Consider the following 72,089-nt stretch of genomic DNA (forward strand, 5'->3'; position numbering starts at 1 on the left):
CAAATTATACGACTGAGATAGAGATAATAAAAAATGGTGGATAAAGTTTATCATAATTTCTAAGGTGAAATGTCGGATAAAGTTTAACAAATTTTGAGTCTTAAACCACTGAATATAACGAACTGTCTTTGACCACTAAGTATATCAAAACGTTTGGATTTTAAATTATAAAAAAGAGGTAAGTACACTACAAAAAATTTACTTTGCTCAACAAAGCATAAACGAGAGAAAAGGTGTGAGGAGAAATGGACCCTACACCTAGGTACAAAATTTTTTGTATACATAATTTATAGACACTGCGACTTATCCTATTGCAGAAGAATCAATTATATTTATTCTTCATTCTTCAAGTAAAACTGATCTACTTACCCAAAAAAAAAAAAAAGTAACTGATTTGGTTTTTTCATAACGGACAAAAAAAATATTTTAACTTATTAAAAGATAAATCATAATAAAAAAAGGTAAAATAATTAAATTTAAAAAAGAAACTCTTATATATATATATAACTCCGTTCATTTTATCCATAGCTATATATCTATAAGTACGAAAATTTTAATACTCTAGCGGATATAAACGGTTATTTATTTTGAAGAGAAAGAGTATTACAAATGAAATTAAAAAACAAAATCTACAAACCAAGAACATTAATACATACTGTGTCTTCATTATGTGCAAAACTGCAATCCTGAAGACATTGAAGCTTATAAATTTTTTTATTAAAAAAAAAAAACTGCAATCCTGAAATTACATGTCAGTGTCAATAAAAATAAAAAACTTAGAAAGATGCTATATATTCAAAACCACCACGTGGACATGTAAAATGAGATTACTTACACAATTTTCTACTTTTCTTTTATGGATATATTTGCAATTATCTACTTGAAAGTTGAATAATAATAATAATAATAAATTTATATACTTGTGAAAAATAAAAGTAGAGGAATGCCAAAGATAACCTTAGTAGAAGTAAAAAATAAAAATAAAAATAAAAAAATTTATAAAAAGAAAAAAAAAAAGACACGTCAATTAGAGAAATAACAAAAAGCATGATAGGAGAATTAATGCAGCCGACCAATTTAATTTGTCGAGGATCCATTACAGACCCTAAATTTTGAAACCGAGGCTTTGTTGTCGGTAGTGGTGATTCATAAGCTTTTGAAAAGCATAAAGAATTGAAAATAACTTGACTTAGTAGAACAATCGATCAACCCATGATTTTTAATATATAGGATAATGTATTTTCCCAAATTGGTTCAGAGAATTCCCTTAAAATTCATTACACAGAGATCAAACATTAATAAAATAATAATATAAATGATAGGGTACTGATTTTGCCTATCTCCAAGTCGTCGTCCATAAAGGTCGTCCGTAACCCGGCTGGAATTGTAAATACCCTCTAGAACCTGCCTGCAACTACCTCGTCCAAGCAAGAAGAGCTCTGGACGAGATAAGCACCACTAGAGAATAGGCGCTCGTCCAGAGCGCGGACAACCTCGTCTTGAAGGAGTTTGTCTGTCAGACGAGACAGCCCCTGCGCAAGTGCCAAAGTATACTCAACTAAGGAATTCCAAGACGAGAGTATCATACTTAGGAAAATCTCCGAATATAGTGTGATAATTCCTTATCACACGCATAACTGTCAGGTATCCGTTGTGAAATAGAAGCAATAACTCCTAAACGGTTATGGGAGTTACATTTGACCCTTGCGCCTCCTTGAATCCAGGGGAGGTTCCAGTTTCGATAACTGTCTATGAAGGCACTATATAAAGACTAATTCAGACAAGGCAAAAGTATGTGAATTTTACTCCAAAAAAGTTGGAACTCCAAAAATATAGAGAGAGAAACTAACTTTGCTATCGGAGGGTTTTTGGCCGGCAGCCTCGGTCACCTTTGATTCACTTTTCTTTTTTCTTCAGGCCGCAGAGAGAGCAAGTGGTCCTTTCAAGTCCGAAGCGTCCAGCCTACTGATCTTCTTTGCATCATCAGTTGGCGCCGTCTGTGGGAAAGAACAGTGTTCTTTTCGTTCGGTTATTTGTTCTGTCTTCAACAATTAGCCTTTCCCAGACAAAAGGCTGAATGGTTCAAACAAGATCAAGGGCTACGAGCCCAGGCCACCAGGAGAGTAGGGATGCTTTTAGCAACCCCCTTCGCGATCGCAGGTCAGCGCCTGTCATGCAACCACCCTCCATTCAACATATACAATCCATGGCCGCCGCTATGGCGGAACTGACACGTCAAAACCAGGAGTTGAATAGGGAGATCAACCTCAGGAGGCAGCGCCAAGATGGGCACGCGGATAGACGGGCACCTAGTCAGGAAGGTGGAGGAGAAAATGTCGAGTCCGAAGATCAAACAAGGGGTGTCGCTTCAAGAAGGGTGCCACACTTGGAAAAAGAGATGGACCAGATGAGAAAAGCCATGGATGAGATGAGGGAAAACATGAGGCGAGCGAACCCAGTGGATGATATGGTTCACTGAACGGACTCCCCCTTCACGGCTTCCATCAGCAGTCACCCCCTACCTCTGAAATTCAAAATGCCTTCTCTGGACTCGTATGATGGAAATCGCGACCCTTGCGATCATATTGCAACTTTCAAGACGACCATACACCTACAAGGAGTCCCGGACGAGATTATGTGCAGAGCTTTTCCCACCACACTTAAGGGACCAGCGCGAGTGTGGTTCGGTAAGATACCCCCAAACTCGGTGGGATCCTTTGAAGAGTTGAGTAAGTTGTTTGTCAACAATTTCAATGGAGGACAGAGTCACAAGCGTTCCTCCTCCAGCCTACTGACCATAGAGCAAGGGAAAAATGAGAGTTTGCGATCCTTTATCACCCGGTTTAATAGGGAGGCCCTAACGGTGGACGAGATGGATGACAAGTTATTACTGGTCGCTTTCCACAATGGGGTCAATTTCGACTTGTTCATTCATAAGCTCTACGAGCAGGAACCACAGACCATGGCCGATCTGGTCCATTCGGCCCAGAATTTTATGAACGCTAAGGATGCTATCATAGCCAAGAAAAGAAAAAGGGCAGAACGTTCGGAAGCGAGTCACCATCGTTATTCGGATCAAGGACCTCGTCCAAAGAAAGCTCGGGTAGACGAGAGGAAAGATAAGGATGGTAAGAAGGCCAGTTCCTCTGCGAGGAATCAGCAATACACGCCCCTGACTATGCCACTAGAGCAGGTTCTTATGCAGATCAAGGATGGTCCGTCCTTGAAGTGGCCGGACAAAATTTAGGGAGACCCCAACAAGCGTAATAGGAGCAAGTACTGTCGCTTTCACAGGGACCATGGGCATGATACGGACGAGTGCTTTGACTTAAAGCAGCAGATAGAAAATCTCATTAGACAAGGAAAATTGAGGAACTTCCTTGGACGAGACCAGAGAGATGAGAAAATGAAGGCCAAGGTGGAAATATCATCACGCCCCCCACTAGGAGAAATAAGGGTAATTGTAGGAGGAAACTCGACGGCGCAGTCGTCCAAGTCAAGGAAGACATACCTAAAGGTGGTGTAGAACATCCAACTGTCTGGACGACCTCCTAGGACGAGGGAAGTAGACCAACAGGCTGTTACGTTCACGGACGAGGAGGCAGGACGACTTCACCACCCACACGATGACGCGATAGTCATCACCCTACTCATCTCTGACTACATGACCAGGAGGGTATTGATAGACAATGGCAGCTCTGCAGACATTCTCTAATACCCCGCATTCCAACAAATGAGGCTAGGACGAGATCAGCTTCGACCAGTGAACTCGCCGTTGGTAGGATTCGGAGGAATGAAGGTGCAACCTGTGGGCACCATCACGTTACCAGTGGTCGTTGGAACGTATCCGCAGCAGATAACCAATGAGGTAAATTTCCTCGTTGTTGATTGTGCATCGTCATATAATGCAATTATTGGAAGGCCAACTTTGAATAACTGGAAAGCGATAACCTTTACCTACCATCTGTCCATCAAATTTCCAACCGAGCACGGAGTAGGCCAAGTACAAGGAGATCAGCTGGCCGCCAGAGAATGCTACTTAGCTATGCTGGCCATGGACGAGCACATGCAGGCAATGAGTATAGACGGGAGAAGGATCGTGGCGGAGCCCACTGAAGCATTAGAAGACGTCCCTTTGGACGATAACCAGCCTGATAAGTCTACTAGAATTGGGGCGAGCATGGAAGAGGGGGCAAAGCACGCTTTGATTTGGTTTCTGAAGAAAAGCCTCGATGTCTTTGCATGGATTCATGAGGACATGCCTGGCATTTATCTGAGCGTCATTACCCATAGCCTGAATGTGTGTCCTTATTCGAAACCAGTGCGTCAGAAGAAAAGAGTTTTCGCTCCCAAGCGAGACAATGCCATTAAAGAAGAGGTGCAGAAGTTGGTCACCGCGAAGTTCATCCGAGAAGTTCATTATCCAGATTGGTTAGCGAACGTGGTCATGGTCAAGAAAGCTAATGGCAAGTGGCGAATGTGCGTGGACTTCACTGATCTAAACAAAGCTTGCCCCAAGGATAGCTACCCGTTGCCATGCATTGACCAGTTAGTGGACTCAACGGCAGGTCACAGGATACTTAGCTTCATGGACGCTTTCTCAGGTTATAACCAGATACAGATGGATGAAGCGGATTAGGAGAAGACCTCATTCATCACGAGCCAAGGGTTGTATTGCTACAAGGTAAAGCTCTTCGGTTTGAAGAACGCGGGGGCGACCTACCAAAGGCTGGTTAACCATATGTTCCGTCCTCAAATCGGGCGAAATGTGGAGGTTTATGTGGACGACATGCTGGTGAAGAGCCAGGACAAGGATAAACATCTGGACGACCTTCAAGAGACTTTTGATACGTTGCGACGGTACAACATGAAATTAAATCCGAGAAAGTGTGCTTTCGGGGTTTCGTCGGGGAAATTCTTGGGGTTTATGGTGTCGCACAGGGGAATTGAGGCGAATCCGGATAAAATTCAGGCAATACTGAACATGGAGCCACCGAAAAATATCAAGGAAGTCCAGTCTCTTACTGGACGAGTCACCGCCCTCAACAGGTTTGTATCGAAAGCTACTGACAAATGTTTACTATTCTTTAAAGTCCTTAGGAAGGCTTTTGAATGGACGGACGAGTGCCAACAGGCCTTCCAAGACTTGAAGACGTATCTCATGACGGCACCACTGTTAAGTCAGTTTGTACCTGGGGAAGAGTTGTACTTGTACTTGGCAGTGTCCCCACACGCAGTAAGCTCAGCGTTAGTCAGAGAAGAGGGGAGAATCCAGAAACCAGTCTATTACACAAGCCACGCGATGAGAGGGGCAGAAGGACGATACCCGATGATGGAGAAACTAGCCTTCGCATTAATCACGGCTTCCAGGAAGTTGAGACATTATTTTCAGGCACACGTCATCAACGTCCTAACAGACCATCCCATAAAAAAGGCGATGAGCAAGTTGGAAGCTGCTGGACGGCTAGTACAGTGGGCTGTCGAGCTTAGCGAATTTGATGTCAGATACCTCCCAAGGAGTACGATAAAGGCGCATGCGTTGGTAGATTTCATCGGAGAATTCACCCCCAGCCAGGACGACCTGAACAAGGATGAAGGAAATGAAATGTGGGTGGTTAATGTAGACAGATCATCCACACTGTATGCAGGAGGGATTGGAATTGTACTGAAGTCCCCTGAGGGTGACAAGCTGGAGTATGCGGCCCGTCTGCAGTATCAAACTACCAACAACGAGGCTGAGTACGAGGCTCTACTCAAGAGATTGGAATTAGCCAAGTCCTTAAGGGCAGAGTCGTTAACAATCAGAGGAGACTCTCAACTGATCATTAACCAAGTGAATGGGATGTGTGATGTTCAGGAAGATCGAATGAAGAAATACCTCAACAAAGTGAAGCGCCTTGCACGAAAATTTTCAGCCATAAGTTTTATTCAACTTCCCAGGGAGGAGAATGCAGAAGCAGACGCCTTGGCGAAAGCCGCTTCGGCAGGGGTCATAGACGAGTTCGACAACATCCAATATATGCCGAGCATAGACATCCCTGATATACAGCAGATAGGAGGAGCAGAGAATTGGATGAGTCCGATAATGATTTACCTCAAAGATGGAAGGCTTCTAGAAGACAAGGATGAAGCGAGAAAGTTAAGGGTCAGGTCGACCAAGTATGTCCTCATAAATGAAGTGTTGTACAAGCGAGGTTTTTCCCAACCTTACTTAAGATGCTTGGCCCCTGAAGAGTCAAACTATGTTCTAAGGGAAGTTCATGAAGGATCGTGTGGAAATCATTCAGGAGCAAGGTCGCTAGTCCATAAAATTGTCTGTGCCGGCTACTATTGGCCTGCAATGCAGGCAGATGCTAAAGCTTATGTCAAGGTATGTGACCAGTGCCAGCGCTATAGCAATGTGCCTAGACAGCCGTCAGAGTACCAAACCCTAATGATGGCCCCATGGCCCTTCGCACAGTGGGGACTGGATATCCTAGGGCCTTTCTCCATGGGAATCCGACAGATGAAGTTTTTGGTGGTAGGAATAGATTACTTTACCAAGTGGGTAGAAGCCGAGCCTCTTGCAACAATCACTCAGCAGAATGTGAAAAATTTTGTATGGAAGAATATCCTATGTAGGTTCGGAGTACCTAGGGTATTAGTATCTGACAACGGACGTCAATTTGACAACGCACCCTTCAAGGACTTTTGTAATCATTTTGGGATAAAGAATAACTATTCTTCACCCTCCCATCCACAGGAAAATGGACAAGCAGAAGTAGCAAACTGATCCCTGCTGAAAATCATCAAGACTCGGCTCGAGGGGACAAAAGGGATATGGCCAGACGAGCTACCAGGTGTTCTTTGGGCCTATAGGACGACTGCACGAACTTCGACAGGAGAGACCCCTTTTAAACTAGCCTATGGGAGTGAAGCTGTCATACCAGCAGAGGTCCATATGGCAAGTCACTGAGTGAAGGAGTACCAGGAGAAAGACAACGGGGAACAACTTCGCCTTGACCTCGATCTTATTGACAAGGTAAGAATGGATGCGGAGCAAAGGACGGCAAGGTACAAAAATCTCATGGCCAGATAGCATGATGCCATGGTAAAACCCAAACGGTTCAGTGTGGGGGACCTTGTCCTCAAAAGGGTCTCCTTGGCGACTAGGAACCCAGCTCATGGAAAACTGGGACCCAATTGGGAAGGACCCTACAGGGTAATCAACTGCAAGAGGCAGGGGTCCTACTACCTGGAAGCCCTGGACGGGTGGAAGTTAGAGCATCCCTGGAACGTGGAACATCTGAGAAGGTACTATCAGTGATGAGCAGGGACGAAGGAAGTCAGTGGCAAAATTACAGCTATGATTTGCGTGTTTGCTTATATTTACTTTTACTTTTACTATTATTATGGTGTGTTATGAATAAAAGTGCACTAGTTCTTAAACTTTTGCACTACTTACAGATCAGCTTATGAAAGACGAGGCTATGTACTTAAGTATCTTAATAAGGCACTAGCTTATAAGCATGTGCCGCGTTTGTGAACAATGTTCATGTAATAATATGGTTTGAATTTCTTATGTATTTGAATTCCAGTTTCCATAATAATATCCACGGACGAGGCAAAAGCCTAAGACAAGTAAAATCTTCGGACGAAGGCAAACTCGTCCAAGATTTCCTTTAAATGAGGATAAAGCAAAGAGGAAAATGCTAAGGCATGCTCGTCCAAGCTTTCCTTAAAAAAAAAAAGGATAAGGCAAAGAGAAAAATGCTAAGGCATGCTCGTCCAAGCTTTCCTTAAAAAAAAAAAGGATAAGGCAAAGAGAAAAATGCTAAGGCATGCTCGTCCAAGATTTCCTTTAAATGAATTAAAAAAAAAGCCAGGGCCCACTTGTCTAAGAAAGAAAGTAGGCATTAACGCATGGTATTCCAACGACGAGCATATAGTCAAAACGCATGGCATCCCAACGACGAGCATATGGTCAAGACATTGTGAACTCGCGAAAATACGAGTAATAATCGCCTAAAGGGCAGGCAAAATGATCATCATCGTCCTAAGCGAGTCGTCCATAAGGGAATCGTGTAAACGATCACCCAACACTTGGGAACATTGCTTAAAAGGCAATTGAATAAAAAATAAAAATGCGTAAACTCGTCCATGGAACAACAATAATGATAATCGAAAATAAACATTCATTAGACATTAAAGGGTGGACGACCACCGTCCAAAAACCCTTAAGAAATAAGCCTTGAAAGGCAATTGTTTATAAACTCGTCAAAAGTACTCCAGACGAGGTAAGTGTACTCTTATACATTTTTTTTTTAAAAAAAAAAAGAGAAGAAAACACTTGAACAAAGAGTGATAAAATCTTCAAATAACAAAGGCATCAGGCATCAAGGTCGTCTTGAGCAGGCCTGGTCGAGGCATCGTCTTCAACATTGATATCTTCAGAGCTAGTCTAAAGAAAAGAACTAGCAGCACCTCCAAGTTGAAGGACGATAGGGCTGAAATCAACTTCTGGAAACTTTTCTTTCGCCTCCATGCCAAAGTCTTCAAATCTAGCCGCATAGTTGGCGTCCAGAAGGTCAGTTAATTGCTTCGAAGCCTTGAATTCCTCCACAGCTTCGTCCTTAGCCCTCACAAGGGAGTTGCTTAGCTCGTCGATCTTCTTCTGAAAGTGGTCAAGACGAGAGTCTTTTTCCACTATGTCAACCTTTAGCTCCTCGACGAGGTTCAGCAAACCCTTGGCCTCGTCCTTAGCCTCAGCAGCCGTCTCAGCCCAGCCCTTGCAATCGTCTTTGACCTCTTGGATCCTCCTCTCCAATAGCAGCCTCATCCTGTCCAACTTAGTAGCCTGCCTGGACGCAGCTATAAACTTGGACATGGTCTGCACAAGCAAATAAGAATTTTCGTATTAAGCAAAGTAAACAAGCATAAAAAAAAATAAAAAAAACTAGTGACGAGAACAAATTCATATTAATTACCTTGAAAAAATCGTGGACACCTGAGTGTTCAAAATCTTTCAGGGACATGTTATAGCATGCAGCCATGTCCTCGTCAGACACTGCTTGTTGAAACCTCTCCCAGGCCAAGCCCTCACTCTCAAGAAGGTTAGGCACAACATCAACGGGAGGCTAGGACGAGGTAGGAACACTGGTTTTGGACGGAGGAGAGTGAATAGGCTCAGATGACTCCACGTCGAGAATCTGGACGGACGGCGATTGAGGAGGAGGAACAGGGACAGCGGGAGAGACAACCCCAGGCTTGGACGACTTCCTGTGCTTGGCTCTTCGGCTGGGGAGGTTTTCAAGATTGATGGCCTTTAACAGGCTTCTCTTGTCGCCAGCAGTAGGACGAGCCCTAGTCTCGGTGTCTTGCTTACCACGCTCATCCGCGACCCCCTTGCCTTTGTTTTCCTTCATGGTAGCCATCCCTAAAATAAACAATAATAATAATAAATATAGGTGAATAAGTCAACAAATGTGTCTAAGATGACGTAAATTAAAAAAAAAAAAAAGGGAAATGCAAGACGAGAACTCACGTCGACGAACTGTAATCTTGTGGGCTAAGGCTTCTGGAGAGGGCTTTGGGCCAAGTCCCCAAGTCGCAAGACGCTGGAGGGTGACCAAAGAATGGAAGTCCCTCTCTGGGTGAAGACGAGCCTTCTGAACGCGTCCTAGATAGAACTTGTTCAACGATGGCCTTCTAACACCTGCAATAAAGACGAGGAGTTTAAAATTGAAAGATATGTAATAAAGGTAATGTTACGGTAGTGGTAAGCATACCTTCAGGACGAAGGTTCCCTATGTCTCCTGTATAGGGGGGAAACGAATCCCTGCTCAACTCAATAGGGCGTCCTGCCCAAAAATCGGAGACGAAGAAGAACTCCGTCTTCCAACTCCTATCTGAAGTAACCAAAGATTTTATAATCCTACAATATTTTCTCCTGGCCGTAAACTGATAGAAGCCACGAGATTGACTAATTTCAGAGGGTTTATAGCAAAAAAGGAATTCATCCACGGTAAGAGGACAATCCCCTTCAAAAATCTCTCTCCACAAAACTTGCATAGAAACGACTAGTCTCCATGCATTAGGATTTAGCTGACACAAACCTAAACCTAACCTAGTAAGCAACTCCCTAGCAAAAGCGTTGAGAGGCAGTCTAAGACCCCCTAGAAGATAGGCTTCGTAAACCCCAATGCCAAAGTGAGGTTGGCAACACCACTCATCACGGACAGCCAATCTAGGATTTAGCTCGTCTGGAATTTGGTACCAGCTTCTAAGGGACGCTAATTTTCTCTCGCCTGTCTTGGCCGGAACCCCTACAGCACAATTGTAAACAGTCTCAACCTCGTCCTTCTGAGTGGACGAGGGCGCACTAGAGGGACCAGCCCTAGACCCAGATGTCATTCTCGTCCTAAATTCCTCTTGGAAAACTTCTAAGGGAACCCTAAGAACCCCAGAAACATACTCGTCTGTGGTATTACCACCGCTACTACTGCTATCACTACTAGAACCACTATAGCTAGTTGTGTTGCGATATTCGTCTATCTCCCTATCAACACTATTGCTAGATGAAGAAAAAACCTCGGACATTGTGGAAATGTAAGGGAAGTCTAAAGACGAGCGTAGAGAAAATACTTGGCTCTAGACGAAGGAAACTAGGGACGCTGGAATACTCCTAGACGAGGCGATGGACGAGAGATGTCAAACGAGGAAATTTGAAAAATGGAGAGGGTATGGGAGGAAATCCATTATTTATAGGCGTTGAAAAGTGAAACCTGAAACGAAATATTCAATCAGGGAGAACCACGTGGCAACTTCCTCAAAAACTCAAATCGACATGACGGTTAACCAAATAAGTGATGACACGTGGCACAATTTGGGGGCCGTTGGAGCCCCACCCTCTACCTCGAGGCACGTGGGATGATATGTTGAAGCGTGTCCAAAAACCAAAGAGCTTTGGATGACCCTTAAACAGGGGGCAACTGATAGGGTACTGATTTTGCCTATCTCCAAGTCGTCGTCCATAAAGGTCGTCCGTAACCCGGCTGGAATTGTAAACACCCTCTGGAACCTGCCTGCAACTACCTCGTCCAAGCAAGAAGAGCTCTGGACAAGATAAGCACCACCAGAGAATAGGCGCTCGTCCAGAGCGCGGACAACCTCGTCTTGAAGGAGTTTGTTTGTCAGACGAGACAACCCCTGCGCAAGTGCCAAAGTATACTCAACTAAGGAATTCCAGGACGAGAGTATCATACTTAGAAAAATCTCCGAATATAGTGTGATAATTCCTTATCACACGCATAACTGTTAGGTATCCGTTGTGAAATAGAAGCAATAACTCCTAAACGGTTATGGGAGTTACATTTGACCCTTGCGCCTCCTTGAATCCAGGGGAGGTTCTAGTTTCGATAACTGCCTATGAAGGCACTATATAAAGACTAATTCAGACAAGGCAAAGGTATGTGAATTTTACTCCAAAAAAGTTGGAACTCCAAAAATATAGAGAAAGAAACTAACTTTGCCATCGGAGGGTTTTTGGCCAGCAGCCCCGGTCACCTTTGATTCGCTTTTCTTTTTTCTTCAGGCCGCAGAGAGAGCAAGTGGTCCTTTCAAGTCCGAAGCATCCAGCCTACTGATCTTCTTTGCATAATCAGTAAGTGACATAATTATTAAATATGCCATAATCGATTAAAAGTACATGTATATAATCACTTTACGAGGAAAAGTCTAACCATATGTCATTATTGGAAAATCTATCTTCGGTCTCAAAAAAAAAAAAAAAAAAGGAAAATATTGTGTCAAAATTACTTAAAGCAATGGTACAGCCTTTTTTTTTTTTGATAAACAGCAATGGTACAACCTTGATTAAGGAGAAAATGGGCTTTTGCCATTTTTTCTTTAAACTTTCCTACATTTTGTCATATTTCTCAAACTATTTAGAGAAATGTCCTTATTTTGAAACTCGATTTTTTAAAAATCAAGTTCTAATTCAAAACTCGATTTTTGGACAATCGAGTTATACAGAACTGAAATAAAAAAGTAAAAAAAAATTGAAACTTGAGTTCATGGAACTCAAGTTCCATTCAAGAAACTCAAGTTCCTAGAACTCGAGTTCTTTGTATGGAACTCAAGTTCATTGAACTCTAGTTTCAAAAAAAAAATTCTAAGTCCACGTTTACTATAACTCGATTGTCCAAAAATTGATTTTTACATTTAGAACTCAATTTTTAGAAAATCGAGTTTCAAAATAGAGGCATTTTCTTAAATAGTTTGAGAACTGGGGCAAAATGCTAGAAAGTTATAAATAAAAAAAAATAAAAAAAAAAAAAAAGGTGGGGGGGGGGGGTAAAAACCCATTTTGGCCATTAATTAATCATTTGTTACGTTTTCTAAACAAGCCGATATTTTAATCTTCAAATCTCATCGTATTGTATTATCAGTCTTCTTATCTTTTCTTCTTTTATTTATTTATTTATTTAAAGTATCGTATTGCATTACCAGTCTTGCTAGTTCTTATTTTTATGTACTTTTATTCCAAAGTGGCGAAATGGAATTCATTTGGCTTTTGAAGGGGGTTTGGATATACGCCCAAGCATTGACACAAAGTGCAATATTTATGGCTTATAAGGATAATCAGAACTTAGGTGATCTAGAAAGATACAGAAAAATACAATTATATTTTAGATGTTATATATAATATACATTCGAATCAAGCCTTCAAAGTTCAAACACTTCCATGAGTTTCTGGGTACACGCACTAAATAGAAATGACCCTTTATGCTTTCTTACACTAATCATAATTTTTTTTTTCTCCATTTTAAAGTTTACATCATGATTCGTCTCGATAGTGGATTTGACTCCGCAAACTAAATCCGGGTTTAAAAGAAAGGCCAACCAAGTACAGATACGAGGCAATTCGAAAAACAACCCTCAACAACTATATATATATATATATATATGTGTGTGTGTGTGTGTGTGTAAAAGCTAACAAAAGATATCATTCGTGAAGGCCTCATGATGCCAATGTCCCAACACATTGGAGTGTCAATTATTTTGTCATATAGGAGTACAGAAAAGAGAGCAGAGTGTCAATTATTTTGATCATTTGAGATTAGTGTCATTTTTTTTTTTACAATAGGGTTTAACGGGTGTAATTTCGCTATACCTAGGAGGGTGTAAGTGTAATTTGGCCATTATTAAACTTCATAATTAGAAAAAAAAAAAAAAAAATTAATAGAGGTGAGAAACAAGATCATATTTTGTTGAATTTTTTGATGCAGCATTATTGATGAAAAGCGTAACTTGTCTAAGTTGGATTCCAGAGTCCTATGGCAAAATTACTTTTGACTGAATCGTCTTTCAACTACTATAGAGACTACAATTTGAGAGAGAGAGAGAGAGAGAGAGAGAGAGAGAGAGAGGCGCTAGTGCAAAAGCTACATTCGTTTCCAAATTATGCAAAAAAATTTGGTCCACTTATTACTATTAGGTGGCATGGACCTATGCCAGGTGAAAGCTTTGCCATAATCCAACGTATTCAATCTGAACTTTTTATACATCCCACTCATTCAGCCATTAAGTCACCTTCTAGTTTACCTGCATTTAGAGATAAGGACGGTGTAACTTTCTTTTCCCATCTTTTTTATATTTAAAAAAATGGTATTCATTGTCTCAATTCAAATCAAAGAAGACAGTGCAACAAACAAACCAATTTTTGAGGTTATATATAAAATTAAAATTAAAATTTAAAAAAAAAAAAACTTACGAGTATCATAAAGCAAAAGATTACACACTTCAATACTCTATTATTGCTTCTTTTCTTTTTCTTTTTTTGATAATCCTCTATTATTGTTGATTCTCTTGGAAGAAGTCTAAAAGTTTATAGGGGGAGAAAAGTGAAAAGAAAAGGAGAAGAGAGAGTTGAATGCCCAAATATAAAGGTGAAAGTTTGAAAGGAAGAGTACAAAGAGAGGAAAAGTTGCTATTACGTGGCATTTTCTTAGTGAGAAAGAAATGGGTTTGGAATACTTTGATTGTGAATCATGCTAGTTATCTTCTAGGTTTGCCGTTTGCCTAGCCTTTGGAGATGAAAAGGCTACTACAAAATCTTCATTTGTAGTTTCTAGATTCTACTGGATACCTTTTTAAGAAAAAATTTTGAACCATCAAATTGGTTTAGTTGAATGATTCTTTTTAAAAAAAAGTAATTTGAAAAAATAAGAGAGGAAGTTTATGTGTCTCATTAGAGTCTTGTTTGGATAAGGACAAAGTTTGGCTACAACACCCACTAAAAAGATTAATACGATTATATATTTTGAAAATATAAATATTAGATTGTATGTTATTTATATTCTTAACATGTGTGTCAAATTTCGTACCAATCGGATGTTATTTGTTATTTGATCATAAACTTATATTTTATGCATAATCTTATATTACAAAAAACTTGAAATTTAAATATTTGATAATAACATAACTATTGGTTTTTTATTTTCTAAAAAATTTGCAAGTAAGACAGATATAAGAAGAAAATGTAATATAATAGTGAATTTGTCAAATTTTACATTTGTTAAAAAAATAATAAGTGGTGTTGTAGCCATTGGCTCCAAACATATTTGGAGCCAAACTTTATCTTTTGGGAAAAGGTGAATTTTTTTTTTCTTTGAGTGCAAATCAAAACTAGGACAAGAAAAATCAAACAAGTTGGGATTAATTAAAATAAAACAAAATCTCCATAAACAATAACTGAATAACTAGTGGCAACAATAAGCCAAAAACCTAGAAGGAGGAAGAGATGTATGGAAAATGGGAAGAAATATACACATAAGATTATGAAATAATGTGAATAAAATATATACACTATTGGAAGTACTTGTTAAATTCATTGGAGATATTGGTTAAAAGGAATGTGCACGCATAGTATATACTTCCTAAGACATATTAGAGGTTTGAGAAAAGAAGCTGCATTTGTGTGAGAGAATAAATGAGGGATTTAAGTTCCCCTTGTCTTTTTAAAGTCGCCTCTCCCTCTCTTTTTTTTTTTTTTTAAAAAAAAAAATTATACTCTAAATGATCAATGCATAGTTTTTTCTTATTATTATTTTTATACCATATAAAGCTCATTAGATCAATGAATAGTTTTTTCCTAAAGATACGTAAGTTTATATAAATTATTAATGAATTATTTTTCCTCTCATTGCTTTTACACAATGTGTCTGTATATTTAGGTGTTTGTGTAGCCTAAACTTGCATTTTCAAAGAATTTGCATTTTTAAAGATGCAAAAAATTGCAATTCAAATATGCAGCACCGACTAGCTTTTTAACAAACAGCCATTTTAAACAAAAACCACATTTTTGTAATACATATTTTAAAATGCATGTTTTTACAACAGTTTATCCAAAATGGCTCAATATTTAACTCATTAAATAAAAGCATATTCAAGATATGTGTTATTACAAATAGATAACTTTTTTTTTATAAGAACAAATAGATAAGTAAATATCTTTAATAGAAGTCTTCTAAATTTTACATACATATATACATACCTACAATCTCAAATGTTAAAAAATTTAGAAAATTAGAGATATGGACAGTAAGTTTTTTTTTTTTTTAGAAGAAAAGAAAATTGTTGTTCTTGTGGTTAAGAGTTGTAGATGATTATTTTTGTTAGGTTCTAAAAGTTTACAACAATTGACAAACTGTGTTCACAAACTTGTTTAGAAATAGATGCCTAAGTCTATAGGTATGATTAAATAATGCTCAAGGTGTTGCAGGTCAGAATACAAGAATAAGAAAGCTGCAAGTTCAAGAATTTGAAACATGCCAGGTTTGACCGATTGAGATGCGAATTCTGCAGATTTTAATTTCGGTCCAATTGCTCATTAAGCCCATTAAGTGATTAAGTTTCCAAATCTAATTCTCCTAGTATATAAAGGAAACCCTAAGGCACGTTTTGTTATGACTTTGGAGGTGTTCTTGTAAGATCTAAAAGGTACTGTGTCTTCTCCTATCAAAGTCACTACCAGAAATCATTCTCATACTATTAGAATCGATAAATCTGAAGTTGCAGCAACAAAATCATACATAGCTAACGATTTAAATCTTTGAGTGAGATCTTAAAGTTACAAACGTGGATGTTCATGTTCAGCGAATTCAGGATAGAAGAGTTTGTGGAGTCGAAGCTGCACGTGGTCATGTTGTTAGGACATATGTGAATCATGTTAGGAACATATGTCATTTAGAATTAACTAATTCTTTGACAAAGCACACTTTACTTGTAATTGGGTAGATCTAAGATGTGTTTAATACTTTAAGGAATAAGAGTTCAAGTCCAAGTGTTAAAGTCATGCAAATTTGTCCAAGAAACAAGTGAAGAAGTGCTAGTTTTTAAAACTCGACAGCTATCTCGACAGATAGTATCTATTGAGGTTTAAAAGGGAGTTTCAGCCTGATACTCGATAGCTACTCGACAGATAACCTATCTATCGAGATTTACGAAAATCAGTTTTTCAGATCGGATTTCACACCAATCCATGTATACACGTTTAGGCTTTCTTTTCTCGCAACCTTAAACATATATAAGGATTATTTTAAAGGCCGTCACAGTAGACACAAGTGAATGAAACTTGATACAATGGTTTTTCACAAGCATATTGTGACTGGAGACATATACCCTAGTTCATCTTTCTCTTGAAGAAGCTGCTGCGTTTGTATGTCATAGAGTTTTGTAACTAAGGAGTTTCGTGATTTTTATCGTGTTAATGAATTGAAAAACTTTACAGCCAACATCCTTCTCAAGTTGGTGGTTATTCACGTACTTAGATTCATGCATCGATTGGCTGGTCAAGTATTGGGAGCTGTGCATTGAAAAGAGGGATTGTCACTACAGAACAAGTCCAATTGTATATTTCAATAAGGTTCAATTATAGGTTGGTATAAGGTACTAGGATTCCTTTACTTGTAACCGCTTATTGTGATAATAGTGGATTCTCGGGAGTAGTGACCTTAAATTCACCCCGGTGGGGTTTTGCCTTGGAGGTTTTCCCCATTCATAAACAAATCGCTATGTCAACTTTATTTTCTGCAGTATATTAACCTAGTTGGTGATTTGTTTGTACTACCATGCGTATTGCATGTAAATTGAATTAATTAATTAACTTGGCTAATTAATTAGTTAATTTATCACAAAAGGTCAATACATTCCTGGCCTATCACGTGTGAGTAAGTTCTACAAGAGATAGTTTTAGAATTTAGTGAGAAAATTTATTGTAAACTTCCATTCTACCATAGTGAATTTGTTTTCCTTGAGGATAGATTAGGTTAAAAATGTTTTCCTCTCCAAGTTTTTTACTTTAGAAATGTTGGTTTTATTAGTTTTTCTAGGCCATCATAGTGCTTGCCTTCTTTACTTTTTCGTACTAAGTAATATGATTGTATGTATTTAACCTATATCTCATAATAAAGCTAAGTATCAATTTGGTTAATTAATTAAGTTAAACAAATCTGAGTATACAGAAGTCTAAACAAAAAAACAAAAATTTTCTTGTAAAAAAATAAAAAATAAAAAATAAATAACAATCTCAACTACTAACCACAAAATCAACAATTATATATCTTTTGATTTGTATATGTTCAGACATGTAAAGTATATTTGTTATTTGTCTTGATCTAAAATGTCAAAAAAATAATAATTGTGATCAATATGATTGAAAAGTGATAGTTCACAGCTTACAGCTTACAAATTGATAGAATAAACAAATTATTTTGAGTTATGTGAAGACTAATTTGATGTAAATATTTAGGTTATATATGAGAAAAAAAAATTTTAAATCATGTTGTAAACATATTTTATGTGTGTGTATATATATATACAGATGATTAATAGGTTTTTTTATTAAAATTCTTTTTATATATTTAGCTTGACTCTCTCTCTCTCTCTCTCTCTCTCTCTCTCTCTCTCTCTCTCTCTCTCTCTCTCTCTCTCTCTCTATATATATATATATATATATAATTCTGGCTCTCCCACTAATTGTCTAGACTCTGTATTAAGGAAGCTACTAAAAATAAGTTGTTTTTACTTTCTTGCTCTATACTATCCAAATAAGTCACCCAAAAAAAAAATCTTTTTTGGGGGGGGGGTGGACTTATTTGGATAGTCTTAAAAGATGATGTTATAGACGTGGAATAATAGTATTTCTCCCAAAACGTAGAGAAATTATCTTATGGTTTACATTTTACTGGGCAAAATGCACTTGAGTCTGAATGCACGAAAAAATATAATCTTCTAGAGTCATTTTTTCAAAGTACACTGTCCAATAAAGGAGTCCACAAATTGTACATTTTTTAGTACTACACATTTCCCACATTTGAAATAAAGTAAATAAATCATTCAGCAAAGAAAAAGAAAAAAAAAAAAGTAAATAAATCTTGATAGGAAAAAAGAAAAAAGAAAATAAAGTTAACAATTGGAATAAAAGAAAAAGTGGAAGGCATATATTCTATGCCTATAAATGAGAAATATTTTGCACTTCTGAGCAAACAGAGCATATAGTTCACTCTGTTTCCTCTGCCTACCCTAAATACCGCCCTCTGTTTTCCTCTGCCTAGCCATCTATTTTTGCCTCTTAAGGCTTTCAATTGCTTTAACTCTGTCTCTATGCTCCGAAACCTTAAAACCACCTTATCATCTTCTATGATGGTAGCAGTTTTTCTCTTTTCTCTCTTTAGAGAAATGGTTGCTAATGAAGCTTTGATGAAAATCCAAATTCCTTTCGAGTGAAAGTCCTAAAGAAGAAGAAAGAAGGGAAAGAAAAAGAAAAACAACCTCAACCTCTCTCAATTTTTGCTCATTCTCCATCCTTGTCTATAAATGGATTCATTCGATTTCTACAACATCAATGTTAAGGCGAACGCGATGCAAAAGCATCGCCAGCTTCAAAAGATTGCAAACTTTTTCCGGGTAATCGAGGTATGCATTGTTCTTGTCTTGATTTCCAGGCTTTCCTTGCATCTCCCACTTGCTATGAAGAACTCTAGTGGGTACTTCCATAACTTGTCCGTTCTCTTGGTTAGTCCCCGGTTCGTTTTTGTCGTTGGAAATGTTATAATCATCACTCTTTTTGCTAAGTCCGGGCAGTTTTCAGCTCGAGGTTCCACAAAAAACACTTCAGGATTGGATCTTTACGAGGAGATCACTAAGAATAGTGAAAAGAACCAGAAAGTTAACCAAGATGAGACCCGGAACCTCGATAAGCATATCATATCTGATGAGAGTGTAGTTAAGGAGTACAAGAGGACTCAATCCGAGAAAATAAGTCGGGGTGTTTCTGAGAAATCACGCCGCGAACTTCGACGCATGCAGACAGAGAATTTCAGGAAGAGTGATCATTCTTGTAAGAAATTGGCCAAAAGTTCATGCCCTGAGGATGAAATGAGCAACGAGGAGTTCCAGCGCAAGGTGGAGGCTTTCATTGCCAGGCAACAAAAGATTCAAAGGGAAGAAGAGTGCTTTGTATTCTAGAATTACTAGAGTATGAGGAAATTCAAATCTTGTAGATTTCTTCTTCCATTGTGATGTGACTTTGTGTGTGTGTGAATCTATGTGTACATATTACTATATGTCATAAATGCAATGGAAACTTTACCCCTTAGTTGTTTTGTTCCAAATCTCTGAAATTTTTGTTTCTTAGTGTTAAGAAGTACTAACCATTATGTTTTTTGTTTCTTAGTTACTAGTAATGTCAAGTTTTGATTTTTTTTTTTTTTTGGGGTGAAAATAATAAAAAGAAAATTGGATTTTTTAGAGAAGAGAATAAAAATGAAAATATTTGTACGTCTGTCAAGACCCACATATCTATTCTAGAATCTAGATCATCACTGTAAAATGAGATGCCAATTTCTTGAAGCATATGGTAATCTAGATTTCAGGGATTGCATGATTTGGATATTGGATATGCGGATGAGCGAAAGAAGGTGATGCCATTGTCTGGATAAGTGAAAAAAATGTCATTATGTGAGGAATGTATTCTACTTTCTAAATTCGTATTTGTGCTGAAATCACATATAAATTCGTATGCTTTGATGCCAATTTGCCCATTGGTCGTAAGGTATTCCATTTCAAACGCGGAGTACACATGTGTACTCCGCGTTTGAAATGGAATACCTTACGGCCAATGGGCATCTACAAAGCATGAAATTGCCATATACGAAGCATCTTTATCTCATTATCTGCAGCCCTAAAACCAACTAAATTAATTAAAATAATGATGGGATAAACTCGATATTTCGTACATAATTGTTGAGTTTAGACCCCTGTTAAACCGGTTGTTAACCAATTTTACAGCCGAGTTGATTATTAGATTAGTTATGCAAGACTTGGTTTAACGAACAAACAAGTACCAATATCAATCACACAACGGAGAAGTTAATAAAGTAGGATACGGTAACCTTAGAAAACCAAAGGAACTAACCATCCTAAGGAAAAAAATTAGAGGAATTAAACCAAACAATCCCAAGGTAGCGATTTCACTATTAGATGGAAGTTTATAGATTGAATAACTCTATTCTTTGTAAACCTAACTATAGTTACCAAACTAGACTCCGAGATCCATAGTTCTCTCTAAGAGCAACTCGTTACAACGTGAACCTCCAATCCACAACTTCAAGATCACCCTTGAAAGTTTTAGTTTCAGTACACTTGATGACTTAATAATAGCAACTCCAACTCAAGGGTCTTAAATTGATGGCAGAAGATCACTGGTAAAGGCTTTTGAAAATAGAACCTTGGAATCTTAAATCCTAACAATAATGATGGTTTTTTTTTTTTTTTCCGGATAACATAATGATGAGTTATATAACATTTTTTTTTTTTTTTTTTAAAAACCACACTTACTATTCTATTTGCAAAAATAAAAAATAAAAATTTCTCCCCTTTTGTAAGCACTAATATTATATTTTATTTTATTATGAACTGAGTATAAAAATATTAGTATTTATTTGATGCCATTCATGAACTTTAACTTTACATTTTCTAGTAATAGATAATTATCACGTATATTTTATCTTTCAGGAGTATCTGATCCTTTATGAAACATTGGCTGATTTTGCATAGTTTTATTTACAATAAGCTTTTTCATAATTTATTTTTTCCATTTGAAGATAATGTGTTGCTGGTGATTAAGAGAGAAGTTTGCATTTCTTCAGTGATACGCTATTTGTGGTGATTAAAAGGTAAGATGATATGGGTGAAATCTAGGCGGTTCATGAGTGGCCGACAGTGACCAAACCATACATAAACTTTGCATAAAAAGTCGTTATAGGTATATAACTAAGCTAGCTCATATATTGATTTGGAGAATATTGCTTTTATATTCCTTAGGAGAAAGGAGGAATTTTTGGTTTTGGGGAAGCCTAAGATATGGGTATTTCTTGTGGAGAGAGGGGATAAATTTTGTATTTTTCCATTAATTAAAAGTTGAAACCCTTTTTCTTTTCTTTTTTTTCTCTTTGGTGAGTTAAGGAGGTAATTTGCTCTCTCTTGACTCCCTTTGCTCTGCTCATATATGCACGAGTGAAAGATTATTAGGTCTGCACGTATGAGTGAAAGTCTTACACTGAGGAAGAATATAACTTAAAAAATTTATATAAAATAACATAATTAGACTTATAAATTTAAGATTCTAGATTAAGTGGTTTTATGTGTTATATTAAAACTTCACTTAGAGTAAGGAGTTTCCTCGGTATCTTATTGTTACCTCTCCTATATACTTGTGGATAATTTTAAAGAACAAAGTTTCTCTCCAAACTAGTTTGGAGAGAAGCTCTTTAAACTTCTCATATTTTTTTTTTTTGTGAATTTTGAAAATCTAACTGTTGAACTTCATGTTCTTTATGTTCTTAACATAGATATCAAATTTCGTTCAAATTGGATGTTATTTACTATTTGATCAATTAACTTATTTTTTATATACAACTTTAGATCACAAAAACTTGAAATTATAACATTTATTTGATAACATAGCAATTGATCTTTAATCTTCTTGAAATTTTGTAAGCATTAAGAATGTAATAAGAACATGCAATCTAACGGTTAGATTTCAAAATTCGCACTCAATATAAAGATATATGATAAGTTTGTAGGGTTTCTCTCCAAACTAGTTTGGAGAGAAACTGTTCAATTTTAAAAGCTCTTTTCTATGTCCAAATTACCTCATGAAAATGATCCACTTTTTGTTTGGTTACTGATACTTTTTCCCCTCTTTTCTTTTACCTTTGAAGTTAATGAATATTCTACAATTAATAATGTAAAAAGTAGAGAATTTTTTTTATTGTTATTTATTTTAAAGAATCGTAGAAAGTAGAGATTTTTTTTTTTTTTTTTTTTGAGAAGAGAAGAGAAGAGAAAGTAGAGATATAGATACCATAAACTTTAACTGCCCCCTTAAAAAAAAAAAAAAAAAACTTTAACTGCCCAATTGACAATCATGTAATAAAAATAGCATGGGAGATCGGAGGCTTTATAATTTTCAATCATCGTGTGTAACTCCCAACTTAATTTTTTTTTAGGGAAAAAACTAAAGATGAAACCAAAATTTAACTTGAGAGGATCAATATATATATGTATATATATACTAGTCTCGTCACACGCGCTTCGCGCGTGCGATGAGACTTTTCTTTTTTAGTGGTCCTATTTTATAGAAAAAAACTGCATTTAATTATTATATATATATATGATTTTTATTTTAAAAATCTAATTTATAAGTGAATAAATCAATTTAAAAATTAATAGGAGAGTGGTCCTATTTTTTAGGCAATATTTTAGTGGGAGTTGGAGTTGCATTTTTACCGGATTGCCCTTTAGTTTTGTCTCTACTTAAACATAAGACTGTAGGGGCATCTTTGAACTAAAAAAATGAGTTTTTACCGGATTGTCATTTAGTTTTGTCTCTATTTAAACATAGAACTGTAGGGGCATTTTTGAACTAAAAAAATAGGAATCCAAATAGGGGAAACCCCTTAAATAGTAGTATAGATATATATATATATATATATATATATATATATATATATATATATATGACGTGCAATTGTGCACCTGAATGTAAAAATAAACAAATAAATTTTATATTTTTAGAGTATTTGGGACCAATTTGATACATTGAAGGCTATTCATTTAAATATTAAGTGATGTTGTGGGTTCCAATTAGTTCAACTGGTAAAGTCCCTGATGGTTGTATAAGAGATTTGGGGTTCAATTCCTGCCTACACAAAAAACTGATTGGTGTTTTAGTCTGATGATAAAGAACTATCATTAGGAGTGGACACCATAGGTTAAAATTCTCTAAAAAAAATATTAAGTGATGTTTAGTCTAAGAAAATTTATAAGAGATAGCATATTCATTATATTATGTTTATCTATTAGGGTTTTTATCACATGAATAATCTATTTTCAATTTTTATTAATGCAAAAATTCATTTTATGAATAGAATGATTTTTAGTATTTAGATAAATATCATATGCGTGTTTATTGGCAAGAATTTATTGAATCCATTTGGGCTCATAATAAATTAAAAGTTGTTCCTTGCTATCCTTGATATAATTAAATTCATATTAAGGTAAATTACAAAGTATGTCTCTATCCTTTACATTATATGTCAATTTAATCCTTGATATTTTAATTGTGTCAAGAGTTCATGTTGTTAAGTGTTAGATGGAAATTGCTAGCATGTCTAATGTACTGAATAAATTATTATTTCCATACCATTTAAGTAGAAACTTGGAATGCCATATCATACTACGTCAAAAAAAAAAAAAAAAAAAGAAGAAGGTTTCATGTGATTCAGATTCAGTAACTAGCTTTCATGTGAGTGTCTTTTTGCGATTAGAACCCTAAATCTGCTCCTCAGGTTTTGACAGCACCAACACAAGCCCAGAGCAGGTCTCGGTGGCGAGGTTTAGCGATATTCCGATCAGTTTTCACTCTGTCTCACGATCTCTCTTTCTGTGTCTCGACTTAAATGGGTCATAGGATGCTCACTAGGCTTGAATTTAATGGGTTCTGCTTATTATGGATGTTGGGATCTGTTGCAGACTTGCGGGAGTATTTTTTTTTTTTTTTTTTTTTCATGTGCTAATTTTGGGTTTTTGCCTGTTTTGCATATCTTCGATTTTCATCCATGATGAATGCAATATGTTTCAGAATGGGACCAACAGAGAGAACATGGAAAATGCATATGTGGGGGAAAGTAAAAAAGTTCTCAAAGATCCAATTTATTCTACTCACACCATCTTTCTTCATTTAGAACCTATTAATACAAAATCAAACTTCAGTTTAATTTGAAAAAATAGCAAAGTTACATTTACATCATCAGAAATTGAGAGAGATAAATCGTGATAGAGAAAAACTGTAACTTCAAATCTTGACTCCTTGTAGGTCGCTTGGGGATGATGAAGAAGAGATAAAGATGATAGGACTAATGAGAGAATGTTAGGGTTTTGGTGGAGTTGGTAATTGAGATATTTAATTTAATTTTTTTTAATCTAACATGAGCAGGAAAATAATTTTTTATTATTTTGTTTGACACATCAATTTTTTTTATCTAAGAGATAGCGGTAGGAACTAAATTGACACAACACCAAAAAGATTAGGAACCAAATTGACACAATTGAAAAGAAATTAAAATATGACGTAAAAATAAGAACCAATTTTGTAATTTACCCTTTATATTATTTTGATTAATATGAACATTTATTATACGACTCTATCTGTTTATACGCAAATTTTATGGAGAATAAATTATTATTATTATTATTATTATTATTATTATTATAATTTTGAGATCCTATTATCATTTTTATACTTATTTAAAGGTAACAATAAATTTTTTTTATCAATCAAAACTTTTTCTTCTTTTATCTTTTTTTTCCCCTATAATGATTTGAAGAAATTGATCAAATATGTTTCTTTCTATTTTTTAAATGAAATTTTCTACTCTCTCTCTCTCTCACACACATATATCTATACCTTAAATATCATGTTTGAAACTAAATAACACATGTTTTTTTATATATCAGTGGTAACACCTTATTAACAATATCAATTCCAACAAGTACCGTAAAAAAAAAAAAATTTTTAAAAAATGTCAACTAGAAAATATCACAAAAAATAAAAATAAAAACAAAAACAAACCAAAAGCCCAAGTATTAGCTTTGGTTGAAGTTTCCCACAAATTGAGAATACAAATTTTATTGGTATAAGGTAGCATACTAGCATGCTAGGTGTAGGAGTGAAGGGCCCAGAAAAGGATATTAGGCCATGGGTCATATCCGAGGACAGACGAACATTGACAAGGATGTACAAATTAGAAAGCTATGGAAGAAGTCTGGTCATAAAGGAATGGGAGTGTAGTCCGAGGAGAAATACCTTATCGGCTAAGCAGAGTAGGAGTCAAAGGTCCGACCTTTTATCAAGAACAACACACTAGACTATCATACTGATAAGGATAAGTATCAGAAGGGGATAAGACAAAGGAAAACTAGGAAATATTTAAGAAAAAGCTGCTACCACCGCATTGAATGTTCTGCAGCTAACTCTCTAATCGCATTAATGTGGAGATGATACCTGAATCGGGACCTGCAGGCTTACAGCTACCCACAAAGATTTCAGGAAAGTCCTGATGGGAGATGGATCAACACCAGCAATTTGATCTACACGTGGAGGGCTAAGATGAAGTAAAACAGGGGAATATAAAGAAGAGAAACCCCAGTACAGAAGGGGATTAAATAATCTAGAGAGAAAAAAATCACTATATACTTAAGAACTGTAATTGTGTCTGAGAGAAATATATAAGAACTACCATCCTCGGGGAGAATTTTCTTTACATTTAACTATTTATTCATGCTTTCCAGTATAATTTAAGCCTACTATGATTACTGTCCAACACCTTGGAGTTCAGTTTCTACCTCACTCTCTACAAATTCATTGTTTTGGGCTCTTTGGGCCTGAGTCCTTTTCACTTTTGGGTTTGCCAAGCAAAATGTGCCCTTACACTAGGGAATACAAATTCTCTATACTATTTATTTGTATTCAATTGTATGCTCCTCCAGTTATACATGGTATGTCATGTGCCTAATAAAAAGTAGTATAGAAAATTTGTATTCTATGCTAAGCTTACTTTCCTAGTTTCCCCATCTCATAAAACAATATACCATAAAATAGTGTAAAATAACTAAAACTGCATCAATACCCAACAGTTGTTAGCAACAGCAAACTATTGGCATGAATATAATATACTACGTACAAAATAAAAGGTATATATATTAAATACAAATCATATGTCTCACTTTTTGTGTTTCATTTAATACTCCATCAATTATATCATTTTTTTTTCAATTTTAAACTTTGTTTATATTATAAGGAAAGCAAAAAAATACATGACAAATTATAATTAGTAGAGCATAAAGTAGAATATATATATATATATATATAATGGGATAAAAAATTTGTATTCCTAATATACTTAAATTAAAATAAAAATTCAGTGGGTCAAAGGTGCAATTTAATGAGTGTAATTATCCCTGTAGCTCGAACATTTCCCCCATACCCCCAAACTCTTTGTACAAGGCTGTTATTGCATAGTCCCGAAACATGCTCCCCCCCCCCCCCCCCTCACAAAGGAGTGAATCCCACCTACCATGGAGTCCACTCCTCACTAAGAGGGAGGGAGTATAGTTCGGGACTATACGATAATTTTTCCTTTGTACATGAGGAAGTATCAATTCAGTAACAAGGCCCCTGACCATATTTTCACATAATAAGTGACTCAACCATTAATTTAACTAATATATAACTCCGTGCATATACACAAATAAATTTAAAAACAATCATAATTATATATATATATATATATATATGAGTTCAAATTAAAATTAGTGTAAGAATTATAAGTTAGATATTTTTTTAGTCATAAATCTCTAAAATATGTAATGGTTTATGAGTTCAAATTAATGGATCAAATGTAAAAATATAATAAAAACATGCATATAAAAGTAACTTAATTTAATTACTCAAAATACTATTATCAAATAAACATCAAATAAACTAACAGATAGAAAAGCTTGTTATCAAATTTAAACATAAAATAAAAATAGTAAATTTTAGAAAGGTGCCTTTGCCCGTGTATTTTTTAATTAGTTATCCTATGCTTAATTTTTGTTGTATATAAACCAGAGCAATGTAATCAGTCTTTATTAATAAGAATAAGAAATATATCTTTTCATTTTCAAAAAAAATGGTAAATTACGTATTTGGTCCTTAATCTTTGCGATGTTTGTCAAATTAGTCCCTAACATTTCAAATGTCTTAGCTTAGTCCTTAACTTTTTGATATTGTGCCAAAATGGTCCATGTTATTAAGTGATGAATGAAAAATGCTGACATGACTAACGGTAAAAATAAAATATAATTTTCATGACACATAGACTGCCACATGTATTGCCACACTAGCACAAAATAAATAAAAAATAGGGACTAAATTAACCTTGTACTACTGCCGGTCCTTAGTATATTTTCAGATTTAAAATTTTCTTTCATTTACTTTTCCTTTGCTTTCTTAGGAACCAACAGGGGTTAAAAATATCGAGAATTTAAAACTCAATTTCCTTCATTTTCTCATATTTTCCCAGCAATTAAGCAAGGAAAAAATAAAACAAATTCCAAAACCCAAAGAAAGAGATGTAGATAGGAATCACAATGAAAGAAAAATTTCAAACCACCTAATTATCTTGTTTGGGCTTCCAAGTTCACTAATGTCGACACCCCACTTCAAAAATTTCAAACCAATCACTGCCATAAATCAACAGCTAGGTCCAGACTATTTAACACCTTTGACCTTACTCTAATCCCAACTTCAACCATTCAACGATTCAAAGATCTTTCCCCCTATTTGTCTGTACATTCTCGAAACTCCCAGTTAAGCCAATCCCATTTTCTTCAAATGATATATCCATAATTCCAAACCAAAAATATCAAAAACCCCTGAGCACCTAAACAAAATGAATTCTGAATTAAATCACTCACACCCAACAAAAACAACAGAGTTTCAATTATGATTGTGATTATGATTCTCTCTGCATCTTTCCCTGGGTTTTGGAATTTGTTTTGTTTTTTCCTAGTTTAGTTGCTGGGAAAATATGAAAATGAAGTAAATTGAATTTTCAATTTTGGGTTTTTTAACCCCCATAGGCTTCCTATGAAAGTAAAGGAAAAGTAAATGAAATAAAATTTTAAACTCGAAAATATACTAAGAATAGGTGGTGGTACAAGTTTTAATCCCTAACTTTTTATTTTTATTTTTTTTAGTTAGTGTTGATGTGGTGAATCATGTGGCAATCAATGTGACATGAAAAATATATTTTATTTTTACCGTTTGTCACGTCAGCATTTTTCATTCATCAATTAATAGCAGGAACCAATTTGACACAATACCAAAATATTAGGAACTAGATTGACACATTTGAAACGTTAAAGACCAAATTGTTAAACTATGTAAAGGTTAGGAACCAAATATATAGTTTACTCAAAAATATATTTCTACTATTAATTCAATCTTGCATAGTAATGTTACAAATTATAAACTATTTTACACCATTTTTACAAATGGTTGAAATAGTCAATTTTTACTAATTCTCATCAAAGCTCACTTCTAATATTACTTTTTAACTTACTAATTATAACCACTCATCGTATAAAAAATTTGTAAAATAGTTTGTAGTTCTAACATTTTCCTTCTAATAAACAGGTTAACACCTAAACTCTTTAGGGTTCAAGTACACGTTAACACCCAAACTGTTTAGGGCAGAAGTTCCCATCCATTGATCCCAACATTGATAAGCATGACCAAGGTGGTCGATATCATACCAGTACCGGCCATACCAGCCGGTATGTATCGTACCAATACATATACTGGTATCAAAACGCCAACATTTCGTAGCAGTTTAAATACCGGCAGTACCGGCCAATTTCGGGTAATACCAGCCGGTACTGGGCATACCGGCCAGTACAGAAAAAAAAAAAGTTTTTTTTTTTTTAATTTTGTAATTTTTGAATTTTTGTAAGGATAGAATGATAACTTACTTGCATTAATTTATTAGTATTATTTGTTTTCTTAGTATACAATAAACACTTAAGTTTTTTATTTTTTATATTGTGTTTTTTTCTTTTAATGGATGCTACAGTTCATGAATATATATAAAAGTTTACCATAATATATATAAAAGTTTACCATAATATATTACCTCAAATTAAAACAAATTATTCATGAACTGTAGCATCAATTAAAAGAAAAAACACAATATAAAAAATAAAAAACTTAATTGTTTATTGTATACTAAGAAAACAAATAATACTAATAAATTAATGTAAGTAAGTTATCATTTTATCCTTACAAAAATTCAAAAATTACAAAATTAAAAAAAAAACTTTTTTTTTCTGTATATATATATATAACAGTAAATCCGAAACAGAACACCGATATTGATCAGTACTGAAATATATTGTTCTAGGGTAAGGCTTCTGTCCAGTGAAAATTTCTACTGAACACGTCCGGATTCGGACACGTGTCCACCATCCAACGTGTCCAGTGAAAACTTTCACTGAATACAAGTTACACCCATTGTTTCACTAGTCAAATTAGTACAATTTTCAGTACGAAATTGATTCTATTGAGCATGACTTCATTAATTAAAGACTTAGAATTTACTGCAACCTAAACCCCAAGAAGACTGAACTAAAAAAAGTTTTCTCTCAATGTTAGTCCCAAGAAATGAATCTGCCTCTCAGTACGTGTGAAAAAATGGATGCTATTATGAGGCGCCCCCTTTCACCCCCAAATTTTTTTTATTTATAGTTTAAATGCGAACCAACTGAGAAATGTTGACTTTACAGCCTTACCTAGCAATTTTTATATCTTGTACCCGGCATATATGCCGGGTGTGAGACACAGGGGCGGGCCCCACAGTGTGTGGGGCCCGCCCCTGTGTGAGACACCCGGCATATATGCCGGGTGCAGGATATACCACCTCCTTACCTAGAGCAAACCCTATTAAATTCATGCACCGACAACAAGGGACATAGAATAGAACAATAACCCAGAAACTTTTATTATTTTTGTCTTAGAGAGGGTTTGGATAGCACTTATTTTTTCTGCGTTTACTTTTTTGCGTTTTGCTCTTTTTTTTTTTTTTTTCTTCGTTTGCTGTTGCGGTGGGGGACAAATGCACTGTACGCGCACTGTTCATGTACTTTTTTAGCAATTTTTTATTAAAAATGGGTCTCACAACACTATTCACACATTTAAAAATTATTTTGCTACAGTATTTTCAGTTTTCAGTTTTCAGCAATAAGTTCTATCCAAACGGACCCTTAGACGTACATGATTAGATCACTTTAATTTGTTTGAAGGGCTCACTGCTGTTTCCTATGAATTCACGAAAGTTTTGATGAGCAAGTTGCTTTCTAGACTTTGAAAAAGTAAAGGAATACAATTAAATTATAAAGAGTTTATTAATGGGTGCTTTTACCGAATTTATTAATTAATAATTTTAGAAAAGTTTTAATATTATTTTTATTAAAAAATTAAAAATTATTAAAATAATCGGGTTTTTTTTTCCCCTAAAAACTACTGGGGTATTGTAACTTTTTCCCAATTATAAATCCAACAATAATAAATCCAATAATAATTATAAGACTCAGTCAAAAAAAAAAATCCAACAATAAGACAAATCTATGTTAGTTGAAATCTTTAATCATTGGAGTAGTAAACATTTGGGGCAGTGTCCCCACTTCGCCAAACAATAAGACAAGTACGTGTTTGTTGGAATCCTTTAAACCTCATTATTAAAAATTAGGGGTAGCACGCAGAACGTAAAAGAAAGCAAATATATATTTATGATCTAATCAAAGTGACGTTGTTTTTAAATAATAATAAAAACTAAATTATTTTGTGTTGAAGTGACACCAAACGGACACCTAAGAGAATAAAAGGGTCTCGAATGGAAGCCTTAAAACATTTGGGATCACAATCTTAAAATTTTAAAATAGAGGGTAAATCAAAATCAACCCAAACTTGAAGGATATAAACTAATATATATATATATATATATATATATATATATATATATATATATAATCAATCTAACTAATTACCTAATGTACGTGGATCATCTTCTTAGGAATGGTAAATAATTAAATGCATGTGGTCAAAGTTGATAGAAATAGTTAAATCACTGATTCTCTCAAAAGTTTAATCTATTAGGAAATTATGAATTTAGTTTTGAGTATAATCAATAATTTAATATGGTATTAGAATAAGAGGAATTGGGTCTAATCCTGTATGACCACCTCAACTCCTATTTAAATATCCACCTTTTAGGCCCCACTCATTGGCGGCTTAGGTGGCCTTTACATGAAGAGTGGGTGTTAGATTAAATGAATAAATTTATTATCTCCTAACAACTTAAACTTTTAGGAGAATCAGTAATTTAACAGGAAGTTGGATAATTCAATTAAATTAAAATCCCTTTTGGATAATTATAAAGGCTGTTACGATATAATTTGAGACCCAAGGCAAAGATTTTAAATAATTTTTTTTACATTTAAATATTAATTAAATGACATTTGTTTTACTTTTTAATTTTATATTTAAAATGCATTCTTACTAAATGCAAAGTTACTAATTAAATTTTTGTATTTAAGTTTGCTAACATTCTCTTTTTAGTTGGTTATATTACTAATTCACTTAATCTTGTTGTGAAGTAAGAATTAATCAATTTTTATTTTGAAAAAAATTTCTCTAAAAACAACCATATCAAATAATACATGTATTTAGGGGAGAGAAAAAAATACTATCATATTATATAATTAAGAATTATTATATTACATATTTGAACATCTTTATAATTATTTTCATTGTTATTTTTTCTAATTTTAATGCATTATCTTTTGACTCTTTTTTTAATTAATTTTCTATTTATTTGTGGGATTATCATTTAAATTGTATTTCATATTTTTATATTGATAGAAACAAATTTATCAAGAGATTATATTTGAGATTTAATTAATTTTTCTATTTTTTCTTAAGTCAATCATATTTAGATCGATATTTTCTAGTAGATATTTATAGGGATAAAAGGTCTAGATAAGGATATTGAGCCGTGGGCCGCGCCTGAGAATGTCAGATAGCCCAAGGACAGATAAATACTAGCAAAGACAGATAGGGTATTGAGCCAAAGAAGAGGTCAAGTCACAGTGAACAAATGATGTTGTCCGAGGAGTGACGCCTCCTCGGACGATAGATTAGAGGCCTAAAATCTGACCACCCATCAAGCCCTAGGCAGTGGACAATCATGCTTGGGAGAATAAACTTCAGTGAGAGGTAAGTCATCAGAGAGATGAGAAATATCTGGGCAGAAAGCTACTACCATCGCAATGAATGTTCTGCATCTAACCCCCTAGCCGCATCAATGTGAAAGTGATGCCTGAACAGTAATTTTCAGCCTTACAACTACCCACAGAGACTTCAGAAAATGTGCTAATGGGACAAGTATCCAGAAGATTAGCAATTTGATCTACACGTAGAAGGCTGAGATGAAAGAAGAGAATGACATATAAAAGGGAAGAACTTCATGATAGAAAGGGGGGGTATCTGAGATTGAGAGAGAGAAAAAGCACTGTGTAACTAAGAACTTGAATATTTTTATAAGTCCAAAAGAAATATATAAGAACATTCATTCCTCGGACCTGATCAATGAGCATTTTTCTTTGTCTAAACTGTTTATATTGTTTATCCTGACACGAACTAGCCTAACACCTAACTCATTGAACGTTCAGTTTCAAGCTCACTCTCTTATAAATTCATTGCTTTGAGCTTATTGGGCAATTGCCTAAACCGCTTGGGTTGTGCACTAAATTTGGTCCTTACAATATTTATATTTAAAATTACTCACAAAAAAGGAAACATTATCTACAATATAAAATTATAATATAATAAGGGTTAGGTTTTAGACTGTTGAGAGCTAGGCAAATTTGAGAGTTTCGCTCAAGCAAAAAATTAGAGGCAGAAATGTTAAATTAGGCAAAAACTTCACCTACACTTTGCCTAACATTTGCTTTAGTGAAATAGTGGAATCTACAGTCCAAATTTTGCTAGAAGAAGTATTCTTGGTCAACTTTATCTTATAATGTGCACCTATATATATAACCTCATGCACAAATTTTATAGAGAAAAAAAGCTGCTATACCATACCTAAAACCTTTAGATTTAAAGTCTTCTTCCCGAGTTTAAACAAACAAAAACCATCTTTATGCCTAAAGCTAAAACAAGAGAAGCCATTGTGTTCCTATCCACCTTTAGCATCAAACCATCCTTGAAACCATAGAGTTTGCTTGTAGTAAGTTCGTAAAAGTGCCAAAGGTTCTGGTTCATGCAAGAAAGATTCATTCATGAGGAAATATTACCAGAATTATTCTACAAGTTTTAGGACGATTGCGATAGGAATGCAAACAAGGCGTTTGCAGAAACATAGAGTATAGGGCCGAAAAGGATTTATGAGTTTAATTAGACTATTGTAATTATTCTTTTATAGTGGATTTTTTCTTAGTTCTTCATACCAAATATTGATGTTACATTTTTAATGCTTTATTTTTATTCCTGTAAAGTTGATATTTGATATATGTGGTGGTAATATATACTTGTGCATAGAATTTATAACAATTAGGGGTCAAAATAAGAATTTTCCATTTAAATAAAATAAATTTCATTGTATATATAGAACTATAGAACGTAACTTATCAAACAAAAAACAGATTAACACATAAGAGATTTCTGTTTTCAATTTTCGCCTAAACTAATAAGTGATTGTTGTTTAACGATAAAGACCAATAATCATGAAATTATCGTCATAAATTAAATTCTAATTGTATCTATCCAAAAAAAAATCATAATTTGAGCCACTTTTCTAATTATAGGCCTTAGGCTTAGCAGCTTAGGTTTAGGCCTGTACATATGGCGGACCTAATCGAATTTATTATAAAAAAATACAGGTGCACCACATGCACGTCTCAAAACTATTTTCGAAGTTTTTATATACAATCTAGTCGTATTCTAAAATCTAGTCGTATTTTGAACCAAATGATACTTGCAATGTGAATCCCTTTTTTCTAGTTATATAAATAATAACTAGGTGTTATTTTAAGATCTAGTTGTATTCTGAACCAAGTGAGACTTGCCATGTGAAATCGAAGTACTAGATTCTAAAGTCGAAGAATGCTGCCAAAACTGATCAGCAGCGAGGTATGCGGAGGAATCTTTAATTCTTTATCCTTTGTAGAAACTACAAAGCATGACATATTCATAAGTTTACGTATATATAGTACGTAAGCTCGAATAATACATGGGCTACCATTGAGCTATATATATATACATATATACAATAGCACAAGGTGAAGAGCAAACCAAAATTAAGAGCATTAGAAAGCAGATATGGAGGTGAAGCAAGTCCTTCGCATGAATGGGGGAGAGGGAAAAACAAGCTATGCAACCCACTCACAACATCAAGTCTCTCTCTCTCTCTCTCTCTCTCTCTCTCTCTCTCTCTCTCTCTCTCTCTCTCTCTCTCTCTCTCTCTCTCTCTCAATGTTGTTCTTTTCTTTCCCCTAGTTGTAATGTGTTTATGTTCCATTTGGTTGTAAGAGCATTACCATCCATGAAAAAAAAAATAATAAAGCATGAAAAAAAAAAAAGAAGCATTTTGCATCACTAAAAGTTACTTCTTCTTTTTTATGAATAAGTTAATTTATCTATTTTATATTATTACTTAAACAATTTGTACATATCATATATCATATTCTTTATTTTACAATACATCACATTAAAATAATATTACTTTAATGTAAAAGAGAGAGATAGAGAGAGTTAAAGAGGAATACATTTTTTTTTTTTTTGCATGTTGCTAGAGTACTTATGCAAATTTGCAAGAACATTAGTATTGGGTGTACCAAAACACCAAACAACAAAAAAGTAGCTTCATCTGCTTTGCCATTTGCTAAAAATTTTGCAAAAAAAAAAAAAATCACTAGCAATGCTACTTTTTCTTTTCTTTTCTTCTCTCTCCTCTTAGACCTCTCTCTTCTCACTCTCTTAGACCTCTTTCTTCTCTCTGATTGGGTTGTGGTGGTTAGGTCGATGGGTTTCGATCTGGTTATGGCTTGTTATGGTAGTGGTGGTCGTTGTGTAGCGGATTGGGCTAATTGGGTTGTGAACCTTGTGGTGGTGGGTTGTTGATTGGGTTGGTTGGTTTCAATCTGATTATGGTTGTTGTTGTGGTGGTGAGTTGGGTTGTGGTGGTGGATCGTTGATTAGGTTGTGGTGATTGGGTTGTTGGGTTTGATCTTTGATTTGTTGATGGGTTGTGGGAGTGATGCTGCTAGATTGTGAGGATGGTGCTAGGTTTTTTTCTTGTATCTTTTTTTTAATACAATAGGAGTTGTTTAGGTTATTTTAGTGTATTGTATGTTAGAATAGACGAACGGTAGGAGTTATTGTAGTGTATATTGTTAAATAGTGGGTTAAAATAGCAAAATTAGATTTTTAGTTTGCTAAAATACCTCATTTTTTAGGATACCAAATGCTAATACTCTAAGCACTTTAGTAACAGGCAACCAAAAAAAAAAAAAATTGCATTTAGCTCACCAGATGTAAGTGTTTTTTGTTCACTTTTTGTGAAGAGAAATGATATGCTCAAAACATTTTTATAATACTTTCATAATAAATTTTAAATGACATATTGTTATAGATTGCTATTGGTGGGGGAAAAAAGTAATTTTAATTGTATTTTCAAATTAGAAATAATAATAACTTACTATTTATGATTTGTTGTGAAAATATTGTGGACATAGTACTTCTTTTCTTATGAATATAATTATCTATTTTTATGCATACTCCAATAAGATTATCTTTAAAAAAAACAAACTGACAAAAGTCACAAATTAGGGGGAAAATAACTGGCTTCACAAAAATGTCTACGTTCATGGGTATATTCTAAGCTTTCATTTTCACTAAATTAATAATTAAAAACAAAACAATTAGAAATCCAAGTTTAGAACCCCTTTTTACAAGAACCTGTATAACACAACTCACAACTTCATTCTCTTTGTAGTACTTCACCATATAGGCCAAACCCTCGTAAGAAAAAAAATATATACATACATACAGACGTTTATATATATATATATATATATATATATATATATATATATATATATATATATATATATATATGTGTGTGTGTGTGTGTGTGTGAAGCGTAAACCGTAGATCCTACACACTTAAAAATTGTTTATAGTTAAATTTTATTTTAAGAAATTATTTTTATTGATTTGTTGAATTTGAAAAATAAACTTGACAAAAATATATTTATACATAAAAATAAAAAGGTAAAGTAAATTAAGTAATTGATAAGCTGAATAAACGGAAAAAGCTTTAATTGGCTAATGAACCCCTTCACTTACGAAAAAAACTAGGAATGCATATAAAGATACTAAATATTATAAATCCAAAAACATATTACATCATTTAAATTATTTACTTGAAAAAGAAACAATGCCGTACACTTTTTTTTATATAAATATTTTGAACTCTGGAATCTGGATACCTCTACTGAAAACTAAAAAAATACTAATTGGGTTACAAAATTTTTGGTTGTTTTCAATCATTTTTAATTAACTAAGAACATGATATTTTTCATTGCAGAGAATGGTGGCATCTATGGTCAAGCCCATAGTTGAAGAGAGCATTGAGGAGCTTTACCAAACCTTATTCCCCGAGTGCTTGAAGATTGCAGATTTGGGATGCTCATTAGGACCCAACACCCTTCTAGTTGTATCAGAAATCATAGACATTCTTAGCACTACATCTCAGAAGTTGAACTCACCGTTACCTTCATTGCAAGCATTCCTAAATGATCTCCCCGGCAATGACTTCAACACAATTTTCAGGTCACTGCAGAGCTTCTATAGGAAATTGGAGACTGAGAAGGGAAACACCTTTGGAAATTGCTTCATATCTGGAGTGCCTGGGTCTTTCTATGGGAGGCTCTTCCCTTGCAATTCCCTTCACTTTGTTCATTCTTCTTATGCTATTATGTGGCTCTCCGAGGTTAATATATAATTCCCTTTTACTTTCTCAGTTTATGATGATGGGGTTTCAACACTTTCCATTGCATTTAATTTTGCTAGAGTTTACCATCATATACCCTTGGTGCAATGGTCACTCTACAAGTATAAGTACTTATGGAGTATAAGGAGCAAGGGTCAGGATTCAAGTTTCCAGGAGGGAGATTCACACACATATACACTTAGATTAGGTTAGAGTAGAAATTCTATCTTGTATCAAAAAAAAATTTGCTAGGGTTTAAACAAATAGGGACTCCACATGCATTAATATTGTAATAATTTCATGCACTATTTTCTTGAGAGAAAATGAGAGAATCTTATTGTTTTTTAAGGTTTTAAATATATTACCACTGTACACCCTTGATGCGATGGTCAATCCATAAATATAAGTGTTTATAGGGTGTGGAGGGCAAAAATTGGCATTCAAGTCTCCAGGAGAGAGTTTCATACACATATACATGTTAGAGTAAAAATTCTATCTTGTATAAAAATAATAAAATAAATAAATATATCAACCCATAATTCTAAAATCAATCTACTAAAAGCCCATTGTCTTTGTCATTATTATTTTTTTAATAATAATTAACAAAATATTTTATTAATTATTATTAAAAAATAATAATTAATAAATAGAAAACGAAGAATCACGGTTGCTATTATGTGAATACAATCTTTTAGACTTGTCATGAGAGTTTAATAGATGACCGTATTTTACTTCCTACATAGCTTTCACATTCCTAGCTATCCGAGAATATATAATTATTTATTTGACTGGGTACAGTATGTAAAACCATCTTTTATATGTTTAATCTAAAAGCCATTTGAGCATCGATCCAAGTAATGGCAATGAATTTTAAGTCCATGCATGTTTTAGACTTTTAGTAGCTATATATAGGTGACTGAGGAAATCAATTGCAGGTACCAAAAGGGTTAGTGAGCCAGACAGGAGAAGCACTCAACAAAGGAAACATTTGCATTGCAAAGACAAGCCCTCCTGCTGTGTTTAAAGCATATTTGGACCAATTTGAAAGGGACTTCACACTTTTCCTAAAGTCTCGAGCGGAAGAATTAGTTGCTGGTGGTTGTATGGTCCTCACAACCATGGGAAGCATCAAAAGCGTTGATCCCCTTTCCATTTGGGAAGTCGTTGGTCTAAAACTCAATGACATGGTCTTGGAGGTATTAAAGATTTTTTTATTTAAACAAACGAGGATATCTATATACCGAGTATTTAACTATTATGTGGCGTTTGGTACGTGGGAATCTACATTACTCTTGGCATCTAAATTCCTAGGAATGTGATTCCTAGGAATCACATTCCTAAGAACGTAGCTATTCCTATGTTTGGTTTCATTGGGAATATCTTAAGATTCCTAGGAATGTGAGATGATAATATTTGGTTTATTCTCATGAATCTTAAATGAATTATATATTTTTCCTATTCTATCCTTAGATTTGAATGTGAACTACCAAGTCCTTAAAAAAAAATCTTCCTCTAAATAAATAATGAAAAACCAAATATAAACAATTAATTATGAAAAATTCATTAAAATTATAGTCTAACATTTCAAAATGACAGGTATAATACAAAAATAACTATTTAAATTCTCAAATGATTTTATTCTTAATAATAATTTTAAAATAGTTTAATCCATAATAATTTGTTTTATATTTTATCTTAATTGATTAAATGATAATGAAAAATGATTAAAATTGTCAATCTATAAAAAATACAGTTTCCTTTAAGCTTGGGAATCTGGATTTCCACATGTTTTAAAGAGAATCCACATTCCCACTGAGAGGGGAATCCAGATTCCCCTGGCATCTGATTCCTTAGCGTGATTTGCAACCAAACATAGGAATCTTTAAACATTCCTAGGAATCCTAAAACATTACCCCGTACCAAACGCCACATTAAAGTATTTAAGTTATGGATGTTGCTCGTAACTAAAAAATATATATTTAATTGGGTTAAAATAAAAAGAGATGCCCAAAAACCTAGAGTAACGAATAATAAGCCATAAGAATGCTGAATCTGAATGACTAACAAGCATAGCATAAAAGGATGATTGATTCGGCACTTAGGAAGCATAAACATTTCATTAAGAGTATTGTATTTATATCATACCAGTGTCCGGCTGTTTTATGTTATCATTTTTAAGAAAATTGCACATGTCACTGTATTATGCTCATAGAAGTCCTTGTATTTGTATCCGTGTCTGTGTTTTATAAGTCATCAATTTTCTTTTCTTTTCTTTTTGGTTGGCTGGATGGTCAATCGCTTACTAGCAAAGTTTCAAAGGTTGGCGCCAGGCGGTGAAAACAAACGATAAAAACCCACTTTTCTTTTCTTCTCTTCTCTTTTCCTTAATAGATAAAAAATTTCATGTCATAAAAAATGCATACATGCATGGATTATGTTATATATGATTAAAAAAATGACATTGACATTAGGGCCGTGGGTGATAAGCAAGCAAGGGACACAATGACAACAACAATCTCAAATTACAGAAAAGTACATGCTAATCATGCTTAATTAATTGCAGGGCCTGATTGAAGAGTCAAAACTGGACACCTTCAATTTGCCATACTATGCAGCTACTATGGAGGAAGTGAAGAAGGTAATCGATGCCGAAGGATCTTTTACTTTGCAGAAACTTGAAGCTTTCAAAGTGAATTGGGACACCTATATAAAGAAGGCTAACAGGGGTCTTGATAAGCAAGCAAGGGAAGCCATACTTGCCAATGACATTAGGGCCGTGGGTGAGCCCATTTTGGCAAGCCATTTTGGGGAAGCATCCATGGAGGATTTGTTCCGTAGGTTTAAAGAGGTTGTGCTTGATCACATGGAGAAGGAGAAATGTGTGTACTTTAATTTGGTTATCTCCTTGAAAAAGAAGGGTTGAAGGTTAATTAACTTGTAGAAGTGCAATTCTTGAGAAAAGGAAGCTTTGTAAGATTGTTCTTACTTTCTTATTGTATGCTTATTATGCCATATGGATTACATGGTAGAAAATCTTTCCTATTTTTTCAGCGCCTTCTTTAAGGTTGCGTTTGGTTGGGTGTAAAATATTTTCCAGGTGTAAAATAATTTCAGTTGAAAATATTTTCAGGAAAAGAAAATATTTTTAGGTGTTTGGTAATATTTTAAAAAATACTTTGGAAAATATTTTCAAGTGTTTGGTTGTGATCTTGAAAATATTATAGAAAATACATTTTCTACTTGTTGCTCACATTTTCTCAGCTTCCAAACAAATATCATTTCCCAATACAGAACAACAAAACCCAAAAAAAAAAACTCTTCAAATTTTCTCAATACAGCACAACAAAACCCAAAAAAAAAAAAAAAACTCATCATAAAATTTTCTCAATATAGAACAACAAAACTCAAATCCGATCAGAGAAGAACGAAGAGAGATTTCTCAATATAGATCAACAAAACCCAAAAAAAAAAAATCATCAAATCCAGTCAGAGAAGAACGAAGACAGAGAGAGAGAGAGAGAGAGAGGCGACTGGGTTCGACGTTGAGGCAAGATTGCGCGACGGAGGTGAAGGCGAGCACGATCAGACCGGGCTCATCAGAGATCGCGCGGCGATGGCGATGGCAAAGGGGAGATCGCGCCGGCGCGGCAATGGCGAAGGCGAGATCGCGCAGCGATAGCGATGGCGATGGTGAAGGGGAGATTGCGCCGGCGCGGCGATGGCGATGGCAAAGGCGCGATCTTGCCGGTGCAGGTTGGAGCGCGATCTCGCCGGCGCGGGTTGGAGCGCGATCTCACTCTCTCTACTCTTTCTTCGTGCTCTCTCTCCCTCTTCGTGCTCTGTCTCTCTGTTTTCTGAAAAATTTCTATTTGAAGGTAAAATAGAGATGGAAATTGTTTTACGGGTGGGAAGGGGGTATTTTACGGTCAATGCAAGTGATTTTCACTTTGACCAAGTTTTCAGTTGTTGCCAAACACACGCAAACGCGTAAAACATTTTCTGAAACTTATTTACTGTCCAACCAAACGCAGCCTAAGCTTCAAAACCCATAAAAAGAACACAATAGTGAAGATTTAAAATAATAATAATAATGATAATAATGATAATAATATTGATAATAAAGAAGATAGAGTTAAAAGGAGAGAGAGAGAGAGAGAGAGAGAGAGAGAGAGAGAGAATATTATTGTTATCTTTCAAAAGTAGAATACAAATACTAATAGAATCTTGAATTCTTTATGAAATAATTTATTCTCTTTCATAAAATTTATTTAAGCAATAAAAATTTGTGTAAAGTACCTAAAATTTGAAGAAGAAAAAAAATACATGGTAGAAACATGAATAAGACCAAATCCTTACTAAAATAGAAACTTATGTTAGACTATTATATATATATATATATATATATATATATATATATATATATATATATATATATATAACAATATTTTAAATAGACAAATACAAAAAGCAAATTTAGTTTCCTTAAATTATATATATATAAAGGGGGGGGGGGGGGCAGAACACAGCGCTGAAGGCGGAACATAATAATAATATATTGAAAGAAAGTAAAACCAACCAAGGAGGCGGTAGTGCAAGATATAATCAAAGTAATTTAAAACAATAATAAGGCGGTAGAATCAGCCAAGCAGTATATCAAAAACAATAATAAGGCGGTAGAACTAGCCAAGCAGTATATCAAAACATTTTAAAATATATTAAACACAAAATTGAAAGTAGTTATTATTGAAAATAGATAACAATACTCACAGTAGTAGTAGTTACAGGATTTCAACAGTTCATCAATACAAAGCTTGAAACTAGTTCTAGTTACAAGATTTGTAGGGAAATAGTGTAGTAGTGGAAATCCTAGAGATAAAATTCTAAAGGAGAGAAGTAGGCCTAAAGAAAATTCTGGCTCTAGAGAATTCTGTGTTAAATATAAGGGACATCCCCCCTTAAATAGGCAAAAAAAGCGTAATGAACAGTAACAGTGAATAGTGAACAGTAACCGTGAACAGTAAAAAGTGAACAATAACTTTTCACTTTTTTGGCTCAAATCAGCACAAGCAAGAGCAGAGTGAGACTTCACTTCAGTCTTCATCATTTGGCATTTTATGCCGAAAGTAACCAAGTGACATCATGAGGAATCCATTTTATCAAAACCACATCATTTGAGGGGAGCAAGCAGTACAATAATTGAAACTCTCACCAGGAGTAAATATTGTAGCATTTTGGCCGTTGTGCAGGCCAGAAAAATAAGAGAATCTGAATCAATCTTCCTCTAAATTAGGGGTATCTTCTTCATCGTGACAAAACCATTCCTAATTGTAAGGGTAGTAAGGGTTTTTTGTCACAGATGCTACAGAGGACTGTTCATCTTCTGAATCATCAGCAACTTCTTTCTCCTTTGATATCATCTTAAGGAGAGGATACAGAGCGTCAGTGTCCTTGCGAATTTCATCCAAAGGAGAACCCTTCTTCTTAGGCTTAACAGAGGTTTTAACAATTTTAGCAGATGTAGAAGCAGGTGCAAAAGGCTGAACTGCATCAGCTAGTTCAGCCTTTTGCACTGGGGTATTGATCTTGACCGTAGGTAGAGCATTTAGGGATGGAAAATCCCTATTAAAAATGTTAACAATTGCCTATGTGTGGGGAAACTTATCCCACCACTTAACATACCAGCGACGCACGAGAACATCTCTTTCCTTATCATATTGCCATTTCAAGATCCAAGGGACCTTATATCTCTTAATGAAATGGAGCAAAGTAGGGAATTTAGCACCATAAGCATCAACTTTGAACGCACTTTTAAAATATTGGAAAGAACCTATCAGCGGTTCTGGAAATATTTAATTCAATAGCAGAGCCAAACTGGGTCCACCAGCAAATGAACAAAAGAGGCAAGTCGAATTTGAAATCCTTATCAAAATTAACAAACCATGAATGAGTGATGTTTTCATTCTGATGCAGCATGAATCTAAACCAAGCAGTGAGATAATCATGATATGAATAAGGGACAGAGGAGGTTGGTAGCTTTCTTGTGGAGGCAAGGTTGGGGCCCCACATTTCTTCGAAAATAATATGATTTAGGAAAACATTGTGGTAAATAATCTTAGAAGTGTTGTTCTTATTGTTAAGATATGTGTTCTTAAATCCTATTGTATGATATTATGTATGACATTATGTTGTGATTAATAAAATATAAAATGATGGTAACATGAATATGAGACATTATCATATAGTTTATGAGATGCATAGTATGTGATTTATGTGATTTAGTCACAAAAGATATAAATCACAAATTTTTTGTAAACTCAGAATTGTAGTTCTTAGTCAGTGATAAAATTGGGCATTTCATCTGTGAAGACTATAACGTATCAACTAAGAGCATTTGTCTTGATCATGGAAATGAAGATTTCTAGTTAGTATGTTGATATGTTTTAAGAGTTAAAACATATTGAACTGGACCACAATGAGATTTATTATTCTTCTAACAACTGTCAAATGAATAATAAACTCACGACTTCTATTTACATGAACTCTTAATCTTGAAAAGATAACGGACCTGATTATGAAGTGTAGGTTACTTTAACATATCGGGAGTGAAGTCTAAAGTCACGATCAAAACTTCAGTTTGTTGGGCAGCCACATTTAGTGTTGATGGAACATATATTCTTAAGATGGAATTCATAATTTCTTACCGGAGATATAAAACATTCTCTTGAGATAAGTTTAATGGGTTTGGTTATTTAGAGTGTTAGGCTTAATCACTTTACTAAGGTGTTACTAAGGTATATATTTATGGAATTGAATTTCATAAATATGATAAATAACTTAAATGATTAAACCGAGTACTCAAGGAATTAAGATGTAGTAATTTACAAAGTGATAGCCTACTTTCATGACTTTGTATTACTATGAATATTATGAAGGGGTTGTATGTATAATAAAGTCTTGCGATATAATTTATAAATAAGGCCTAGAGTGCAATTATATTTATATAGTGGTATTAAATATAAGTAATGGTAACTTTGGACTTGTCAAGAGTTGACAGAAAAGCCCAAGGCCCATTGGAGTTAGTGTTTTATTGGTCCCTTTTGGTCCCACTCCAAGCCACACACTTAAACCCAATTGGAAAGGTCCAAAAAGCCAACCTAATTAGATAATCAATTAGATATTAAGGGAGAAATATACATAATTTGCTAAGTGTATGAAATGGTGTGTATGTGAGTATGAAACACTCTAATTTTCTCCCTTGAAAACTGATTAAGAGACCACACTTCTTGGGCCTAAAGTGGAATTGGAGTGAAGATTAAAAGTGTCCCCAAATACTTCTAATCTTTGTTTTGAAATTCACCACACCAAGGTACGCTCTCTTATTCTTAAATTCTGAAACTTACATAGTGCATATTATCGATTGCGAATGACGTAGATCCGTTAAATTTTCACTGCGTATGCTTTGTATGCGATACAAACATGTGATTTTCCAACAATTGGTATCAGAGTGGTCTTCATTTTCGAATCTATATAACATGTTTAGTGAGTTTTAGAATCAAAGAAAACTATTTTCATAGTTGTGAAAATTTTGCAATCATTTTTCTGCATATTATAGTTTTGAAACTAGTCTAATTAAAACTGATTTTGATGTTATGATGTTGTTTAAGTTTGATTTTAACCATGTAAAATTGAATTTTAACACTTTAAAATCAATGAAATTCAAGTTTTAATCTTAATCTCATCGTTTTTTATCATTAAGAATGTGTTTTTTCATTGGAAACGTCAAAAATGGTTAAAAGAAAAATACTGTTTTTGGGCATTTTCGCAACTGGTGAGTCACGAGAGATAAGCGGATCCATTTTAGGAAAGTTTTGACACCGCTTTATAGGAAATGAAAAAAGCTATCAAAACATTAATTGCTTTTTTTTCTTTTCTTATAAAAACTTTTTTTAAAAAGATTATTAACCAATGCCCGCATTCGTTAGCATTTCTCTTTAATCAAATATAGAATTATGTTCATAATATACACTTAGATGTCGCGCGATTGCTAAGTTTTATTTTTTTTTTTAGTGTAAAAGTTTTAAAAAAAAAAAAAAAGATATAGAAGCGACTGAAAATCATCTACAACAATCAAAATTATATGAGCAATAAAACAATTAGAAAAATAGAAACACTAAGTGTCTGTTTGGCTAACTTATTTTTTGCCAACTTATTTTACAATTCAACTTATTTTTTCTACTATTCATAGGTCCCACTACACTTTTTGGTACTATTCATAGGTTCCACTGTTCTATTTCAACTAACATCTACCTTTATCTACAGTACTTTCAACAAAAAATTTCAATTTTAACAAAATAAGCGAATTCCAAACAGACCCTAGGAGAAAAAAGAGATTTTTTTTTTTAAAAAAAATTAAACAAGAGGAGGATAAAACATTTATTTATGTTTGATTTTAGCAATTAACTTGTAGTGCAAAAGAAATAAATATAGATAAAAAGTTAATCATTATATTAAAATAAGTTAGCTAGAAAAAACTTATGAGAAAGAGAGAGAGATAGAGTGAAAAAAAAAAAAAAAAAAAAAAAAACATTATTGATCCCTGAAGTTTACTTTGTGAGTATAATTGGTCCCTTAAGTTTCAAGTATGCACATTGGTCCCTCAAACTTTAAAAATGAACGATGTTAATCCTTCTATTAACTTCAATTAATAATCTGTATATATTAAGAGGATTCAGAAAGTTAGCTATTGCTTTTTTTTTTATCAAAAATACCCCTAAATTAATTAACCAACAAATTAAAAAATGGGGTTAAAATAGTAAATTGGCAAAAGAAAGTTAGTTATTGTTTTTTTTACTATCAAAAATACCCCTACCTAAAACTTAAAATTGGAGTTAAAATAGTAAATTGACAAAAATAACAAATTCTTATTTCTACGTTGAAATGCCTTCTTACTTCTAATAAACTCTTACTTTTACGTTGATTTAAATTCCTACATCTAGTCACTAACTCCCTACAAAATAGGAACACTCTTTTGTTAGTTTTAAAACTCTTCCAATCTACAAAACTCACCTCACGTATTCATTACACCCTTAGATTTTTTTGTGAATGAAAAAAGTAGAAATCCCAAATTATAATAAATGCAAAATTATTAATTTTTACTTAAAAAATAGAAGAGCGTCTCGCGCGTGCTCAGAGGCTATGTTACTTATGTGGCTGACCATAGGGGTGACAAAATTGGACACGACTCATGAACCCGACACTACATGACACGAATTAGTAGATTATGGGTTGAGGTTTGATGGGTTAATGTCATATTTGGGTTGACACGATTGACCTGTTTAATAAATGAGTTGGGTTAATGTCCAACCATTGGAACCTGTTTGACCTGTCTGACCTGTTTAATTAAATGGCATTTTACCAATATACCCTTCAAACCTTAGGTATATAAACTCATTAGTTATTATGATTTATTTTCTTTGACATATTATGATTGATTATTTGTGATATTGAGATATACCTTAGATTTGAATGATTATTTGTGACGTAATTACTCGTTAATTTTAAATTTTACGTTACATTATATACACACACACACACACAAATTAGTTTTTCATAATTCATATCAATTTGGTTAATACAATTTTTTTTTTTTCATTTTGATAAACAGGTTGACACGACTGACTTGTTTGATAAATGGGTTGTGTTAGGATTGAGATTTCTTGACCCGTTTAATAAACATATTGGGTTAGTGTTAACTCATAGAGTTAGATACTCATAAGTCAACATGACATGAACCCGACACGTGAACACGAATTGCTACCTCTAGCTAACCAAATAATGACTTGTCACTTTTTTTAATGACGTATCATTTTTTTAATTAAAAAATTACAAAAACTATTAGTATAAGTTTTAAAAAATAGATTTACACATCCAGGCGTCCTTATCATTTTGGTAAAAACTTAATAATTAAAAAAAAAAACTGCATATTTCTCCCCTTCAGTCCTTCTCTCTCATGTTCTTCGTCTACCATCTCCTAGAAAATACCCAATATCAAACTCTAATTCAACTAACTCATTTGCACAATAATAGTGTCTCTTAATACGTGTCTGTTTAGTAATATTGTTCTAATAACGTAATTTAAGTGTTATGAAAATACATGTAAATAAAAGTATTGTGGAAATACATGTTGGGTTGTTTAAACAACAAAAACTGTTGTTTAAACAACACTAACAAACAAACCCTAAGAGTTAGAATCAACTATGAATAAATTTATTCAATTTCAAAACATTTTCTAATGTCTCCCCTTTTGTTTCAATTTCACTAGGTTTTCAAATCTAAATGTAATCTTGATCTTCTTTTCAAACCTAAATCAAAATCTCCATAATGCATATGAAGCCTTATGGGAAAAGACAAAAGAGCAACAACTCCATATAATTCCAAATCTCGGTCCTATTTGTATCGACTACATAGCAATGGATTATAATTGTCTTAGATGCTTATAAAGATTCAGACGGAAACCCAGGTGTGGTATTTGAAAGTTCAAAAACTAAGGCATGAAAGTTAGAAATCTTCAAACATTTGAAGAATCTTAAGTATTATATACAGGTTTCATTTTCTGGGAAAAAAAATTAAAGAAATAAAGGTCCTTTTTTCTTTCTCCACCCTGAAAGTGGTAGTCAATGTGAGAATCTTTGTTGCTTGTCACATTTGTTGCATTCAGAGAGTAATGTTATTTTAATCGCAACAAACATATTAATACAGTAAAAAAAAATTATGATAAATATTATACTCCTTGCACTACTATAATATAGATTTGACCGATAGCTATATTTGCCATCCTCCCCCCCCCACACAATCAACACCATCCTTTATGATAGGATAATTTTGAAACTGCTATATAATTTTGCTTTTCTTTTTTACAAAATAATGTGATAATAAATATAATTAATGCTATATAAATAGAATAATAAATAAAAAATATTAACTATTTCATCATTATATTTTAAATACTGACATACGAGTTTATAAATGATGCAGTAACTTTTATTGTAAAACTTAAATCATAAAACAAGTATTTTTAAATTATAAAAATCTTTGTCTTAATATATCTTACTCTTAATTACCATATTATAAATAAATCCTATAAGTATAAATTATGGTACAGTAAAATATAAGAAGAATCCAAACTCACCCTCTGCCGGCTTGGTTTTGGTGGGTCAGGTCATGACTCATGACTCAGGAGGGAATCTTCTTTCCACTCCACCAGTCCACCTCCGACATGACAAGACCAGACCGCCTGATTTCTTTCCTTCTCTTCTCACTCCTACTTCACTACTGTCCTTCAAATTTCCAAAATAGCAATCTTGTTTAGATAGGTTTAAATAAAACTTATTTTGTTAAAATTAAAAATTAAAAATCGGAAATTTGTAGTAAAATAATTTTTAAATGTATAAATAATGATGTGAGACTCATTTTTAATGGAAAAATTACTGAAAAGTAAAGTTTGTGAGTTTCATAAATAGTACACGATGTACTGTTCACGGTTGAATTGGCCAAAAGTTACTGCTTAAAAAAAAAAAAAAAAGGAGAAAACGAGAACACGGACGCAGAGATGCTAGATCCAAACAGTCACTTCTTAGACTTGCTATTTTCCTGCCATTCTAACACGGCAAACTTTGACCGATAGAGAAAAATGGAGAATCAATTTGAATGTAACAAGTAAAATCATTCATAGTATATGGGGACAAAAAAAAATACATATCATGGACTAAACGCTAAACCAGCTCATATATAGTAGCCTTTAAATGAGAAATGTTGCAAACACAATAAAATACATAATTTTGCCAGAGTTAAGGGTGGAGGAATTATGAATTCAACATTTTTTTCTATACCATTTACAATATGGACGAATTATCAAAAAATTAAATTGTGTATTTTATTGTAATACTAGCATTTTTTTCTCAAATTTACTCTCCTCTATAATATTATTAAAAATGCTTAATTTTACCATTTAATTATTATTGGTATAAGAAATTAGAACATGAAGTATTGAATGCCACAAGATTGTTAGGATATATATATATATATATATATATATATATATATATATATATATATATATATATATATATATATATATATATATAGTTTAGAGTGAAAAGATTCGAAATATAAATTGTTTTACACTTTCTCCTTTGAAAATACCAAGAATCAATTATATTATTTGACTTACAATACTCTTGACATGTCAATAACAAAAATGAAAAATTATATTTTGCCACCCTAAAGTATATATCTAGTTAAATTTTACGCTTCAAAATTTCATAATGCACGATTCCTCCCTAAACTATAAATTGTTTTACACTTTGCACCATGCCTTCAATTCTACCATTAACTTAGACGGCACCATATGAAAAGACCTAATTTCCTTTTCTTCTCAATCCCTATAAAAACAAAGAAGAAATTACATTTTACCACCTTAAACTGTACTCTCAATTACAATTTACACCCTAAACATTAGTTTTCTATCCAAAATAACGGCAAAATTGACGGCACGCGGGTTGCAAAGTGTAAGATGGGTTATAATTTAGAATGCTAACTGTGCATTCTGAAAGTTTAGGGTACAAAGTATAATATAATGTATAATTTATGGTGGTAAAGTATAATTACCCAAAAAAAAAAAAAGTACTACTAACTCAAATTTATGGCTTGGCTTGTGAGTTGTGAACAATAGAAAATAAAAAGTAGAAAAGGTCAACACACATGACACCTGACCTAGGTTTAGGTGGTTTATGTCCATGAAGTATCTATAGTTTTATTGTGGTATTTAACATAGATATAGGAATCCTCCTATTATAATTGGGCTATAGGCAGGTGAGAAATTACCAAAAATCAGGTTAAGGACATTTAAAATCTATTCAAATAACAAAAATATCTCTAATAATTGTACAAACACCATATAATACACATACATCCAAATCAATAACATTTTCCTAAAATTATGGGGATTAAAATCATCACTAGACAGAATCTGAACCCATATTTGAGAAAAAGTAAAAAGTTTTATGCTTTTTTTTTTTTTTTCTCTTATATGTGACCATATGAGTAAAGGAATGTTGGAGAGAAAGTGTGATACTGGAAAAAATCTAAAGGAAGAAGCTTGCTTTTGTGTGTTGAAGCCTAACATACCATACTAAGTGAACAGTAACAATTTATTCTCTTTTCCATTGACATGATGGAGCCACATGTAGCAGGGGGACCCACCCCCAAAAAATTATTTTTTCTTTGTAATCAGGGACAGAGGCACACATAAACTTGGGGGAGGGGGACCATGCCCCCCCCCCCCCCCAAAGCTTTTGAAACCCCTATATAATACCATATAAAAAAAAAAAAAAAAGCTGGCCCCTACATATGTATTAATTGGTCCCTTCAAAAAAATTCACATACCTAGTCTAATGTTAGTTTTAGTGGTTTCCCCATTGATATATGTTGTGGTTGTATGATCGATCAAAGGGCTAAGGCAATTATTTCTCAAAACTACATAGAATGGCATACTAGCATGAGTGATAAAAATATTTGATACCATTAGTATGTCTCAATCTTATTGGTTAATGATTGGATGTATCCAGCGCATGGAACTATTAGGATTAAAGAAAGTATATGAAAGTAATGAAAATAATTAGCTAAGTGGGATTGTCTAGCAAATTATGGCATATAAAATGACTAAAACAAAGTAAAAGTATTAGTTACCCTTCAATCATTATCCTTTGGTTCAACAAGTAACTGGAGCAATTGTCATATGTTTTATTTTGTTGTGGGTCTTATGTATTATACAATGTTAATTTCTTTATAGCATTCCTTTTGAAATATGACAGTTTTTACAATTACAATATTTTAGTTTCTCAAGTGGACTTCATTCAACAAAATACACGTTTACTCAAACCAAAAAGAAAAAAAAATACAAAGTTGTCAAGGTGCTATTTTTTTTTTTAAGTAAACAAAAGTGCACTATGTTTGTGCATGTTCAAATGTGAAAGAAGCTAAAAGTTTATTGTTTTGCTTAAACTAACGATTTTTTTGGTGGCATTCTTAATCATTAAGCTTGATTTCTTTATTTCTTTTAACTCTATCTATCTCACATATACGTATACATAAATATATGAGTTATGTCTAATGTACAAACATGTAATTCGGCCACCCTAAGTTAAAAATCCTAGCTACACCCCTATTTGTAATATTATTATATTTATAAGTAATTTTTAGGAAAAATACCATTTTGTTCCCTCAATTTTTTTTTAGCATTTATATTCTTGTTAGTGTAAGCATATTTATACCTACTCAATGATATTATATCATAACTCACCCAAAATTTATGTCAAGTGATAATATTATATATATATAATAGATTATAACTTAGCATATGTAGTTTTGTGTAAAATGTAATAATATCTCTCCACCTTATTCTTTTCTTATTATGCCATTTTAGTTTCCAATTGTTTTCATGTGTGTTGATTCATAATTAATTTAATCACAATCTCAGTCTCGTATACTATGAGCAAATTGTTAAAAAAGTGTTTCATATAATTATCATGTGGCGTAAAAATCATTGAATACATAACATGTGATTTGAGAATATATACAAACACCCTTACATATTATTCTTTTGCATAAAAAAATTTAAAATAAAAACATAAAATATAAAAATTATTCTTCAAATTATTGTACATAAAAATATAACGACATATTTTTTTTTCTTAAAACTAGCAACTTTGTAATGCTTATACTCTTTTATATATATATATATATATACACACACACATATATACTTACAATGAGTGTGAGAGGATTTAAACCCTAAATATCTTTATTGAAAATACTAAGAGATGTGAACCAATTGAGCCGCAAAAATCTTGACATAATGTTTATCCTTTTTAGACATAAAGTAATTAGATTCAATTTATAATGAATACATGCACACATATTCTTGTGTAAACTTAAGGTTAACTACATTCCCCCAAAGAAAATTTCTTAACTCTACCACTACCCATTGATTACATATTAAATCAAAATAAGATATGGTTAAGTAAGAGAAAATCTATAAATTGACAACAAATTTGACATCTATTGATGTGTGGCAAATTACTACTTGAAAGTAAAAAAAGTTATGTAAGTGATAATTCCAAATAAAAACTAAATACAAACTTATTAACTCTCTATTGGTGTTAAAATACTGTCAAATTTTTTGTAGCATTGCTCGGTACATAAAGTAAATGGGAAAAATGTGGAGGTATATATGGTATTTGATAATTTTTTTTTAATGTTAAGGAATGGCTTAAACCTTATATCAAAAATCAAACAAGACTACACCCGTGAAACTTGCTGACCATATGACCAGACATGAAATTTTGAATCATGCATGCAAGATAGTCCAGCTAATTAGACTGATATAGACATCTTTTCGTTTTTGTTTTTTATAAGGATCTGATTAATAGGTGGTTTAAAGACATTTTTTAATAAATAATTTTAAGAAAAATTTTAAATTATTTTTATAAAAAATATACAAAATTATCCAAAAATTTAGTTAATTTTTTCATTTTTCATAAATATATTTTAAAAGTAATCTTATATAAACAAATGGTCTTAAAGTATCTGTTAACAAAATCTTTTTTTATAAGAAGTTTTTTATTATTACAAACAAACTCACAACTTTTACTATAATTTTTCTATGCTACTACTTGCTACTATTACTTTCCCATAAATCTACCATTTTTTAATTAAATATAGTGTTTGTTTAGCTAGCTTATTTTTTGCCAACTTATTTTACTATTCAGTTTTTTTTTGTTACTATTTATAGGTCTCACTACACTTTTTGATTTTATTTATAAATTTTACTATACTATTTCAACTAACATTTGATTTTATTTACAGTACTTTTAGTAAAAAAAATTCAATTTTAATAAATTAAGCGAATTTTAAAATTATACTTTTTTTTTTCTTTTTTTTTTTGGCGCTACTCTGTATTTTTTGTTTATAATTGATTAGATAGGCATCTACTCAGTCTTGTGTTGCACCACTCTTCAAAAAATATATATATATAAAAACCCTTGGTTACTGTAGCTTATACTAAGGAAGCAAAAGGACATTGGTAAACTTACTAAACACCATTACGTAAGCTTGAATATGCCAGCTTTAATTCCATTTTTGCTATAAATAGACGCACCTACCAGTTTATTACACACACAAAAATAAGCAAAGAAGAATAGCTTTAGAAACTAGAAACTAGTATCAATAAGCAACAATGGAGGTAGAGCAAGTCCTTCACATGAATGGTGGAGATGGAAAAACAAGCTATGCAATGAACTCGCAACTTCAAGTCAGTCCTCTCTCAATGTCACTCTTAATGTTGTTTTGTTCTTTTCTTTCTCATATATACATCAACTTGATTTGTTTGTTTAAAATTGTAGAGAACTGTGGCAGCTATGGTTAAGCCCATACTTGAAGAGAGCATGGAGGAGCTTTACCTCACTCTGTTCCCCGAGTGTTTGAAAATGGCGGATTTGGGTTGCTCAGCTGGACCAAATACCCTTTTAGCTGTATCAAAAGTCATGGACATCATTGGCACCAAGTCCCAAAAGCTGAACCGCCCACCACCCTCATTGCAAGCATTCCTAAACGATCTTCCAGGGAATGACTTCAACAGCATTTTCAAGTCATTGCCAAGCTTCTATAAGAAGTTGGAGAATGAGAAGGGAACCTCATTTGGGCACTGTTTCATAACCGCAGTGCCAGGGTCTTTCTATGGCAGGCTCTTCCCTAACAATTCCCTGCACTTTGTTCATTCTTGTTATGCTCTTATGTGGCTCTCCGAGGTTGATAATATTCTAGCTAGCTAATTTCCCCATTAGTAGTCGCCTTTTTTTTTCTTTGATTTTAGAATTTTTAGGATGATAAATCCCATGGACACAACTTTTGTACCATAATCATGGTTTTAAAAATCAAATCAGAGGCAAAATCGTTTTTGTCTCTGGTTTCGGTTTAACCCAATTTTGGCCGATTTTGGGCATTTTTACTAGATTGTACTAGTATTTAGTTATTGCTTGAACTGGTTGGTTTAGTCCGATTTTTAAAACCAATGCATAAATTTTACTACAATATGATATAGTTGATTATGAGTGGTGGGAAAAAAAAGTAGCGAGATTATGTGAGAGTAATAAGCAGTCATTTACAATCTACCACATTAAAGTTATGACAGAAAAAGTTGTAGTCATAAAAGAATTCTTTTAAAATTTCAATAAATTCATGATTTCTATTTTCTTTCTTTAGTTTTCAAAACCAAATGAAAGTGCGCATTAAGTTCCAGCAGATTCTAGCTCCATCCAAATTGACAAAAAATGTCACGCCATTTAACCCTCTATGTATATATAGGAAGTGGTGTTGGTGTGGAACGTATGGTGGATCGAACTTGAGACTTATGGGGTTACATCACACTCCAAACCAATGAACTCACTGCATAAACACCAATGTTAGCAAAATGCATACAAGTTATTTCTTTTCTTTTTTTGATATATGCATACAAATTGTTAAATACTTAATTAATGGTATATACAAACTTGCAAAGATAGGACTTTTCATGAGAGATATTTTACTTCCTATCTTTCATGCTTTGAAAATTTCATGTAGGTTTATCTTAAGTAACTTTAAGCATCCTAGTAATTCAATTAGTTCTTCGTTATGTATGCAATGTGACAATGAAAAATTTTATATAGGCACCAAAACAGTTGGTTAGCAAGGAGGCCATGAACAAGGGGAACATATGTATTGCAAAGACAAGCCCACCTCCTGTGTTTAATGCATACCTGGAGCAATTTGAAAGAGACTTCAAAATGTTCCTGAAGTGTAGGGCAGAAGAGTTAGTCCCAGGAGGTCGGATGGTCCTCACAACTATGGGCAGCATTAAAAGCAACGATCCTCTTTGCATTTGGGAAGTTGTTGGACTGAACCTCAACGACATGGTCTTGGAGGTAAGGAAGTGTCTAACTTGTAGAGAGAGACGTATGAGCTAAAAATAATTTTCTGTTACATAAAAATAATAACTTGTAGAGAGAGATAAATATATAGATCCTCTTCGCATTTGGTAACTATTTTTTCCTCTTATTTTCTATTTCCAAAAATAATTCTGTTTTTGAGACTAAATTCTTATTTGGCAACCCAAAATGAACAGAAAACAAAAACTATTCTCAAACTCAATTTGTGAAGAAAACTAAAAATATGCAAAAGACTGTTTTTAGTTTTTAATTTTCAAAAGTCAATGAACGTTTAATTTAATGAATCTGTCTCATTTAATAAGTTAACATTAGAGTTCAAATCCTAATAATAACATATTTTAGTTTTTTTTTTTTTCTTCAAAAAACTATCTTTTTAATTTCAATTAACTAAACATGTTGTTGATTTCAAAAATACAAGAAAAGTGTTTTTTCTTTATATTCCCAAATACAGGTTTTTGGAAATAGAAAAAAAGAATTGTTACCAAACATAACCTAAAGTTTTTACAATTTTTTTCACAACTATTTGAGGTGACATGTATGTTGTAAGTAGTGCTAAAAAAAAGTATAAGAAAATTACTCGCTATTACGTACACTCTACATACTCCCTTTTGAAATCGTATTTTTAAAACATTATTTTAGTCCATGTGGTAATATGTATGTGATGAGTGTGTAATTATTATCACTTTAAAATATTTGTGTTAGTTGTGAACTATTAAAATATATATATATAACTTCAATCATAACTTAATATGCTATATTATTTAAGTGACACCAATTACATTTATTATCGTGGTTAGATTTTTTTTTTTTCGCAAAATTTATAATAACTTGTAATGTGAACGAAAATTAAAGACCCAAGTCAAGTATGGAAAGTGGGTAAATATGAGCCAATTATAATCGTACGTCTATGGGACTATGGCCTCTGGGCACACCACTGTTGATCTTTTTTTACCTCCATCGACTTATGCCGACCCAAGATCCTTCCTGCCATACGTTATTCACGGGCTGTCTGTCCCGGTATCCTGCTGCTGCTGCTGCACCATGCAAATTATAACGGAAAAGGCATAAAATTATTGCTGCTATAATACAAGTTTTCAACAACTATTGGTACTATTTTTTGCTAGAAAGAGATAGGACATGTATTTAGTACACCTAATTATATAAGATAAAACCATGTCTAAGAGTTCGACATTTTTAGATTTTATTTTTAATGGAACTTAACTTTGTTGGAGTCTTTTCTTCTATTGTAACTATTAAATTATCAAAGTTACTTTGGTTCATTAATTTCAGGGCTTAATAGAAGCAGAGAAACTGGACACCTTCAATTTGCCATACTATGCACCAACTACCGAGGAAGTCAAGAGGGTGATCGAGGTTGAAGGATCTTTTACTTTGCTTAAACTTGAAGTTTTCAAAATGGATTGGGACTCTCACATAAAGAAAGCTAATAGCGGCCTCGATAGGCAAGAAAGGGCAACAATGATTGCCACTTACATTAGGGCCGTTGGTGAACCTATATTGGCTAGCCAGTTTGGTGAAGAAAACATGGACAACTTGTTTCAAAGGTTTAAAGATGTTGTCCTTGATCACATGGAAGCAGAGAAATGTGAATACGTTAATTTGGTCATCTCCTTGACAAAAAGGGGTTGAATTTTAAGGTTAAAGAAAAAGTGATGCTGAGAATAACGTCCGCCAGTGCAGTGGCAGCATTGTGGACAATATGTGCGTCATTTCAGTTTGTGTCGAAGTTATTTGTGGACTATATTTTAGGAGTCGTGTTTTGATTATCAAATAAGTTGTTGTGTCGGTTACTTTATGACTTTATGGTCTATGTTTTTGGTATTGCAAGTATTGATTGGTCACACTTTGTTTTTGCCAATAAATATTATATCAATCATGAGTACTTTTGACTTAGAGAAGTGTTTGTAAATGCGGCCTACTACTTTAGCTCGAGTGATTTCGCCTATATGAATCAAACATGGATCTTGGACACATTAATTGCATGGCATTCACAAATCACAACTCCCGATTGAGTGATATCATAGGACAACCTCCTTTCCATTGGTTGAATTAGTTGAGAAATTGAGAGACTGGTTGGTATAATTTAACTAATTTTCAGTCAAATTTAATTAATTAATCAAATTATGCTTACACACTCAGATTATGGTTAATTCTAACCATAAACCAATATCCTTAAAACAAATAAACTATGGACCTAGCTAACACGTTATAGACTTAACTTTTGTTTACGATTTGCTAATTTATAAACCATGGACTTAACAGAATCTTTTATATATTTGGCCATCTTAAATGATTTGGGTATGCATCAAGAAAATTGGATAGGGGGAGGGGGGTTAATAGTTTTTAGTGTTTAAATACTGAAAATTGAGTCTTCAAAAAAAAAAAAAATACATGTTTGGTAGGAGAGTTTAACAAAGATTTGAGTCATAGTTTTCAATTTAGAGTGTTTGCATTGTATTTTGAGAATACCACAAAAGAAGTTTTCAGTTTTCAAGTAATAGTTTTTAGTGGCATTATTGTAATTATTTTGAAAACTGTAGAACCCATATGACGTTGACAACACATAAATCACAAACTTCTTAAAGATGCACACTCAAACTAAACACTCAATTGTGTTTTTCGCTTTTAAAAATATGTTCTTAATTACAAACATGATACTAAACAATTTTTTTGCATTGTGAATACTTTTAAACAAGTATATTCATAACATTTTTAAAGCATAATTTTCACATTATTTTGAAAACCAATACCTAAACTGTATTATCAAATGGGCCCTTAAGAACTAGCTTTGAGAAATTGCTCTTGCTTTTAATTTGAGTATGATTGTTCTACGGCTGTCGTGTTAGGACTTTGCTTTGTGCTTTAGAATATCCTTTTGAAATTTTTCCTAAAATCATTCTTTTGATCGACAAACATCCATTTCATGCGAAACAACATGATTCTATATAAAAAATAAAATTAGGGTTGTTAAGTTATGTTTTTCCAATCGAGCTTTCAAGGGTGGACATGAATGAAAACGATCGCCTATTTAGTGAATTCTGTGCTGTTGATTAGTACTTGACATCTCTTTTATAAGTACATATCTATGTTAATATATAAAATTTGAGAGAGAAGTATTAACACTCTAACTTCCTATAATTGATTATCAAAAAAAAATCCTTTAATTATTGATTGTATGTCATATGGCTATGCTAATGATGCAATATTGTGTTATCTTAATGAATAATATATTTTTTCTCAAAAAAAATTAATGAATAATATCATAATAAATAATAAATACTAACAAACAGAAGGAAAATCAATTAAGTACGTGTTAAATGCAGGGGAAAAATAAAAAGGAAAAGGGAAATTATATATATGTATGTGTGTGTGTATATATATATATATATATTTTTTTTTTTTTTGTAAGTGCTAAAGACCAAAGTATCTTACATTTAAGACACTTTTTAGGAAATTGCAAGTCCTTAGCAAACTGAAAAATATGGGAAGTTTATACTTTTATTCAACTTTATATATTTGAAATATCAGTTCACAAAGAAACCAAAACTTTATTTCAAAAATGTTCTTTTCAAAAAAAAAAAACATATAATGACTATAATAGGAAGCAATATTTTTTAATATTCATAAAAACCACCTCTAGTAGGGCTTACAATAAAGGTAGGATTTAAAATTTTTTTTTTTTTAAACAAATCAACCATGCAAATGCAACAAATTAAAACCCTAATTCAATATACATAATATATATATATATATCAGTAAAACTACAAATACAATAAACCCTAATTCAATATTTTCAAAAACAATTGACTTAACAAATTTTTGTTTGTCATTATTTGATCACATTAGTAACATTACTTTTTTACTTATGTACTAATGTTGTGATCTTAATGTCCCACATGGATAAAGTGTAACCTTAATCATGTGTTTATAAACTCTTTAGTACCCTCCTTTTGCAAGTCAATTTTCAATGGTGAGCTCTACCCATGGGCTTATAACAACTAACAAAAACTTACCACCTCTATAATTATTAAAAAAAAAAAATTGTATCTCTAATCTATTAAATTAATATACATTTACGATAAATTCTTTTTGGTATCCAATTAATAGGTGTCCTTAGGGCATTTGTTAATGAATCATTTTAAAATATTTTTATACCACTGAAAATATAAAATAAAATAAAAACTGTCAAAAGATTATTTTCCTTTTTTTAGATTAAAAAATTTTCTAAAAACAATTTGTAAACTAATGTGCTTAGGATATATACATCACAAAGATTATAGGAGTACAAAAATGTTTTAAATTTTATCATTGGCATGATATATGGGGTCTATTAAAATAATTTTTCGTATGAATTAATGTTAAGAGATAAGGATTACGAAAAAGAAGCAAGTTTTAAAGTCACATGGATTGGTGTGCTATTTAAATTTTTTTTTAATTTTATCCTTGGCATGAGTTAAGGGGTCTATTAAATGTGCATTTGGCTTCAAATTAAAAAATTAGCTTATTTTATTATTCAACTTATTTTTGCGATTATTTATAGGCCCTAGTGTACTTTTTGGTATAATTCATGAGTCTTATTGTACTATTTAAGATAACGTTTACCTTAATCTAAAATACTTTCAGCAAAAAAAATTCAGTTTCAGCAAAATAAGTGAATTTCAAACAGATGCGCTTGGCATGGATTATTTTTGCTAACTTATTTTACTATTTAGTTTATTTTTGGTACTATTTATAGGTCCTATTGCATTTTTTGGTATTATTCATCAGTTCAACTGTATTACTTTAGCTAATTTTTACTTTTATGTATAGTACTTTCAACAAAAAAAATTTCAGTTTTAGCAAAATAAACGAATCCTTAGAATAATTTTTCCTATGAATTCATTAATTGTTAAGAGATTGGATGAATGGATCCAGGAAAAAGCAAGTTTTAAAGTCACATGGATTGCTGTAGTGTGTGTCTATATATATATATATATATATATATATATATATATATATAAAATAAAAATAAAAAAACATACAAGCTAGCTTCTTCATTATTTGGTTATCATTCCGAGTTCTTCTGCCTCCCATTATATATGTAACTCTGCAGTGCACCGCAACCCGTACTTGCTTTTTCCTGGATCCATATCCTTAACAAAGAATTCATACGATAAATCATTTCATGCCATGTGCCAAGAAAGCAAGTATGGGTTGTGGTCCTGGATCCATATCCTTAACAAAGAATTCATACGAAAAATCATTTCATGCCATGTGCCAAGAAAGCAAGTATGGGTTGTGGTGCAGAGTTACATATATAATGGGAGGCAGAAGAACTCGGAAGCATGGGCGGAGCTGTTATTGGACTAGGGGGGGCCATTGCCCCCCCTAATTTTTTTTATAAAAATATTATTATATTAATAGGTACTAAGTTTAACAATTTTGTTCAATAAAATTACACTTTGTCCCCTTAATAATGCCATTAATTCTTTTGAGAGTAATCTTATAGCCAAAAACGTTTTTACAATGTTTATACAAACTATTAAGGTAGCAAATTCTTATTAGTTCGTACACTTGCATAACTTTTTATATATCAATAACCACTTATCACATTAGCAATTTGTAAAAATTTTGTAGTTTTAGCATTTTTCACCTTTTAAAGGACATAAAAAATTAATAGATTAAATCTAAAACAAAATATAAAAACTCAAAAAAATTAGCTCAACAACAAAAATTACCAATATAATAAAACTAAAAAAATTAAGTCCAATCAATATATTTTACCCAGAACAAACTACTTGGCCATTTAAAAAAATTTTAACAAAAATCCTTAGTAGTAAAAAAATAGACTCAAGGGTCGGAGCCACCGCACACAGCTAGCAGCAAAGTCGCCCCCCCTAACTCCAAGTCCTGGCTCCGTCCCTGCTCGGAAGGATAACTAAATAATAAAAGGGTTCAGTTAATGTGTCTCTTAAAAAGGCACATTAACAAATCTAATTTTAGAAAAGTTTTATTGATAATTGAAAAAATTGTCAAAATTTTTTCATTTTTTAATAAATTTTTTTTCAATTGTGTGCCCTTAGATCCCATATTAGTAAAATTCATAATAAAATAAGGAAAAAGCAAAACTCGTATGTTTTGCCAGTTTTATCATCATTACCTGTACAATCATCCAGCTTGTTTAGCTCCGGTACCTTGTACAGTAATGTATGCAGAGATTTTTTTGGTGAATTTTAGATTTTGTCCGTCTGTCTGTCTATATTTTTTGGTGAATTTTAGATTTTTTTTTTTTTGAGTAAATTCAAAGACTTTGTGGATTAAGATTAGATGTTCTTTTTTTTTTTTTTTATGATACGAAGATTAGATGTTCTGTTCCTTATCATTTGTGCTTCATCTACCATTAGTATTACTTTTATGATACAATAATCAAATCGACAAAGGTTATGAAAATAAATAAATTCAATAAAAAATTGTGGTGTAAAAAGAGATATTTACACCCTTCAATAAGAATGTGTCATTCAAACATCAAATTTTTGCTTAATGAAGGCCTTAGGGTGATTGTTAATAAATCATATTAGAAAAAGATTTGATACCACTCTCATTGAAAATATATAAAACCGTCAACAAGATTAATTACTTTATTATTTTTTCATAAAATATTTCTAAAAATAGTTTCTAAATCAATTTCCTTAAATCATTCATTAACATTTCCCATAAAATATTAAGGACTATTACACTAGATCACACTCTCACTCAAACAGGGTCACCTAATAAAATAATCAAAAAATTAAAATTAAATGACCTAGTCCGAGTATAGAACCCTCTTTGCCTCTTTTCCTATGCAAAAACATACGGTATTATTTAGAGTAAATTATATATTTGGTTTCTATCCTTTATACCATATTTCAATTTGATCATTAACTTTTCAGTGTCATGTCAATTTAGTCTGTATCATTATATCTTGGATAAAGATTGATGACATAACAAATGGCCAAAATAAAATTTTTGTGTACTATCACATTAACGGAAGCTAATTTTTTATTTTGGCCATCAAACTCGCCATCAATTTTCATTTAAAAAATAACGGCAGAGGCTAAATTAACACGGTATTGAAAGGTTAAGAATCAAATTGACACAATTGAAAAGGCTAGGGACCAAATTAAAATATGGTGTATAAGATAGGGACCAGATACGTAATTTACCCTATTATTTATCCTTGTTCTATCACTCTGCCCTCAAGGCTCCAAATAACCTACTAAGTGATTATTCCTATGGTTTTAAAAATTGAACCACTCAGGTTAAGGTATTAAGATCATACCAAAAATCAATCCATTGGATGTCAAATTGTGATAACATCATTAATAATTTAAAATTTAAATTAAAAAAATTAAACAAATTTGTAACAAATTGAGCAATCTTAACTAAAAACAAAATCTAGAGAAATTGGATAAAGTTCAAGTATATATATTTTTTACAAGCTTTATATAAGAAAAAATAGAAAATAATAAAGCATAAAAAAATTTAAAATTACAATTATTCCTTCAGATATAAAAAATAATTGTGTAAACAAGAAAATAATTTTATTTTTCACATACAATAATGCTAAACACAATAAGTCACAATGAATATAGATGATTTTAATTATATCTTACAAAAAATTTATATATTTTTCTTTAAGAGAGGGCTAAGTTCAACTACTACATATAACATATTAAAAATGATAAATATATTAGATGTAAGTAATATGAAATGTTTATTTATTTTGTTGGTATGTGCAATTAAATTTTTTAAACTAACTTTAAATATATTAGTTTTCCATTGAGGAGTGTAAGGAGAAGGAAGTGGGAGCCCATGGAGTGTCAAAAGGAGTCTTAGATTTGGTCATGTTTGTGAGTTCAGAGTTACCAAGTTCGAGTCATGTGCTTCACAAAAATACTGTGCTACGATGCGGATAACCCTAATGTACTCAAGGGTGTCTCAAGCCATCAATAACGGATTTAAGAGAGTTGGGTCAATGATCACAAGCATGGTTTTAAAAACCAGACCAAACCGGCCGGTTCGACTAGTTCAACCAGGAATCGACCTTCAATCCAGTCCAGTTGTGGGAAAAAACCAGGAAAATTAGAAAACCAGTCAGTTCAATTGAAAAACCGAGAACTGACATGGTCCAATTGGTTAATGACCGGTTGGGTTGATAGCTTAAAACTACACCGTTTTGGATAGCCTAAAACTACGCCGTTTTGGACAAAACATAAAATCTAACCCTAAACACTCTCACGCCTCATCTCATCTCACTCTTAGACTCTCACGCCTTTCCCTCTCTCTCTCTCTCTCTCTTTCTCTCTCTCTCTCTCTCTCTCTCTCTCACGCCTTTCTGTCTCACTCTCACCTCACCCTCACGGCGTCTGAACTTCAAATCTACCTTTGCTTCTCACCCTCACAACTAGTTGGTTTTTTGTTTCCTTTTTTCCTTCTCAACCTCACGGTGTCTTGGTCTCGGTCTCACCCTCTGTGCTCTGCTCTCTGCTTCTCAGCTTCATCAAGTATTGATTCTTTTGATTTTGTTTTTGATTACTGGATTCTCTTTCTTTCCTTTGATCATTTTCATCTCAGGTTCTCCATTTATGTTTTTGGTTTCAAAATTAGTTTTTTTTTTTTTTAATTTGGGAAATTGGGGTTGTTTAGGATTGATTGGAAAATTTACAACAAAATTGACTTAGTTTTTAGGAAAGATGGTAGCTTTGATACCCGAATTGGCATGAATTTGTAGAGTGAAAGATGTTGTCTTTCAATTTTTTATATGATGGGTTATGGTTTAGGAACACTGTGTGTGATTGTAGAATACTTGTTAAGTTAAAATGGGAAATTTTTATAAGACGGGCTATGCTTTATGGCGGTGAAATTGAATGTTGGGTTGTTAATTATTCTTTCAATTATTAGTTTAGCATAACTTCTATCCTTTCCTAGTCTTTACAATTGAACATATGTACCACGATTTACAAAGCATTATTATTTGTAATAGAACCAGCTTTGTAAACAATAGTATAATACTCTGTTAAAATCTTTTGAACAACATTATTGCATATTAAAATCTTTTAGCCATGACAACAAGCAGAATTTACTTGATTTTAAAACAGATGGTCATGGGTGGAATTTAGACATGTTAAAAAGCTTACTTGATGAAGAACCATTTAATGCTATTATCAAATTCTCATTGCTACTAAGAAGCGTGCCTAATAAACCAGTATGAATGGTAAAGGAGAATTTTCTATCAAATCAGCTAATGGTTTTTCCTAGTTTACAGAGTCTTACACTATTGTTATTGAACATAGTTAATTATTCTTTGTATAGATATAGACAATGAAGTGATTGAGGATGATGATGACATCAATTTGGAATCATTTGGTGATGAACTTGATGCTCCTCCCGAATTTAAAGATAGAAATCATCATATTCAAGTTGAAGATGAAGAAGATGAGGATGAGGACAATGATCATGATGCTAGTGGTGGAGCATTTGGTTCACATGATGATATTGATTTCAATTTTCTTCATAACAAATGAGGCTTGTGTCTTAAAACTTAGTAGTTGTTTGTTTGAAACTTTAAAACTTATTTGCTATTTTGATGTAATGAACTTCTTTGCTATTTGCCATTTGGATGTAAATGTAATGACTAATGAACTTATTTATTTAGTTTTGTTGAAAGCTTATTATGTTAAGGATGATTGTTTTGTAATGTTATTATGTTAAATTCTTTAAAAAGATGTTATATACTTGTATTTTTTTTTAAAAGGAAACATATTTATTACTATTGGTTTGTTAGTTTTAGTATATTAAAAAATTATTAATTATTTATATAATTTAAATATATAATAATTAAATTATTTATGACATCACCAATTCGACCACTAGTCAAACCCCAGTCCGACCAGAAAATCGGTAATTAGCTCCTTGACCGATTCTTTCACTATACCGATTTTTAAAACCATGATCACAAGCATAAGATCTTTTTTTTGTTCATTAAAAAAATAAAAATAAAAAGTGTGTGGCCCAATAATTAGCTTGCAAAACATGGTGTAAGGAACCTTTTGTACCATGCTTCAAGTCCTGTCAAATGATTTTTTCAAATCAAACATGTTCTCTGAATTTTGAACCGTGCTCAGACTGAACGATTCGGTATAAATATGCATATTTTGTCTCTATCATTGTAAAATCTATTTCAAATCAAACATACTTAATTTTAAGGGTATATTTCACCAACCTGAGTTTGTGATAATACCAATTCGGTCCAAAACATTCTAAACCTACCAATTTAGTCCTCAAAAGACAATTTTGTCCTTACCTTTCTCTTTCTCTAATCTGTCTCCACTCCTCTCTCCCTCTCTCTCTCTCTCTCTCTCTCTCTCTCTCTCTCTCTCTCTCTCTCTCTCTCTCTCTCTCTCCCAAAACCCACCACCCAACAAACCCATATCACCCACAGAATCGCCAAATAAGCTTGATCCATAATCTCCGAATCGGACCTCACCAACAACTCATACATCAGATTCAAAATCTCGCCAATCGCCGACAAATACTCGTCTGCCTCATCACTAGAGACTTCCCAATTCAACGACCTCCTCGAACCTTCCGAGCTCAGATCCCATCGCAAAATCACCTTCTCTGCCAGAGTGAACCGGTCCTCCTCGCTCTTCGACGCATCATCACCATCGATCAAACTCGTGATATTGGGTTTGTTGGGCAGTGGGTTTTGAGAGAGAGAGAGAGAGAGAGAGAGAGAGAGAGAGAAAGAAAGGTAGGGGTAAAATTGTCTTTTGAGGACTAAATTGGTAGGTTTTAGAATGTTTTGGACTTAATTGGTATCATCACAAACCTCAGGTAGATTTGTGGAATTTACCCTAATTTTAATTATCCAAATTTAGAAAAATTATGTTAATTTAGTCACCTTTAGCTTTTTACTTCCAATTACCAAATCAAACACAATATAAGCAAAGCAATAAAGAGATAACATGGAGATTGGTAACAAAATGAAAAACCGATGGAAAACATTTTTCAAAGGATGAACTACTAAGGGGGTAACATACTCCTACAAAGCAATTCACTATAAACAATTAAGTTTAAATCTACTCGAAACCAGTTGCGAGTAGACTCTACAACACTATAGACTTCTTGTTGATGCCTCCACAACAATTTTAGAGTCTTTTTCCTCCACATCACCATATTTCTCTGGTTTTACATGGTCTTGTTAAAAAGAAACCTTATCCAAAAATCATTTTCACCTTTATCAATGGCCTTCGAGGTTTTTTTTTTTTTTTTCTTTTCTTTTGGAGTATTCATTGTAGAAACAATAGTCCAACATCCATATTCAAATAATTGAAGCTGTTACATATGGCAAAGTTTTTAATTTCTAAATATTTACTTATGCCTTTTTTTTAATTACTACTTATGCTTGTTTCTTGTGTATCGATCTGTGGAGAGAGAGATTTTGGAGGTGGGGGGATGGGGGTATAAAACTCTCACTTTATAAGATTCCCAATATATTATTTTGGGTTCAAGTGATAGATATTGTGATGCTTCATTTATGTGGTTCAAATCCCACCTAACTCTCCCTCGCTATCTACCTAATTCATAAAATCAATTAAAAAAAATTATTGTTTTGGGTAGAAGATACTTATCATTAATATCTTTAATGACAAAATTAAAAAATTCCTAATAGAAAAAATGCCCTTACAATTGTTTGAGATTGAGATGCTGAGAGATTTGCCATTTTCTTTGTATTTACATGTTGTCTTAAAAAGAATTAGAAAAATTAAAAATTAAAATAAAGGGTAAGTATAAAAATCTTCTATACTTTTCACCTTTTCTTGGTCAATTTTTTTCTTTTACCTTTTCTTCTCACTTTCGGCTATGAACTTGGTAAAGGGTTTTCTATTGAATTCTATTTCAATCCATTTTGGTCTATTTCAGTCTATTCAGTCCTTTCGGTCCACCTATTTTTATTTGGTCCATCTTAGTCTACTTTAGTCTATTCGGTCTACTTCCGTCCATTAGGTCTATTTCGGTCCACTTTATTTCATTCGGTCCACTTCAATATATTCGGTTCTTTTGGTCCATTTCAATTAACTTCGGTCCATCAAATCTTTTTTAGTCCACTTTGATCTATTTCAGTCCACTTCAGTTCCTTAGGCCCATTTTGGTCCACTTTGATTCATTCGGTCTAGGTGCTACTTAAGAATGGGAAAAGACAGATTTAGGTTAAGAGTATCTATTCTAAATTTGAATTTATTAAAAAGTATAAATCTCAAACTCATTCCAAATTCTATTAAATTTAGTAATTTAATCCCAAATATTTTTCCACATATATTTAATAAATCCAAACTCATTTCAAACTCATATATTTATTTATTTTATTTTGGTTTTAAAAAAAAAAAAAAAAAAACTTTACCTATGAATAAATAAATAAATAAAAGCTCATACCTTTGAGATTTTTAATTCCCTAATTAACCACAGCATCAAATTTAAACTCAATCTAGTTCACCAAATTTATAATTAAAACTTGCAGTCAAATTCTTTAAATAAAGGGACATTTAAAGAACAGGTTACAGGTGATCATTACATTTAATTTGGCTCATGCAAAGAAATCAAATATAATACATGTTAAATAATAAACAAAAACTAAATCCTTCATAACCATGCCAACCCAAAACAACCCATATTGACCTAGGGTCCATTTGGATATCGCTTATTTTGCTGAAAATTAAAAACTGAAATCACTGTAGCAAAATAATTTTTAAATGTGTGAATAGTGCCGTGGGACCCATTTTTAATGAAAATTTCGTTGAAAAAAGAGGTTTGTGGGTCCTGTGAACAGTGCACAGAACCCATTGGAAAACTACCATAGCCATAGAATGACAGAAATGCACTCAAAAAAAAAAAATGAAATGCAGATGTGGGACGTAGACATTGTATCCAAATGGATACTTAAATTTTTGCTATTGGATTGTGTTGGGTGCGGAAAAATTTTCCTTCCAACAAATGATATTTGTGTTTGGTTGGGGGCTTATACCAAAACTCAACAATGGGCTTAAAGCACAGCCCACAGGCTATTGGTGAAGATTTGGAGAATTCACCTTATTTCATGCCTTGGGCCTAGGTTAGGACTAGCAAGGATTATGGGATGACCCAAAAATGTTTTCTACTGCAAACACGTTAGCACAACAGAAAAGAATACTGTAATAAAGAAATAGTTCAGCAGTAAAATATTCTAGTGTAAATATTTTAGCAGTAAAATGAGACAGGACTGAATAAACCTCTAGCCATTAATTATTTCACAGATTAAGAAGAGTGTTTATATCTCCAAAATCATCATCCATAGGTTCTAGTGAGAAAAAGTCATCTAATACAAGAACATGAGATTGAGGGAAAAACTCTATAGTAATAATTACATTATAACCTTCAATACTAAATGAATAAACAAACACTATGGGTTCCACTATAACAAGTAATGGAGAAAGCTTAGTGTGAGATGAAGGGAAAGAGAGATTCTAACTAGCGCAGCAAGATCATTATGATGCCAGGGTATGCTCATGGATAATAGTATATGTAGTGAGTAGTGAGGGTCATTTTGGTAGTATGAGTAGTGAGAGAGAGAGAGAGAGAGAGAGAGAGAGAGAGAGAGTATTTAGTAAAACTACTGGGATTTTTTGTTAGGGATGGATAAGAGCTTATAAATAGAGGTGTAAGGGGTATTTGTGAGCTAGGGGCTGAATAGCTCAGTTTCTAAGTTTGAAACTAAGAACTCAGAAGCTCAGAATCTCACTAAAAGCTTAAAGAAAATTAGAAAGAGAGGAAAATAGATAAGTTTATGAGAGAGTTCTTCTCTATTGGTGTGTGTTAAGATGTTGGTGAAGAGCTCTATTTATAGTTGATTTTAAGGGGGTTTTTAGCAAATAATCTTTCTCAAAATCAGTCTCAATCTTCAGAAAATCTTTAGAAAATCGTTCCTAAGATTGAGCCAAGAGTGTTAAGTTCAGCTTTAGAATGTTCTTGCTGTTTTGGACAATAGCAGCTGGAGTTCTAACTTAGCATTAAATGCTGATTATCCTTAGCCAATAAAACTAGAGCATGTTTTAGGCTAATGATCTTGGTTGTCTACTGCTAGAATCAAAGCTTCCCAGGGCAGATTGTGTCACCCCAAGTTAGGTGTCAATCTTGGAGCCCTCTGCTGGAAACTGTGCTAGAGATATCCTTGGTACCCTCCAAATCATATTTCCCTAAGTTTCCCCATTTGGGTTCGTGTGCTTGGTTCATGAACCAAAAAGTATACATTTTTAGCATGATAATCAGCTATTTACAAGTGATTCCAAAAACTTCCATGGTCTGTTCATGACTGCTCTTTGTTCCTTGACTGATTGTGCTGGAGAAGAGGGAGAGAATGGCTAGTTGCAGCTTCATAGCCTTGTGCCTTGTCAACACAGCTTTATGTCACATCAATAATCATAAAAATCAGCTTGCCAAGGAAGGGTGTAAGCTCAACTGGACATGTGTCCTCTTCTGATCTGATTTGACAAGCTAAACATGATGGTAATGGACCCCAACTATCAACTTAGTTGTGCTGAAACTCGACTAGTGGTTAGTCTAACCACTTTAGTCACTCAAGTGAACCTTGGTGGTTGGGATTAGCACATGGGCTGGGTTGTCTCGGCTGGGCCTTGTTGTTGGGCTTCTTTGGGCTTGTTCATCCCTACAAAATGAATAGTTTTGTCATGAGTAACATACATGGGCTTTTATAGTTAGAGTTTCTTATGGAAAAAATGAGTATAGTTCCCATAAATTTTGTAAAAGGGGTAGTTTTGAAAGATGAGTAATATATCATAAATAGTTTATGCTTCCTATGAGTTAGGGATTTTAGTAAATGAAAATATGTTTTTGCCAAGGAATAATTTTGGGCTTTGAGTATAATGTAACTGTTTTTGCCAAATGATATTTGGGCTTTAATAGAATAATTGTTTGCCCAATAGTTTTGGGTTTTTTTTTTTTATAAAATAGTTTGGGCTTTTTGTAAAAGTTGCCAAAATATTATTGGGCTTTTGTAAATAGTTGCCAAAAAATTATTTGGGCTTTTTTAAATAGTTGCCAAAATAATTTTGGGTTTTTGTAAATAGGTGTCAAAAAAGTATTTGGGCTTTTGTAAGTAGGTGCCAAAATAATATTGGGCTTTTGTAAATAGGTGTCAGAATAGTATTTGGGCTTTTGTAAATAGTTTGAGATTTTGTAAAAATTTTGCCGTCTAGCAACAAACTTAGTAAGAGTACCGTGTAGCAATGGGCTTTAAAGGTGCCGTGTAACAATGGGCTTTAAGGTGCCATGTAGCAATGGGTATTAGGGGTGTCATATGGCAACGAGCTTTAGAGTGCCGTGTAGCAACGGGCTTTGTAAAGAAAGTTTTGTTGGGCTTTTTGGATTTTGCCCACAAGGTAAATAAGTTTGGGCTTTTTGTAGAGATGGTATAATTTTGTGGCCCAATTTTGGCAGTGGTATGATAAGCATTTGTGTGAGAGCCCAAGTTGGGTAATATGTGGGATATAATATGTAATATTTGTGAGAGGACCCAGAATACTGATATGGGAAATATTTGTGGGAGCTCAATATGGGTAACAATATGGGAAAATATTTGGGTAATATGTGAGAAGTATGTTTCGTGTAGGCCCAAAATAGTTTGTGGGCTTGTATGGGTATTTTAGTGAGTGGACTAAAGAGATTAGAGCCCGAAAATTTGTACCTCAATAGATTGTTTTTGTTACAAGTGATAAAAATCAAGTCTAGTTTGGGTCCAATTTTGATATGTACAAAATTGACACCATATTGTTGATGACCCCAAACTTCCAAGGTTGTCGCCATATTACTGTTAAATGCATCAAAATAAGACCATCAACACTAACACTTATGTTCAACATGTGTTTGGTTGTCACCTCTTGGTTCATGTATCTAACGTGACAAATTGTGAATGTGTCTATTACTTTTACATGAACCCACTATTTTTTCTCCACCATTTCACAGTCTACCATATCACAGTTATGACAAAATTGTAATAAAAATGTTTGTTGTCCTAGTAATAAAACACCACATACCATAGAAAGAGATGATACAAATTATGTATTTTACATAGAAAAAAACCGCAACTACCATAGAATTCTAACCAAACTAGGAATATAGCAATAAGAGAAACTGAAACACTAAAATTCTAATTCTAATTTTAAATTCAAATAAAAAGTTTGTGGTGTGTCTTTATGTTAGAACCCTTTTTCCTCTCCTTTGTGTGTGTGAGTGTATTTGTTTCTTAAAAAATAAAAAACTAACAGACTAATAAGGAAGCTAAATAAAATAAAACATTAAAACCAATTAAAGTAGGTCATTTGTTACTTTCCCAATTCTACACTCTTACTTTTTATGGAGCTTGACATTATGTTCATAATTTTTGGAAGAACCCAATTTGTCAAGATTGTCACCATTGCATTGTGTGAAATTATTGACTCTTACAGAAGGAGTCTTCCCTCCCCTCACATGAGTGTGGGTCTTAACATAGGACCTACACAAAGGTTCACATTTATTGTGAGAAGGTGGAGGACTCTTCCCATAGGAATGAATAATTTCTCTTGAATCCTAAAAGGACTACCATTGAATATGCTAAAATGGGTATATCAATGCTAATAACACTTTAGCTGAAGATGTGTTTGGTTGAACCCCTAGCTCTGGGGTCACATGGAATATGAAATATTTGATTACCAAAATATAAAATTAACTCTAGACCTCATGATCTAGACTAACTTATTTGTAATTCTATCAAATTAAAT

The 72,089-nt window shown here is 33.1% G+C and overlaps 3 protein-coding genes across 3 annotated transcripts; all 3 read left to right on the plus strand.

Moving 5' to 3' along the window:
* The first annotated feature begins 18,531 nt into the window (after positions 1-18,531).
* On the plus strand, positions 18,532-19,652 carry LOC142643632 (uncharacterized). The gene has a single exon (XM_075818329.1). It carries the CDS (start codon positions 18,859-18,861, stop codon positions 19,507-19,509), a length of 651 nt encoding a protein of 216 aa, XP_075674444.1. The 5' UTR covers positions 18,532-18,858; the 3' UTR covers positions 19,510-19,652.
* A 14,873-nt stretch (positions 19,653-34,525) lies between these two features.
* LOC142642446 (putative jasmonic acid carboxyl methyltransferase 2) lies at positions 34,526-40,121 on the plus strand. The gene is made up of 4 exons (XM_075816794.1): positions 34,526-34,600; positions 36,794-37,198; positions 38,134-38,394; positions 39,762-40,121. Exons 1-4 carry the CDS (start codon positions 34,526-34,528, stop codon positions 40,119-40,121), a joined length of 1,101 nt encoding a protein of 366 aa, XP_075672909.1.
* Positions 40,122-53,434: 13,313 nt separating this feature from the next.
* On the plus strand, positions 53,435-57,153 carry LOC142642296 (S-adenosyl-L-methionine:benzoic acid/salicylic acid carboxyl methyltransferase 3-like). The gene is made up of 4 exons (XM_075816648.1): positions 53,435-53,567; positions 53,659-54,063; positions 54,961-55,215; positions 56,530-57,153. The coding sequence occupies exons 1-4, from the start codon at positions 53,493-53,495 to the stop codon at positions 56,887-56,889; spliced, it is 1,095 nt and encodes a 364-aa protein (XP_075672763.1). The 5' UTR covers positions 53,435-53,492; the 3' UTR covers positions 56,890-57,153.
* Positions 57,154-72,089: the final 14,936 nt, after the last annotated feature.

The sequence above is a fragment of the Castanea sativa genome, chromosome 7, assembly GCF_040712315.1.
Source record: "Castanea sativa cultivar Marrone di Chiusa Pesio chromosome 7, ASM4071231v1".
NCBI classification, from domain to species: Eukaryota; Viridiplantae; Streptophyta; class Magnoliopsida; order Fagales; family Fagaceae; genus Castanea; species Castanea sativa.

What these genes read in the sequence shown, in the direction of transcription:
- LOC142643632 (XM_075818329.1), top strand. Translation starts at nt 18,859, where the DNA reads ATGGATTCATTCGATTTCTACAACATCAATGTTAAGGCGAACGCGATG.
- LOC142642446 (XM_075816794.1), top strand. Translation starts at nt 34,526, where the DNA reads ATGGAGGTGAAGCAAGTCCTTCGCATGAATGGGGGAGAGGGAAAAACA. An exon ending in CTATTATGTGGCTCTCCGAG is followed by an intron (nt 37,199 to 38,133) that starts GTTAATATATAA and finishes AATCAATTGCAG; the next exon opens with GTACCAAAAGGGTTAGTGAG. An exon ending in TCAATGACATGGTCTTGGAG is followed by an intron (nt 38,395 to 39,761) that starts GTATTAAAGATT and finishes AATTAATTGCAG; the next exon opens with GGCCTGATTGAAGAGTCAAA.
- LOC142642296 (XM_075816648.1), top strand. Translation starts at nt 53,493, where the DNA reads ATGGAGGTAGAGCAAGTCCTTCACATGAATGGTGGAGATGGAAAAACA. An exon ending in CAATGAACTCGCAACTTCAA is followed by an intron (nt 53,568 to 53,658) that starts GTCAGTCCTCTC and finishes TTAAAATTGTAG; the next exon opens with AGAACTGTGGCAGCTATGGT. An exon ending in TCAACGACATGGTCTTGGAG is followed by an intron (nt 55,216 to 56,529) that starts GTAAGGAAGTGT and finishes CATTAATTTCAG; the next exon opens with GGCTTAATAGAAGCAGAGAA.